The sequence below is a fragment of the Aythya ferina genome (genome assembly GCF_964211825.1).
Source record: "Aythya ferina genome assembly, chromosome: 2".
Lineage (NCBI taxonomy): Eukaryota > Metazoa > Chordata > Aves > Anseriformes > Anatidae > Aythya > Aythya ferina.
This window is the reverse complement of record NC_140297.1, coordinates 102,753,470-102,825,558: the sequence shown is the minus strand read 5'-3', so window position 1 is coordinate 102,825,558 and position 72,089 is coordinate 102,753,470. Positions and strand designations below refer to the sequence as shown.

At 36.3% G+C, this 72,089-nt stretch overlaps 1 protein-coding gene and 1 long non-coding RNA gene across 4 annotated transcripts; both read right to left on the bottom strand.

Moving 5' to 3' along the window:
- Positions 1 to 19,305: 19,305 nt before the first annotated feature.
- On the bottom strand, positions 19,306 to 44,724 carry TMX3 (thioredoxin related transmembrane protein 3). 3 transcript variants are annotated; one of them, XM_084509327.1, is made up of 16 exons: positions 44,391 to 44,724; positions 44,178 to 44,238; positions 40,079 to 40,118; positions 38,321 to 38,444; positions 36,749 to 36,794; positions 34,774 to 34,854; positions 33,805 to 33,904; positions 33,495 to 33,572; positions 32,024 to 32,090; positions 29,724 to 29,822; positions 28,841 to 28,898; positions 27,947 to 28,000; positions 27,589 to 27,645; positions 24,718 to 24,847; positions 22,463 to 22,531; positions 19,306 to 21,414 (listed from the first exon to the last, which is right to left on the bottom strand). In XM_084509327.1, exons 1-16 carry the CDS (start codon positions 44,509 to 44,511, stop codon positions 21,148 to 21,150), a joined length of 1,452 nt encoding a protein of 483 aa, XP_084365453.1. In that variant the 5' UTR covers positions 44,512 to 44,724; the 3' UTR covers positions 19,306 to 21,147. The 3 variants fall into 3 exon arrangements, with proteins under 3 accessions (XP_084365453.1, XP_084365454.1, XP_084365455.1); XM_084509328.1 differs by lacking the exon at positions 44,391 to 44,724 and adding an exon at positions 39,790 to 39,921; XM_084509329.1 differs by lacking the exons at positions 19,306 to 21,414; positions 22,463 to 22,531; positions 24,718 to 24,847 and adding an exon at positions 24,873 to 25,271.
- A 2,666-nt stretch (positions 44,725 to 47,390) lies between these two features.
- LOC311432860 lies at positions 47,391 to 57,015 on the bottom strand. The gene is made up of 2 exons (XR_014690383.1): positions 48,953 to 57,015; positions 47,391 to 48,484 (listed from the first exon to the last, which is right to left on the bottom strand). It is a non-coding gene; the product is annotated as an uncharacterized lncRNA (long non-coding RNA).
- Between the last annotated feature and the right edge of the window lie 15,074 nt (positions 57,016 to 72,089).

Below are 72,089 nucleotides of genomic sequence, written 5' to 3'. Positions count from 1 at the left end.
TCATACTGCAGGCCTTACTACTGCATTTCATCTTCACTCTATAGTACTTCCATAGTAAATTTTTAACTAGCTGTTTTTTTCATGTACTTTATTAACAGTAGCAATTGTAACTAGGATAACTTCATAGGAAAAAAAAATATATATAAAAATGCATAAATTGCAATGAATAAGTTTCAACAGAAATAAAAATAATGGTTTGTCTATAAAAAGTTCATAAATAAGCTAGAATTTATAGTTTAGCAATTTGCTAGGTAAAATACTTTGAGCACTGTAGGTTCACTTTCAAAGGAGTTTGTTCACAACCGTATTAAAAACGGAAGTAGAATAGGCTAGTAGTACTGTAAATTCAAACCTCAGGTCACTCAACAGTAACTTTCCCACACAGAGAAACCAGGCCTGTGATTACAACCCACTGGTCTAACTGCCCAAGCAATGAAGTAGATATGGATCTCTTACCCAGACAGGCAATGCTAATTTGAAATAGATTCAGTTTGAGCAGTGTGAGTTCAAAGAATAAAACAGAGAAGGACATTAGGTTGGATCACAGGAGGTTTTTCGCTATCTTGAAGAATTCAAGTTGGCTCCTATTCCACACTTTAATTTAAAGCTTCAACTTTGAATGTCTACTTCTTGTTTAAAAACATATTTTTTCCTCCTGTGACTTTTCCTAGATTTTCCTTTAAAATTTCTTCATGAAAGACTAGAGAATCAGAATCCCAAGGACTAGAGCTCAGAATCCCAAGGAACAGGTCTAGAGTGTAGATCTCCATCACCGCAAGCAAATGAACAAACAAATGGAACTATTAGTCTCAAGTACTAATACTTTCAATAAAAGAGTTCTTGTTTTCGCCTGAGAATTCTCTAATGTTAAAAACAGAGGCAAGAAAGTATTTTGGTTCTGACAATCTAAGTTCAGTACCTGACACAGCTTTTTCAGGATTTCTAAGATTACCCATGCATTACTTATTCTACATAAATAAATAAATAAATAAAACACAGCTCTTTGCTGTTTTTATTTTAAGCACTTGGGAGTAGAAGAATCAGAAGTTAAAACTAACTGGAAGAGATTCTTAAAATTTTGTCCTGTTTGAAATGTCTATACAGTATATCTTCCATATATATAAACCATGGTATATATTGAAGACAGCATTGTGTACACAAAGTAAGGAGGACCTAATGGATCAGAGATGCAACCCCCAGATATTTAGTTTATATATACACATACAGATGTATATATATACAGACACTCTTTCTTCAGTGAGAAATAGCATAGTTTCTTATAGGCTCCAATGCTACAAAGATTTTGAGGGGGACAAGGGGGAATGTCTAAAAAAAAAAAAAAACAAAAAACAAACAAACAAAAAAAAAAAACAGAGATTTCATTTTTTTTTTTCAATTTGTTTGCAAATTTATTTTATTTGTTTACTTTTAGATTGCTGGGCCTGGCAGCTGGTGATTTCTCTGCTCATTCAGGAAGACGAGACAGCAGATCTGGGCAACACATTTGCTGGAATGTCAGGTAATGACATTGCTTTAATGACATTTGCATAAGCTTTCAGAGCCTTCCCAATGGTAGGGGATTAGGAACTGTTTTTAATGAATCATGGAACTCCCTTTTCAGCAGTATAAGTAAAGCACAGAGTACAGAATGGAAGGTTTCACAGAATCACAGAATGGCTGAGGTTGGAAGGGACCTCTAACGATCATCTAGTCCAACCCCCGCCAAACAGGATCACCTAGAGTACATTGCACAGGATGGCATCCAGGTGGGTTTTGAATATCTCCAGAGAAGGAGACTCCACAACCTCTCTGAGCAACCTGTGTCAGTGCTCTGGCACACTCACAGTAAAGACATGCCCCCTCACATTCAGCCGGAACTTCCTGTGCTTCAGTTTGTGCCTGTTGCCTCTCGTCCTGTCACTGGGCACAACTGAAAAGAGACACGCTCCATTCTCTCAACACCCTTCTCTCAGATATTTGTACACATTGATGAGGTTTCCCCTCAGTCTTCTCTTTTCCAGGCTAGACAGGCCTAGTTCTCTCAGCCTGTCCTTGTACAAAAGGTGCTCTAATCCTCTAATCAGCTTCGTAGCCCTCCTCTGGGCTCACTCCAGTATTTCCATGTCCCTCTTGTACTGGGGAGCACAGAACAGGACACAATAGTTCATGTGTGGCCTCACCAGGGCTGAATAGAGGGGCAGGATCACCTCCCTTGACCTGCTGGCAACACTTCTGAATGCAGCCCAGGATACCATTGGTCTTTTTGGTCACAAGGGCACATTGCTGACTCACGGTCAGTCTGCTGTCCACTAAGACTCTCAGGTCCCTCTCTGCAGAGCTGCTCTCCAGCAGGTCAGCCCTCAGCCTGTACCAGTGCTTAGGGTTATTCCTTCCTAGGTGCAGGACATTGCACTTGTCCTTGTTGAACTTGTTGTTCCTCTCAGTCCAACTCTACAGCCTGTCCAGGTCCCTCTGAATGGCAGCACAGGCCTCTGGGGTATCAGCCACTCCTCTGAGTTTTGTGTCATCAGCAAACTTGCCGAGGGCACACGCCATTCCATCATCCAGGTTGTTGATGAATAAGTTGAACAAGACTGGACCCAGTACTGACCCCTGGGTGACACTGCTAGCACAGGCCTCCAATTAGACTCCGCACCACTCAGCACAAAAAAAGAGAGACAGGGAGATGGAAGTGCCAGTTTAGGTGGAGGCAAGCAAGGTGCAAGATAAAGAGAGAACAACTGCTCCCAGGTGCTGGAAGTACCTTCATGTATTGGTTTTATACATGTAAGAGGCTCCATTCCAGTTTGGATTGCTCATCCAGTTCAAGCTCTGTTCCTCCAACAAATTTTTGCCACTAGATTATTACTGTGTCGCAAGGAGCTCAACTCAAACACTAATGGCTGTGTCTGAAAGATGGTCAAAACACAAGCCAGGGCTAGCATGAAGACAGATGATGTGCCTCAATAGGAAGTAGTAAATGTTTCTGGCTCCTATAAAAGCATGGTGTACAAACATCATATGAGAATGATGCATCAAATACTTCCAACTTCTTTACAAACACAGCTGTACATGCAGGTATAAAAACCAACACCTGTTTTTGAAGGCTCTGGTCTCCCATTTAGTAGAATTTCCTGAGTCAATAGTTTTTGTTTATTTCAAAAAACAAGTATTATTTGTTTTGTTTGAGATCTCTACTTTTTGATAAGATGATCTTTGATATGTCATTTAGCAATTGAGTGTCATTTAACAATTAGAGTGGCTACAGTAAGATTTTTAACAGTGCAATTTCATTGTATTTTATCTTTTCTCCAACAGTTTCTGATATGCAGTTTATACTTATAAAGCTTTACTAAATAACAAACTTACAAAGTAATCATTAACATTTTGTGGAAGCTACATAGGTGTCACCATCTTCATAATAATAATAAAAAAAAATATATGGAACTAACACATTAACTTAGATTCAAAATACAACTCTTATTCAGTAAGCATTAAGTATAGGAAACACCGTACAAGTGTTTTGAAAAACATTAAGTAGTTATTCTTGATTCAGCATCAATTTATACTATCAAAACACATTAGATAATTCAAAAGCAGATAGCTGTTTTGGGGGAGTTTATTTTTATTTGTATTTTAATTTATCAGGATGCATTAGATAATATTATTATGCTCACTAGAGGGAATCGTAAGTATTAAGGTGCCTGCTGAACTTGTCCATCCTTTGGTTCATCCTGAAAATTGGCATAAACAAGTTGTTTGTGCAACTTTTAGTGAAATCTTCTCACACATTATGAAAAATGTAGCACAGAATTGGATGTGCATCTTATTATACCAAGACCACTAGTAATTCATATATGACTGCCTAGCAGTGTTCCCTATTACACTCAGACAGTCTTCACCTAACACATATGAGCAAAAAAACATAATGCTGAATTGTGACATCATGACATTATTTTCAATAGAAAATTCTGAATAAGAGTCTGCTTTCAGTTCCTTTTACAGTTATTTTAGTATTTTTTTTAAGTGCAAAAACCTCCCAAATTCCATTTGACATACAGAAAGAGAATCTAGCTCATACCTTTAGTCTTAGCACTTCAATATCAGTATTTATAAGTAATATAAGTATTTTCCAACGGTGGAAAATAGTTCACTAACATGGTATTAAAAAAAAAAAAATGGAATGGAAATTTAATTGCATCATGAAAATGAGCAGGGAGACATCTACACACCCAGGTATCACGTATTTCAAGCAGCACCTTCCAGTTTTTCTAGTCAGGTTTTAAATAGTACTGTATGTTAAGGACATACTAAAACACTTTGGGCTACTTTTCTATATACAAGTATGGATTCTCTGCTTGTTGAAGTTACACTAGCCACAGTCTTAGTTCACAGTCTTTTAAGCTAGCCAGCTATCTTCGGTAATGTCTTTGTCCACTCCTGCTTTCAATTATATTTTAAAACTTTTTATTAAACATCAATTTCTCAGCTTCTTTACAAAGAAAATAAATATTCACAAGATTTATTGAAAACAGTTTTGCTTCACTTAAAAATCAGTAAGAATATCGAGTCTACTTTTGGCTGGTTTCAAACACCATGTGTTAGAGAATATCATCCTAACATTTTATACAATAATGTGAAATGAGTCCTTTTTTTTTTTTCCATAAGAACACATCCAGCTGAGCAATAATTACACTGAAATGTGCCATCATCTTTCTAAAGAATAGTAATTAGATGTATGAGCCTGGATGTCTTGAATGCTTAGGGAAACATATTTTTCCTTTCCAGCTAACGATCATCCAAATAGTAAATCATTTAAAGAAAAATGTCAGAGGGTGTTGTGGATAGAGATTGTCATCAGCCTTGTGCACCAGTTCGAAATTCTGCCTTCCGCCTTTGCAAGAGAAAGCATGATGTTGCGAAAATTAAAATTCTTCATGCTTCTTTGGAGAAGAAAACAAATACAACTAATTTATCTTTTAATTTATATTGGCAATATTTAAAGAGAAATATCCCATATTTCTCTCCCTTTACTGATATGTGAAACCATCTTTAAGTTAAACTATCCTTTATACATAGAGCAGAGAGTCAAAGACTAGCTCATACAAAAAGTAGCTATGTATCTATGATTATTATAATAAACAAACACCTAAAAGCATAGGCATGCAAGTACCTCTCTGTCTCTGAAACCAAGAATCATCACCAACTTTCTTTTTTTCTAATCAGATCAATTTTTGATACTCACATACTACTGAGAACAGATTGCCAAGGGGAATGAAAAAATTACCCGAGTTTTATCACTGCTCTACTGCTCTGGAAAGAGGAATCAGTCCTGTTACACACATGGTTAAAAAGTAACTAATGAACAAGGATCTGGAGCTATTTTAATTAATCTATTTAATTTGCTTCAAACCAAACAGTGGTGTGACTAACTCTTACCTCTCAAATTGCATTTATGTGATCTAGAGATCTCATGACAAAGTTTTCCTCTCTCCATCACACAGGTGAAAAGTCAGTGTTAATTAAATATGCATCTCACTTTTCTTTTTTTTTTTAATCTCAATTACAGCAAATTTATGAACTGCCCCCTTTGTCCCCCCATCATGAGCTAGAACATTGCAGTCAAAACCACTAGTTTTCCTCTACAGCTAATTTTTAACTTGTTCAGGAAATATTTTTTAGAACATAGGACACATTGGCCCCAATGAAAGCTTTATAAAAGTTGTTAAGGAGACAGGAGAAAGGACTGAGAAACTATTGTTTAAAACAAACACCAAAAAAACGTTTTTATTTTCAAATATTTTATTTTATTTAACAAATGAAGGATGTCAAATCTATCCAAAATTGATTATTCTTCTAAGCATTTGTTTCCTTCCTGAAAGCAATAATATAGTTCAGGATTTGCATTTGTTAACCAATATACTGCATAAAAACCATGGGCATGTTAAGACACAGAGCAACACATATTTCATCAACCTCACCATGATGAAGCAAGTTCATACATATTGCTGAAGCATGTTACTTGCTCACTTTGAAGAAATTCCAAAGGCATGATGCCTGCTACTCATGCTCACGATATGAAAACTTCTAAAACTGATAACACTCCACAGCAATATAATTTAAACCAAAACCCAGTGAAATAATATAAGATATGACACGATTACAATAATAATGTGTTAAGGCATTATGCAAGATTTACAAACACCTTACTTACAGCCTGCATTAAGTGCTACAAACAAGCTAATAACATACAGCTCATGGTTTAATCCCAGCAATAACCATATATATATATTTAACTGTTTGATGTTTCACATACAAAACTGTAATTACAGGGATAATCCATTTTACCTGTGTGTAAGTAATAGCAAACACTTTTATAAAAGCCTCATGCACAGAAAGGAGAGGTTTAGCAGCACCTCAAAGAGGTGCTAACTCTTTGCTATCTAACATTTGTCATTTACCATGGTCAACAAAGGATTCCCGTAGAACAGGTTCTACATTTATACTGAACTTCCATTTGCCTTCATTAGGACATCAAAGAGCTTCCAATCTCAGAAAACACTGATCTGGCTCTAAGAACAGGTTTGTCATTATGACAGTATTAAAAAAATATATATATTTTTTCTATGGACAAACATATCATATATTACATATGTTATACTAGGACAGATGCACTCTTTAACAGTACTTTCCAGTACTGCCGAACTTCCACTACCTTTTTGCTCCCCTTTGTGCATATAACAAAACTGCAATAAATGTTCCACACTGGAAAGCAGAGATTAAATATTTTAATGAAGTAAATCTAACATATTCCTTAAACGCTGCCTATATCCCTTAATAAAATATATTTTCACATGGTTTTACTACACTCTTTCAGTCCCTATTTCAGGGAAACCGTGTTGAAGTTATGCATCACAGGAATTTGTTTTAGAGTCTTTCATAATTTGCTGAGAGTTAGATAATGCTTTCCTGTGCCCCATTTTTTATTGTTATAAATTCATCTCTCATGTATTTTATTATACCATAAAAAATCTGCATTTAAATCTGTACTCTGCTACTGTACTGACCTTTAAAAATACCTTTTATGACAATCCATCAACATATTATAAAACATACAACAGTTTGGATATTTCTGGCATGTTAAGCACTTAACTTTCTGAAACACTCAGTTAACACTCTTTCAAGTTCATTTTTAAAGATGCATTGAGAAATTCTTGAACTAATAAAAGTAAAACTGACTAGGGCCGGTCCTCTTTAATATCTTCATTGATGATCTGGACGAGGGCATTGAGTGCACCCTCAGTAAGTTTGCAGATGACACCAAGTTAGGTGCGTGTGTCGATCTGCTTGAGGGTAGGAAAGCTCTGCAGGAGGATCTGGATAGGCTGCACCAATGGGCTGAGGTCAACTGCATGAAGTTCAACAAGGCCAAGTGCCGGGTCCTGCACCTGGGGCGCAATAACCCCAAGCAGAGCTACAGGCTGGGAGAGGAATGGTTGGAGAGCTGCCAGGCAGAGAAGGACCTGGGAGTGATGGTGGATAGTCGGCTGAATATGAGCCAGCAGTGTGCTCAGGTGGCCAAGAAGGCCAACAGCATCCTGGCTTGTATCAGAAACAGCGTGACCAGCAGGGCTAGGGAAGTGATCGTCCCCCTGTACTCAGCTCTGGTGAGGCTGCACCTCGAGTACTGTGTTCAGTTTTGGGCCCCTCGCTACAAGAAGGACATGGAGGTGCTTGAGCGGGTGCAGAGAAGGGCGACAAAGCTGGTGAGGGGCCTGGAGAACAAGTCCTACGAGGAGCGGCTGAGGGAGCTGGGCTTGTTCAGCCTGGAGAAGAGGAGGCTCAGGGGCGACCTTATCGCTCTCTATAGGTACCTCAAGGGAGGCTGTAGAGAGGTGGGGGTTGGTCTGTTCTCCCACGTGCCTGGTGACAGGACGAGGGGGAATGGGCTTAAGTTGAGCCAGGGGAGTTTTAGGTTAGATGTTAGGAAGAACTTCTTTACTGAAAGGGTTGTGAGGCACTGGAACAGGCTGCCCAGGGAAGTGGTGGAGTCACCATCCCTGGAAGTCTTCAAAAGACGTTTAGATGTAGAGCTTAGGGATATGGTTTAGTGGGGACTGCTAGCGTTAGGTCAGAGGTTGGACTCGATGATCTTAAGGTCTCTTCCAACCTAGAAATTCTGTGATTCTGTGAAATAGCATTCTTTCTTCTTAGACCTATACTTAATTTGAGTTTTCCTTCCCAGACTTCAGAAAAGAGAAATTTAAACAGATTAAGTAGTCAACATTTTTTATAAAATAAAATCCATTCCATTAAACAGAAAAAAAAAAAAAAGACTAATGCTTTAATAAGACTTTAATGATAGACTGTAAGTTAGATTCTATATATAACTTTTTTTTATTAAATAATCACTATGCAACAGTGAGCTTAAATGTGAATCTAAACACAACTAGAAAAAAAAATATATATATATATATTTTTTTAAAAAAAAGCCATGATACAATAGAAAGCATTCATTATAATCAGAAGTGAAGAAAAAAAGTAGCCAAGTAAGACATATAGGGCATGTTGTTGCATCTTTTGGTGACTTCTTTGTCCAATATGATTACTAATAACTTTGAAAGAGGTAGCTGAAAATGGTTATAACACATAATCAAGCTGCTTTTTTTTTTTTCCTTCATTCATGAAACTAGCACAGCATTAAAATAAAAATTGTGATTAAAAAAAGTCCACTATTATAAATGCTTTTATCTTCTTTCAAGCAAATCCTATATGAGAGTCATATTCATCGTGGTCCGACTGCTAAAGTGTTCAATTGCTGTGTGTTCTAAGCATGAAACAGACATAAAACATGATTTATGAAAAACAGTCAGTCACATGAGAAGCTGAGACTGTTGACTTCCTTTACATTGGCCTTTCCTTTTTTAGTGAAGGAAGCTGGCTTATAGCATACAGCTCTATTAAGTTCTCAGAAAAGGAATTTAAAAGTTTTGTTGGAAAAAAAGTGAGTAAAGAGAAGCTAATGCTCCATTGGTTCAAAGTGTAAAAAAAAAAAAAAATTATTAGGCAGTTCCAATGAAGTTGTATTTAAGTAGGAAATATGATCTAAGAATCCTAGACAATCAGGTTTATGGTAATTACATGATGGATCACATTAGGAATGTTTCTAGAACAGAGTATATTTATATTGGAAATACATATATTTACAAACTTCAGCTGAGTAGAATAGCATAAGGAAAAAATACTGAAACTAATAACTATCTACATGTAAATTTAGTCTGCTTTGTTCTACAGCCTCTGTTTTAAAAAGAGGATTGAAGAGTATCCCAGCCTGGAAAAATATAGCATATTCATGGATGGGCCATAAGAGTAACATCAAATGCATTAAGTTTTCAAACCTTCTAAAAAATAAGTAGTCAAACCCTCTAAAAAAAATAAGGGCTGTTTTTGATGTTGTTTGTTTGGAAACAGCATTACCCACAACATACTGAAAGCCCACATGGGACCACACAGCATGATAATTTTCAAGCAAATTCACCATTTTAGATACATGCAATTGTACCTACCTGTAGTAAGATCTTATTTTGGACTACTCAAGCAACAGCTCAAGATGGTAGCAGAGCATTTTAGAAAATTTGTTTATAAAAAATCAAATAACAGGTAACTTGGCTCTACAGCTAATACTGCAACATTAGGTTAAACTTCTGTCAGTTAAACACAGCATTCAACAAACACCTTTTAGAGCTGAACTAAGTCATTGTTGGTAGTAATAGAGTAGAACAGTTCAGTTGGAGGGGACTTTCAAAGATCATCAACTGCCTGACTGCTTCAGGGCTAACCAAAAGTTAAAGCTTATTAGTGAGGCAAATTAACAGGCATTGTCCAAATGCCTCTTGAAAACTGACAGGCACTGGCCATCAACCACCTCTCTAGGAAGCCTGTTTAATGTTTGATCGCCCTCACAGCAAATATTTCTTTCCTAATATAATCTGATTAGTTGTTTTTTTTTATTAACCAAAAAAAAAAAATCTCTCAAATGTAAGAATGTATGTTAGAATTTTACACTGCATAGCCTATTTTAAGGCATAAAACATTGAAATTCACTTCTAGGCTGTATTAGTTGGTAGTAAGTGCTGAGTCACAAAGCACATTCTATCCATTGAGTGGTGCGGCTCACAAGGAGCTCACGTTAGAACATTTGCAAAGAGAAAACATTAAAGGCAGAGACTTGAAAACATTATTTTTCAAAAATTCTTTTGAAAAACACTATGCTTTTTTCTCATTGAATTATTTCTAAATGTATAATTATATTTCAGAGACTTCCAGTGGTCTTGCACTAGAAGGATTGGATTAGACTGTTAATAATTAAGATTACACATTAACATACTGAGGTAGATTCATACACTTGGCATTTACTAATATTAACATATTTACAGAGAGTCACTGCTGGAAGGTTAAGATTTGAAATCCCAATTAAATTCAATAGTCTGTTTTCAGAAGGAACAGTCCAGCACTGTCTTAGTTATTATTTAAAAATGCATATTGTTCACTTCAGAGATGCTCTTTTAATTTTCTATGGAACAGACCACCCGTGGTATTTTAAATCTATTTGTCAGAGAAGACAATCTGCATTTTCCTTATTAAACTCCCTAGTAATTGAGTCACATGCTGTTAAAAAATTGAAATATACAAACAACTGATGGTTATAATAATTTTTCCCCACTTTTATTCACCAGTGTGATTCTCTTCCTGATTTCAGACAACTGGAAGAATGGATAATTAAACAATTATTTAATATTGCTCTTATGTGTGAATATATGAATTTAAAAAGATACAAATATTAAAGTATAGTAACACCTATATGAGATTTTAACACCTGTATGAGATTTTATTAGTGGTAAATTTATTTTTAAGTTTTAGATCACCTAAAATCACAGTGACAGTCACATAGTGACCATGCAGATACATAAGGTCTGTAAAATTATAAATGTAGATTATATACCATTACACAGCAAGTTACTCTAGAACAGCATGAAAGTACTGAACAGCCTGTTAATTGGTGGAATCCAAAAGCACTGAGATAGAAGAACATTGTCTAAAAATTCTGTTTCTTACAGCTGGGTTTTACAGAGTTGACAGGAAGATGATATTTTTCTTCAACAATCCGTTAACTTAATCTGTTAACTTAGATATTGCCATCTTAGTTTCTTTCATCTCCAGAGACCATGGTTCAAATATTTAAATGAACTACAGTTTATCAGATCTTAGTCATGATGCTGCAGGACCAGACAACTACAGTTTTTCTGGGAGACCTGAGTTGTGGCAAAGCTTAAACTACACTCATTATTTTGGTTACGTAAAATCAACCATTTCAGCTCATTGTAGAAAACCAACACCTATCTAACCAGAAATTATGTGACCTTAGTGGCTAATTGTCTTAATGCCTAAGCTTTAATAATCACAGGCAAATTAGCTTTTAATTTGTGATGTTTAGGTCTTTCATTGTACAACAGAGACTTTGTAGAATCATCACTTTTGCTATCCTTTTCTATAGGCAGAAATTTAGAAATTGCACAAATAGAACTTGGCTAACATAATGCCTGTGACAAACGGTTCCCCTAAAAATTATCTTGCAAAAGGTAGCAAACTATAGTGGTAGAAAGCTTTGAAGAATCCATAGACCTTATGGTTCTGCTGAAATGTAAACATTTTGAATTAATTTGGAAGTATTATTGAGAATATTACAAAAACATTAGTCATGTTTAAAACAAACAAAATGAGATATTTTCATTATGTGAATTACCCATATAGCTGATCAGTTGTACAACATTTATTGTACATACAGGTGGCCCATTAGTTTGTTTCTTTTGATGCTTGCTTACATTAGGAAAGGGAAGGAGAAAGATGTCTCAGTGGATATACCGTGGCTGGATGAGAATCAGTGTTGTTACAGCATTCTGGAATATATAATATTAATTGTGCTCAGTTAAAATGGTTTTGCCAAGAGAACAAACACATGTTCTTTAGTAATAACAATTGTTTGCGCCACAGACATTGTGTCATTACATTAGAATGACTCACTTTGAGATAACATTCATATCTGCTTTCTCTAGATTTCACTCAAAACTATAAAAACAGGAGATGGTGAGGAAATAAAAGCTCTCAAAAAAAAAAAAAGTGTTTTTTTTCAGTCTGAAAAATATATGCCATGCATCCGTATTCTAATTAACTATTATCAATTGCTGATCCAAAGATAGACTATATGAACAACAGGAGTAGCAGATAAGTTTGTTTCCACAGTATTTTAATCATATAAATTAATAATTGGTTAGAAAGAAGGAAGTAATTTGCAAGAGCATGTTTATCATCTTAGGTCAGGATAGAATTAATTAGCAATTGCTTATCTGCATGGATTGCATTGAAAGCAAGTCTTAAATTCTTTCATAACTGTAGTAAAAACTCAAATGAGGCAAATTTAAAATTTGCAGTTTCTAAATATATAACTGAAATTTAACAAATACCCAGGGCTGATAGAAAAAATGTTTACTTACTGCATACAGATATGTTAAATCTCAAATCCATACGTGTTACTTGTAACAAGTTTTCCCCTTATTTTAATAAAATACTATATTAATCTCATCTCAGCCAGTCCAAACCAATATACAAGCCTAAGTAAGATGCCAGACTGCCAACATGGTGAGTCACTACAGAAGAACCATCATTATGAAACAGCCTGAAAGGCCACACAGTAGTCTGAAGATTTTTAACTACAGATTGTTTCTTCATCATCTGATATTTTCTGTATATTTCTGACTGCTGCTACATAGAGAGAGAAAGAAAGGAGAATCAAAAAAGCTTGGAAAAGGGCAGTGGAAATGTAGTAAGATTGTTAGAGGGCACAATACAAAGAGATGAGACAGTGAAAATTAGAGGAAAGAGGAAAATAAGAGAAACTAAACAGAACAGATATGCTAACTAATAAATAGAAATGAATAACTGATTGAAGAAAGCAATCTTTTCAGACAAGTTGTGGAAGTTGTTGCTTAATGCATCACCATGCATCTCTGGCTAAAGGCATCTTTTGTTTTTCTGTCAAGTTATTAGGAACAAAGTATGCATATATAGTATTCTGTGTTTCTCTAAGATTACAACCACAACGTTCTCATCTAACTTGGGTTAGAGGGAAAAGTACTTCCAAAATAAAACATTGAAGACATTCGAGATTTTTCTTTGATCCTCCCATGCACCTGGTTCTTATATCTATCCTCCTCACAAAGCTCTTACATTCTCATACAGAAAATTCCACCAAAAACTGTAATTGCTACATGCCAGACTAGATAGTCTAAAATTCATGTAGTTCTCTCTCAACATATGAGACAGATTTCTCTCCTAAAATGCAAGTCTGGAAACCCTGTTCCTTTTCATAATGCAACTCCTGTTATCTGCAAAGGTGGCCACGCACAAATGGAAAGGATTGCTCTATCTGGCCTCAGACATCAAACAGTCTGCGTGTTTAAATGTACTTACAGAACTGTAAAGCAGAAAAGGAGAACTTATCTATAAATGTATAACTTAGTGAGTCATCCTATCACTATGACAGTGATTGCCCATGGTTACACTCTGAGAAGTGTCCTTCCTGCTCCTATCTAGTTATACTCTGTGAAAGATGCATTCTGTCTAATGTGTCAGGACTCAGATTTTTCCATTTTAGCTATCCCCTGGCAGGCTAATGTTAAGATACATCACAAAACATACTGCTACAGTGCTGAGGGAGGGATTGTGGAATATTAACCCACAGTTTCTTTACTGTGGAGACTCAGTCAAATCACTTTTGTTTTCCGAATGGAGCAAGCAAAAGATGAAATAAATACCTAGGACAAGAAAGTAAGCTTATCATGATAAAAAAAAAAAAAAAAAAAAAAAGTTTCCCACTCTGCTGCTGCTTCCAAATCCACGTCTCTTACCCTGGCATGCTGTTCTGTCCAAGGGACTACACTCACACAGATCAGTTCCTTCATCCACTTACAGTAATGCATTTCCAACAGTTTGTACGGCCCTAATTTGAAGGGTAGCGTACAAAGGCATGAGGATAGAAACTCCTTAGGCCAGCGTTGTCATTAAAGCTGCAGCATAATGAAACTATGGCCTAAGCAACTTGCCTAAAAGTGCACTACACGTCAAAGGAAGATGGCTAGAAACTGAGCTTAATGTTCTATGGCATGTCTACACTCTAATTTAAACATGACAGGGCAAGTTCATTGCCTGAAGACCAGCTTGCATCTGTGATCATGAACTCACTGTCCCCAAAACAGTGGCTGTGTCCTCGTGTCAACCAAGCTTGCATGGGCCTGAACAGAGGAAATAGCTTACAGGCTTCTATGCCTCCTCACCTCCATAGCTCATTTATTATGCTACATCATCACAGCAATGCAATGACTATTTCCTAAAGTGTGTTGAAAGTGTCCTTTTCCCTGTGTCTTCAGTCATTAAAACTGAAATCAGAAATTAAAATCAGTCATTAAAACTACCCAGAGAAGCGCACAGCCAGCACGTCAAAGCTGAGGCTCCTGAAATCTCTGCTACCTCCATGCTTAGGCTTATTGTGGCCAACTTCCAACACTTTCAACACATGGGGCTACCCATGCCATTGTAGTGGATAGTAACAAAGCTCCTGCTCAGCAGAAGCTCCTGGTTCTAGAAATTACATTGGACAAAAAAAACAGTGCTGGAGCCCATCTGTACTGGATCACACTGAGAATCTGCACTGGGGCTTTTCTTCCTTCTAAAAAGAAGAAATGAGAAGAACTACCACTGCTACAGAAACTTTTCACTATTTCTTTCCAACATGGTTCATATCCTCACATAGGTTCAGTCTTATAAACACTCCTTTAAAAAGACTGACACGATAGATTAATATATTATTTGAATGTGAATGTTACGAGCTTTGTTGTTTTATTATGGACTACCCTTACAACTTTCCCTGTCACCACTGCACCTTAACATTAGGAGTATTCTTACTTTAGATCACCGTGCCTTTAGACCTTACTATGAACTTCATGCCACACATTTCTAGCCACTATCACACCTTTTGGACATCCATGTTATAGATGTCAGTATGATAAAATTCCTCACACCTCACAAACATTATTTACAAATTATTTACAATTATCTACAAGTACTTTCATGACTTGTTTCCTGGGATTATGCTGTAGATAATAATTCTCCATTAGGTAACAATGCCTGCAATTTGATTGCAAAGGCTCAGGATATATATAGAAAATCAAAGCTAAATGAGCAAATGGAGGCATTCTTCCTAGCACATGTAAGCATTTACATTTCTGACAACTGTTGTCTCAGCAGGTTCTTTCACTGTTACAACCCATTAAAAGAATACTGTGCTTCTTCACTAGGCTTGAATTCCAGGTGCTCACAAGGAACTAAAACTTAACTTTACTTGAATGTGCTAATAGCTTTCCTCTTGAAACCCACTCAAATTTTAACAGCTTGTTGCGAAGTGTAAATATATAAATATGCTATTCTCAGGTCAAGATGCATTTAAAACTTGTTCTAAAAATCAAGTATTACTCCTACTCTGCTAGAAATCCTTCTATTTTAAAGCATATGAGACAAGAGTCTACTTAAAGGTCCATTCCAAAGTATATTTTTCAAACTTTGGTACATCTGTATGTCAGAGACACTCAACACAGAACAATAATCCTGTTTACCTTTTGGAAAAATACTTCTCCTTCAACCTCATTTGAAAGCCTCTTCATATTTCCTGTTTCACTAAATAACTCTCAGGACAAGATAAATTTTGAAAAGCTAACCATACAACATATAGTGTTACCTCTAGCAACCTGTGGCATTCAGGACATGATTTTGGGATTTCATAGATGAGTCAAAGAATTAAAATATGCATTTCTTATGCATTCATTTTTAAAAATACTTATTTTCAAGAGGTTGGGAAAAAAAGGAAGGGGAGATAGTTAAACCTTCAGATGGAAATACTAAGTTCTCAAGTGCTTTTCTTTGCATCAAACATAGCTTTGCATGAAGGCAAAATGTAATTTATAATTTTCCCCCACTAAAACTCAGACACAGCTATTAACGGTAAATCTGCTGAAGGCAATTAGTCTCTTTTGTCAGCTCAGGAGAAACTAATGCATTGCCGGGGACTTGTCTGGACCAGCAGTTATTTCTCCTATCTTCTGTATACCAGGAAATACCCCAAAATACAATTTTCGTTGTGATTAAAAAGAAGGAAGCATTAGCTTCCTTCCACCTGAAATAAAAGATTTTTTTACCCCAAATGGTAATTCTGCTCCTAGAAACCTTAAGCTTCTATAAAGAATATGTCTTCACCTCCTTGGGATGCAGTCTACTGTAGGATCACTTTTTTTTTTTTTTTTTTTTTTTTTTTAAATAATTCCTCCCATTCTACCAAACAATATATTTTGGGACAAGAAAGTTACTCTGATACTTGAAGACTGAAGAGTTTGTTGACAAACAGAATGTCTACAAATATCTTATGTAAACACTGATATTTTAGTATCTTCAGTATCACATATTTGTTTTTTGCAGAGTCTGCTTTTAGAACATGTTATTCAATCACACTTAACATAGACCTGAGGACCACATATTGGGTGAGTTCAGTGGTCATGCAAGAGGCCCTAAGTAGCCCAATTGACTCAGTACATAAGAAGGAAATGTAAGATCAAAAGAGATATTTTACAAAAGCAAAGAAAAAAAATCCAGTGATTAACCAGAGCATCGGTCTACATTTCAATTATTTATTAAATTACAGTGTACTGTCAGGATATTCAAATTCTTCTAGAGAAGCACACTAAAAGAAGACTTCTAAAAATTAGTCAGTTCTAAGCCCAAATGATTCAATGATAAAAGAAAAAAATATTTTGGGAGTGGCTTTAATACCTACATTTTTAAGTCATATTCTTATTTAGCCTATGGTTTGAAGCCACTCCCAAAAGACTTTATTTTTTTTTCTTAAATACTGAGTCACTGAAAAGTTTTTAGTTTGTCAAAAGTATATAATCTGATTTGGATTAGAAGTCAACATTTACTGCACAAGTAACAAGAATAAATTGGCAGCAACGATTGAAACTTTTTTTAAAAAAAAAAAAAGCTTTTTTTTTTTTAAGGTAAAAATGCAAATTCCATATTATTGATTAGATCCTTAATTCCTGGAAGCATTAAGACTACAAGGTGATTAAGACTACAAGTTGCTAACTTTGCCTATATTTAAGTATAGTCTCAGTCATCATTCCTTTAAATTAGTGGTGTAGCAACCTAACATGAAACAGAAGAGCTATTTTTGTTTCTTTTTTTACTTCAGATGAAGAACATCAAGCTATAGTACTGTGAGTGACTTGCAGTATATGCTTCTGCTGATAAACAGCATAAACATCAAAAAATAACGGTGATTGGGTAGTAACGCTACAATGTTGGGCAAACTTACCCAGCCAAAAGTTTACTTTGTAGATAAAAACATAATGAAAAAGCTAAAATTTTACTATATAAATAGTTATTTCTTTTGAAAGTACTTACATTATCTGCGTAGCTAGTAGGTGTTAATATTAAACATAGTTCATCCATATCAAACATAAATCAGACAGAATAGATGGACCCTGCTCCATTTCTTCTCCCATTCCCACTTCTGCCTATGCATTTTCATCCCCTTGAGCTTTCCATCTCTTCAGGGAGGCTACTTAAGGGAGAATAAAACTGTCCACCTGTCTAGACATGACAGTTGTTAGCCCAACCAAAGACTATGTCAAACTAGCAATAAGGGTTGCTGAGTACCAGAAGTGATGCAACGAAAGTGAAGTGGCAGAAGCATACACAACAAAAGCAAAACCATATTTCAGTAAAATTGCTGAATTAGTGTACATCTTGTCAGCTAATGTAAACAATTCTCTTCTCCAATCTAAACTTATGGGGATATTCAGCCAGAAAACAACATTATTTCTCTCCATATTAGTAGCCTTTAAGGTTTCTTCATTCCTCATCAAAGGATCTTCCAGACCTTTTAGGTTTTATTGTTAAAAGCCACAATTCTCCATTCAATCATGCTCTGTGTAAAATAGCCTTATTTATCCTTGTTAAACAACTGCAAACACTTCTATGTTCCTTGGTGTATAACCAGAAAGAAGCTTGCTAGCATCAGGGAAGTTTGCACCAGCTGCTAAATGGTTGTCAGTGTCAGTAAATCAAAGTAGAGGATAGTAGGAGTAATCCTTTAAAATGGTTAAAATTTTAGAAACCAGAGGAAGGATATTGTTTTGGGAATACCTACACCTAGGCAGACTACAGAAACCTTGCAACTTAAGAGTTCAACTGAAGTGTTCAACACAAAATTGTCAAAACTGTCTCCATCAGTTATACCAATATAACATGCAGCAGTTTCATGTGATTCAATCTGTTAGCAATATATTCAGTGATGACAGCAAAACAGCAAAAAGCTGCTGTGCTCCCTGAAAAGACCTGAGTGCCAGAACCGCTCTGTCACAGTATTATACAACCTGAAACATCTGTAGTCTCATGGGATATTAGCAAAACTTTACAGAGGTTCGGGTTTTGCAGCACCTTGTTCACTGACTTGTGCATCTGGCTGCCATCAGAACTCCCATCCAAGCAGAACTTCTACAAACGTGCTGATAAAAGAGGAATGGGTAAATTAGTTCTGGGCCAAAACAGAGCAAGCTAAACCTTTCACTTTTAGATTTTGTGAACATTAAGCTCCTCTGTGCAGCTTCAACACATCAGATCTATCAAAATATAATTATGCCATCCTTTAAGCAGTGAGCACCACAGTGTGGACAGCATCTGTCAAGACAACCCAAACACTGAAGCAGTAACGGATTGCACATGGCCAAGTGTCAGGTCTACCCTCAATCAATTTCTTTCCAAAACGTACATGTATAATAGAAGAGTTTACCTCAGGTTCCCTTTGATAAAGAAACTGCTACAGGAATTTGCAAGTATGCTAATAGAATGAATTGGTACTTAATTTTTTTTTTTTTTTCAAAAATGCATTTGTTTTATTTAGTGAGCATCCCAGATCTATGAACTATTCACTCCTTTATCTGGAGAACATTTTCAAAATATTTAAGAGAAGTTATCAGACAAGCTGAATTGATTGTTCTTTTTAAAAGCTGCCAGCTGCATTTCTGAACTGAATTACTCTGGGCCTAAAGTATGTTTAAAAGGAGTTCCAGGAAATACTGCCTCCTACAGAATACGTAACATCTGAAGTTCACACAGTGCAAATTAAGCAAAAGAAGCAAGCACTTTTATATGTTTTTATTATAGAAAAAAACAAAAGGCTTACACTTGAATTCAAAAAGCAGCAGTATTTCATGAATTTGAAGAAATTACTACAGTGAAGTTGCTTTATGAAACCTTTTGAGATTCAAGAAAAAAAAGGAAAATGTCAGATTTCCCTCAGATAGCATTCTAAACTATTTGCATGACCACAGTAAATCTCTTAATTGCATATCACTTCTGACACACCCAGTATATGATGCTCTTCTTTTCCCTATGCCTTGTTGAATATAGCTGAGAAAAGGATTTGGTGAAAATGGCAGTACATTTCAAGCTAAATTTTCAATAGTTCAGTACACATCTGATTGATAATACAATTAAGAAGTGACTGAGATACATGTTTTTGTCTTGACTCCTGCAGTTGAATGTTACAATTGTAATGGATCCCAGTGTGATCTATTTCTTACACAGTATTTGTAATTTTTAGGTCCATATCTCAGAAGATTTCTCAGCAAGGTCTTGGGATACTACTTGGAATATAAACACAAAAATAACCACAATAATGAAAGCTCACAGTTGAAACACTTCCTCGCAGTGCAGCAGAATTTGGGTGTTGTTGTTTTTTTGTTTGTTTGTTTAATTATACATTATGGAATGAACAGTGGTGTTGCACTGACCACTTTCATTTTTTTAGTCAAAAGCCACAGGTTTCCATCCTGAGCCAAAATTAAACATAATTCATTTGTACTTGAAAACTTATGAAAAGAGACGAATAAAGCATCTTATTGCCTTAATAGTCCAGCATTTTGATTATTAGCAATGACTTGTGCTGAAGTCCAAGGAAACTTACGGGTTTGTCCTTAACTGACTTTTTTTTTTTTTTTTTTAAAACATAACACAACTCTACATCAAGTAAAAGACGACTCAAAGCACATTTTTTAAGCATCTCGCTCTTCACATACATGCTAAAACTACATAAAGTATTCTGCAGATTTAAAAAAAACATTGAAAAGCAAGGAACTCAACTTACTCTTTACAACCAACTATGCAAATAAAATGGAAAAATGAAAAAAAGGCAATTCATAGAGAGAAAAGAAAGAAATGAAAGAACTTAGACACCTGCTATTCAAAATTCTATGAACTCCTCTTTTTTTCTCCTCCCAAAAGGAAAAAGGGTTGAGAAAAAAGGGTTGACTCAAAATCACATGGCATTTTTCCAAAAAAAAAATTCCTGATCTCCTTAGACTTTTTTTTCTTTACAGTGGTAACAAAACTTTCAACTCATGCATCTGTGTATTATAACTTTCATTATAACTTTTATTGACTGCCAATAATTATATTAGTACATGATAAAAGTCCTCTAATTTATAGCAACTTATATTTAACTTGATAAAATATTTTTTAAAAATAATGTGCAATAGGTAGAACATGAGACTTCCTAGAAAAACTCTAAGTTATCTTTAGCTATCAGGTTCTGAAAGACTTTACAGGTCTCTTTTAAACTTTCTTTGTATTCAGCCTTAATTTTATCAGCGTTTAGCTGGGCTATATTATTAGTAGCTCATCACATATACTGATGTCAAGTTGCATTATCTTTATCTTGCTGTTCTGGAAATGAACGATCCAAACCTTCCAAAACAAAAAGTGTCAAATCGTACCTGCAAATTCCTTCTTTGATAATCGTTAAAGACAATAAAAAACATCCATATTTCAATTTTTTTTTCCTGTCAATATCTGAGAAAATTTGAACACATGCAAGTCAAAACTACCATAATGCAGACAAAAAGGTCCTCTTACATGAAGATCATCAATAAATGACTATCTTCAATAAATAAGTCTATTTGAAAATTCTAGATAATTCTTTGATCAGTCTTTTTTCTTTTCCAATAGGTCTTTCTGTTTAAGATCTCCATCTGAAAGTTCTGTATAGTTTTCGTTCTTTTCCTCTTCTTGTTCTTCCTCACTGCCTTCATCTGTGAGCTCCCGATCACTGTTCTCCTTTTTAGCTGCCTCATGTTCATCTACCCCTCCATCTGTATCAGCTGTGCAGATTCCATAACACATAATGCTGATGACACCCAAGGGCAACCCAAAGAGAAAGCATCCCAGAAGTGGTGAACTCTTGAATACTGACTGTTGGAACACAAATTTGAAGTCAAAAAAAAACTTCACTGAACATTCAAAATTACTACATTATTATTATTATTATCTCTTATTATTCTGTATGTTTATTCAGAAACATCTGAACTGAGTAAGCTTGCTGCAGAAAGGCGGTGTCGTTTTAACTATTCCTACTATAAGTTTATAAAAAGTCTCAGAACTGATACAACAACATTCCAATAGGATGATTAATGTTAACATGCCAACTACATATTTTATTGTCTGAAGCTTGATAAACAATTTTTAATAGCATTAAAATAACACTTTAAAACATCCAGTTTTAACTCTTATTTGTGCCTGCCTCATTCTAAAAGATTAGTTTGAGTCATCACAAGTCCTCTTGAGAAACACTGTTATTAGAGAGCTTCCTATTAAAGAGTAGCTTGAAAAACTTCACTGAACAAGAGGAAGACTTTTGGTTTCAGAAACTGATGCCTGAACACTGCACAGAAAGTTTGGAAGTTACACAAAGAAACATACAAGTTTCAATTTAGATTCACAGCACATTTGTTTGTGTAACACAAACGAAGAAACAAATTTACATACATTTTCCCAATAAAATGCTGTTAAGTATTGCTAACCTCTAAGAATTATAAAAATATTTGTTTCAAAACCACATCAAGTACAGTGTTTAATTCCCCTGTGCCCTAACTAATTAAATTGAAACCGTAACATTTCTCAGAACATTAAAGTGTTATTACTCTCAGTCAAAGGAAGACAAGAAGGTCAAGGAAAAGGTTTTGAATTCTTCTTGTTCTATCCTTTAAAATATGTCATACTTTAATATAGAAAAGGAGTGAAAAAAATGAAGTCACATATATCCAACATTTAACACACTGGCAAATATTATTCAGACTTTAATCAAGTTAATTAGGCTTAAACTTCACATATATTACGTGTGCATGCACATGTGCATATAGGAACAAGGAACAAGTTTATATAAAAGTATTTCTAAACTCTCTGAAAAAGGTTTGTATCTTTACTGACAACATTACCATTTGTTACAAAAAATAAAACTTACCACTACAGTAGACTTGGCATCATAGATTATTCTCTTGATTCGTTGTAGAACTCCATCACCACCCTGTGCCTGAAATTTCAAATGGAACCATGTCAGAACTGCTGACACTTTTCAGTTATGATTCCAAAAGTTCATTATTCAGACCTTGCAATCTTAACTCCCTTTAGAAGGAAATGAAAAGTAATTATTCTTGCATCTCATGCCCAGACACTTCAACTTTTCAAGCACGGATAAACATTTCAACAGCCTCAAAAAATTCTCTCACAATTGTTTTAAACAATAGGTTACAAGTCAACTGTCACTCTAACACATCTCACCATAGAGAAACACTAGAAGAAATTACCAACTGTTCCAATGCAACAATTACAGAATTGCAGAGATCTTCTGAACTTTCCTGCAGCTGAAGGATATCTATTTATGGATAATGACAGAAGCAGTTAGAAAAATCTAAGAAGCAACAAAAATATATACAGGTGTAATAAAAAAAAAGCTTTTGTCTAGCAATGATAGACTCTACCTGTGCTACCATCTAACTTAGCAGAGCCTTCAAAATACTATATGAGTCTGAAGGTAATTTGTGTATCGAACAGGATGTGTCTTCACCTTTCTCAACATGCTGGAGAAACAAATAGGATGAAAATTTACATTTTGGAGCAAGTCAACTAATCAGAGCGTGACACGGACCCAATCCCTCCAAAATTACAAATAAAAATGAAAGATTCAAAGAAAGCAACCTAGTACCGTACAGAAAGGAACAAGGTTCCAACACCTCCTAAGAAAGGGAGATAGGAGTGTTATACTCCTCCAAAATTTCACTGTGGTTCAGAAAGTGTGTGTTGTATGTGTGTGTTCACCAGCATACTTTAAAGACTGTCCTTCCTCAAAAGCTATACAATCTCTTGGGCCTCAACACAGCTGAAGTAATGCCATTTCAGTCTATGGATACCAGCTTAAATGAAATCACATCCTGTATGAGTCCTCTCACATACATGTACAAGATGTGAATTCAGACAGAACTTTAATCATTCTAGCTGAAATATGCTAAACAAGACATAACGTATATTATGACAAAAACACAAGGCATCACAAACACAGAGTTTCTCAAAGTTAAAAAAAAAATACTTTAATTTGTTGTTCCCACCGTAAGGACATATTTAAATAGAGTTAAACAAATGTAATAAAAACATAACTCAGAATTTTAAAATGTAATATTAAAAATTAAAAGTATTAAAGAAGTGAGAACTGAAGAACAAAGAGCCACCAAATAAGTTACTGGAATACTCCTCGCCTTGCAACTGGAAACATGGCCAGTAAAGTCATGAATAGCAAGCATATTTTAAGTCTACCCATATTATGTTGCTACATCAATTTGTCAGACAAAGTAAACCAAAGTACTCTGTATGGCTGAAACAGCCTACGGACTTGCTTGTCATTACACCATCTAGTAACCTAAAACTACTTGTATAGCACGATGTGGGATGCAGCTAATACAGCAAGTATTCAATACAAAGTGAACTGTCTTAAACCAGCACAGGCTTTTTCTTCCAGAAGTCAGCCAAATGATTTGTTAGCACTGTCTCCCTTCATTGCAGGCTTTGTTCTGTGAGCACAAATGAGAGCTCTGATCCACAATCTTTCCTCATCCATATAACACAGCCTTCTGCCCAATTTACAGTCCACTGCAGGTAAAGGCAACCTAAGTTTGTTTTGTCAACATTAAAAGAAAAAATTGACCAAGCCATCAATTCCGTGGGGATTGATGAGGTTTGTTGAAAGATTATTTAGAGCAGTTAGAGAGTAGTAAACTTGTGTCTGAAATATGCAGAAGTACACCACCACTTTAGAATTTGAACCTACCATTCATCAAGCTACTGAATTTATTAATTCATCACTAAAAAAAAAGTTCAATTATGCAGTCCAGAGAAATTTTAAATAAATATTTAAAGGCAAAACATGAGAAGAATAAAAAGCTCACCATTTACCAACAACAGTAAAAGAAATCAAGAGAAGTTAACATTATGCTCTATGCAACAAAGCCACTCTGGCTTTCTACCTGAGGTACTACGGTCAGAACTGTGAGCAAAGGCACTCCTCAAGAACTAAGAATCATGCATTTATTGACAGCACCCAAGACAAGAAGTCAGAACAGGAAGAAATACATGACTGGGCAACTAGAGTAACCAAATTGTTTTCCTACTTTAACATCTAATTAAACAAACACCAGCCACACATTTGAAGTCATAATGAAGACTTACTTCAGCTGTGCCATCCAAGATACTGTTAATAAACTGAACCATGTCTTCTGTATTCTCAATGTACCTATCTGGTAGAAAATACTGCTGATTGGAGGTATTCAAAACAACAATAGTAGGGATTGTCAAGTCACTGGAAACATAAAACACAAAGGTTAGAGATTTAAGGAAATACTGCCTACAACATTGCAGTTCAAATTTCTACATCATTTAATGGCATTCTACATCATTAATATTCTCTTCGCATGAGTTCCTAATACCAGTTCCTTAAAGACAAGGAGGAAGAAGGAACTTAACAGCACAAGAATGTTTCTCAATATTTTTCCTTCTCATCTGTGCCAGTGAAGCTACTGAAGTTTACTGTATTTTACATGCCCACAGCGATTGTAAATCAGATAGCTTGTGACTTGCCCATTAGTAAGATCTCACAGTAGCTTTGCATCTGAAATGTACTATTAGTACAATACACTACTTTAGTGCACAAAAGTAAAACTTTAATCCAAAAATTCAGTCCCGGTTGATCAGCTCTAATCAATCAAATTCTGTGTGTCAAGTCAAGAGAGGAAAACATACCAACTGAAGTTTTATTACATAGCTTTTAGATATAACAGACAAACTACAGATTTTTTAAACCATTATTAGTCATCAATTTACATTCACATGCATAATCACTGCTAAGGATCACAGAATCAGGAAGGGAGCTGAGGAATTCCAAGATACCTATAGCTGACATTACAATGATGCTGTGTACCTCAGCTTCCACAAAGATGCATCTCTTCTTTCAGTAAAAGACCTAATATTCTGCTTTCTTCTTTTGTGCACAGCTTTAAGTACTATTATTTTTAACTCAACAGAAGCATTCTCATCCACTGCTGAAGAGAGAAATAAATGACAGTATCTACTAGTGGAGTTATAGGTAAATCAATAAGTATATTTCTACCAGGGACTACTGGTGGAATTATTTTGTCCTTTGTGAAGAAAGGGAATTTGTTGCTGTGCACATCTACAAGAATAAAAACATATTCTGCAATAGATTCCTTGTGCTTCCAGAGGCTTTTTCTACCTGTTTCCAGTTGCTGCCATCTAGTGGAAAACTGAAGGACTGGCAATAACCTTTTACTCAAATTATTCAGGTAACCATGTGAACCACTTATATCACTGAACAGATTTTACTGCTTTCTTTTAGTGCTTTTAAATTATGCTGGAAATGCATGTTTCGTTCATAAAATAAACTAAAAGCCTGTTAACAGCAACTTCCCCAGAAAACCACAACAAATTGTAAATTCACGAATTTTGTAGATTAACGTAGACAATCCAGTTGAACAGATCTAGCAATTATTAACAGATCACTTCTGCTGTAAATAGCAGTTCTGCCTTCTTTCCCTTCATTTTATCATTCCCAGGGAACTCATTTCCCTCCCTAGTTCCTTTGTACATTGGTTCTGGTACTCAGCAGACCACACAGTAAGACATGGTGTTGTTTTTTTTGCTTGTTTTGAATCAGCAAAATAACCCCCCATATCTCCTTGTCAGAAAAACAAACACTTATGCCAGATAAACAAGCTGAGGCATCTCAGCAGACAGACATCAGAGCCTGCATAGGCAAGGTAATAATGAAGTGAAGAGGGTCTCGTTTTTGGCAACTAGAAAGCACTATATCAATAATCACACCACTTAACTTCAATTTAGACACAGCTGTTCTCAAATTACTTTTCTTCAGGTACTAATCTGAATCACAGAAATACAGACCTAGTGCCTCGAGATTCTCCATTTATTTTCTAGAACTTTTAGTGGCACAAACACATTTGCACAGTTTAGAATGGAATATTTGAGTATCTATCTCAGTTTGTTATTCTGACCTTGTAGTCCTCTTGTGGTCTTAGATCTAGCAACCACAACAGCTACAAGATCAGACAGATACAAGAAGACAGACACCGTGTAAGACAGACACTGCATGCTAGTGCAGATACTCAGGCTCTGAGCTTTGATCTCTCAGAATGGGGCTTGGAATACTCTCCCACTACAGAGCTGGTATAGCAATCAGTTACCCTCTTCCTTCACTCAGAAAGCCAGAGTAGAAGAAGTAGTCAACAATAAATGCCAGGCAACCTCACTCTCCAATTATGTATTTTTGGAAAATAAGGGCAAATGTGAAGCATCTTAAGCTATTAGGTATTTCAAAAGGTAAAAAGTACATACCAGGTGCATACAAAATCATTTATACATTTTATACTGCTTGCCTACATGTACATGTTTGTGTGCCATTTCAACTCTCAAATCCATGGTGAAACCAGGAATTAACAGTATCTGATAACTGATACTCCAATGCCAGCTTCTGAACAAGTAAGACACCTATCTGTGGTTTTAGGAAGACATCTTATACAACTTCAGGCAAACCCTCTACTTCATTCAACTGCTTTTCAGAAAACGATAGCTCATAAAGCAAGAGCCACTTAAACATCAGCCTTAAAAATGCACCAATAAGAATGAATGTGCCTCTCCAGAAATAAAAAAAAAAACCATAGCTAATGAATAAACATTTACATGTCCTGTTACAGCTTGACATAACTTTTGATTTTGCTAGTGTCCTGTAAATTTAACCAAAGGGAAAAAAAACAGTTCTAATAGTTAATTTAAGAAAGTAAACCTAAAAGATGAACACCGACAATCAGCACTACCAGAAGGCCAAACTTGTAACATTAAATTATGTAGCTTTAATTTAACAAAAAACTGATACTATGTTATATACTGACTTCTGAGGAAATAAATTTTTTAATCCATGAAAGGCAGCACTTCTTCTGAAGGATATGTTAAATTATATTTAATTAGCAACAAATATAAGCAGAAAGAATACTGAAATAATAATTTACTTACTCCATTAGTAAGCTATTTATGTAATCGTTTCCATCCATATGGCCAAACTGGAAATCCCTATAAGAAATGTATAATAAAAAGAAACAAAACAGAATAATGGATTTCAGCATCAAAGTAAATTTGCGTTTAAATAACTGTAACTCAAAATGAGAGCACACACTCAGCAATATAATGGAAAAAAACTGACAATGCTGCAGGACAATCAGCCAGCCAAAACACTATTAATGGACTGGTCTTATTGAAATCAGCATATAATTTAAAAAAACAGATACTGTAACATTTCTCAGGTGAAAAAATAACCATCTTGGAAGGGTTAATGTTGAAGTTAAATGAAGATATTGTAGAAATGTGTGCATACCTGTGAAAGTGATCCCGATAATCTCTAGCAACTTCCTGAATAATAGATTTTAGTCTGGAGGGGAGAAAAAATGAAAAAACAACACCGAAAATCCAGTATATACTCCATTAAAATCCAAACACTTAGATTTCCCCAATAAGTGGGGAATAGTATCTCCTCAGCACTTAGGATTCCCTACCCCTCAAACAAAAAAACACCTTGTTCATCTTGCCTTTTTTTTTTTTTTTTAAAGGGTTGAAAGGCTATCTACCACATAATGTCAACATTAGAAAAAGACTATCATACTGTTTTGCTCCATGACCTTCTAAGACAACCACCTTGAAAAAAACCATCACAGATGATCTGGGAAAATAGTATATATGATATTTAGATGTTTTCTTAGCTTTCTTACATGTGCAATCAGAGACAGAGGAAAGTCTTGTTTTTCCTTGTCTCTTCAGCAAGTTCTAACTCAATCGAAAATGGTTTTTTTTGGATGCAAGTTCTGCAAGTTAATTGTCAACCATCACTAAATTAATTTTAATGCAGCTGAGATGAACTCTTTTGTTTAACTTCACCAAGTTTATCTCAAAATTACGTGCATTCAAGTACTGTCTTCCATGTTAAAAGACTATGCAATCACTGTTTGTTCCTGTGATCTCACTGGTAAGTGGGAGAAGAGTGATCCTGAAACATGCATCACCCCCCTGAAAACCCACATGAGCTTCAGAGCCATAAATTGAGTCAAGTCAGTATGCTTGAAGTCTCTATGCTAGAGAACATTCACAAGTTAAAACCTTCCACTTAACCTAGCATTTCTGAATACTAAAACTTCCAGTATCCTGTAAATCAATGAAGTAGTTTTCCACCATACAAGCACATTTCTCCCAGTGTCACCAATACTGAATTCTGTACCTGGTATGTTCCAGTGAAGAGTTTTTATCATCAATAACTGCAATAGCCACAAGTTTTCCTAAAATAAGGAATAGAATGCTTGAAACCATTTAAAAACACACACACATTTTCAGATGGAAAATACTGCAACATTTCTGCAAATAGTCTTTGAAATATAGGTATAAGTTTTTTTCATAAATATATAAGAACATAGACATTTTATGACCTTGAAAACCTCAAACAAGTCAATGCATGCACTGAATATAAACTTCTTTTTAAATGGGAGGTAAATTATAAGGTATCCTGACCTGGAAATAATCAACAGGGATAGCATTTCTTCTGCTACTTCAGTGTATGCATGCCTTTAAAAGCAGTAGAAATCATTCCAGAATTCACTTGGATGCAAAGCTCCACTTAACTTGAAAAAAAAATTTACCAAAGAAATGCTAAAATATTCTGAAACAGAGAGAGGTCCATTCTGGCACTTGGTAGTCTTCCTTCCTCACTATATCTACTCTAAAGGTATCTGAATCAGACACACATCTAAGTTCATCCACATTCAAAATTTTAAAGTATGTTCATAAAACTGTCAGTATTCCAAGACTTAACATATAATTCATGGAAAACCTACGCTGCTGTTAAATTAAAAGCCTTACTTAGCTTTTGTGAATACCACAGGGTTAGACATCTTTATGTTGTAAGTAAAGGACTAGTGCAGGCTTTGGATGAAGACTCTAGTTAGTAGAAAAGGTCCAACTAACTTCAAAAAACAGCAGACATCATTAATTCTAACTTTCAGAACAAGCAGTTTTTCATTTTAGTGCTGTTTCTTAGTGGTCTTTATTTTTCCTTAATGCCTAAGTTCAGTTTCAGAGATCAAAATTCAAATGCAGCAGCATCTCACCTGTATCTCCAAGTTCATATAACGTAAAGCCATCTACATTAAGGTAACCTTGAAATCTCTCTCGATTTATCCAGGATGACAAATCACCATCTTCATATTCTAAAAAATAAGTAATGCTAGAAGTTAAAGACACATCATGAATTAACAAATACCTTTTTTTTTTTTTTGTAAGGTGAGCAATTGGATTTATTAATGTCAGGTGAGCAGTATGCTCTCATTCCTAAATTATTAGTATTAATCAGAATACTAAGTTTACTATAAGCTACATTCATTGCTAAACTGCTCCAATGACCAGCTGACTTTTTCTCAACTGCCTCCCTGTTCCCTCCCAAAGATTCCAAAAGAAGTGAAAGGCAGAGAAATACTTAAGTATTTTCTATACTCTACCGAAGATTTAGGCTGTAACTCCACACATTAAATGTCAAAGTTTTACCCATGGAAATAATGTCAGCACTGCAGATGCAAACTTCTTTTTGTTGTTGTTAGACACATTATTAGACATATCAGTTTTAAAACTTCTCATGCTATTTTCAATTGTTAAATAAAAAGTATGAAAAATTGATTTGATGACTACTTTTTGGTCATGTCAAGGATAAACGATACTATTCTAGGAGACAACTGTGACCCTGTACAGAAAGGAACAGTTTAAAACCTTAAGAAGAGTTTCAGACTAAGAGAAAAGATACAAAAATACACAAAGCAATGTTTGTGAACATTAAATGAAACAGAAGAGTCCAGAAAAGGTAGATCCATTGTTGTGAATAACACAAATATTTACATATAATTCACAATCAGTTATACTGAAGACTGCAATTTCAAATGCTAGATGTTCTGACCCATAAAGAAACATACGATGCACAGATTTACAAACATACATATATAAATGTATATTAAATAAATTTGCATTAAATCCTAACATTGGGTAGAGTGAATCATCACTAATTTTAGGTTAATGCTGAACTGTCTTAAGACTGTAGCATGCAATTTCAAGTATAAAGCTTCCCACGGAGCTACATCCCTTACTATGGAAAAAAACACAGATGAGGCCAGAACTCAGAAGTGAATTTTGCTAAACCATTTCCTTTCACTGAGATCTTCAATTTTTTTCTCAATTGTAACATACAATCTTATCCAGCCTCTCATAACGTGTTAGATGTATAACTTTATCCAATCTGTTATAGTATAAATCAAACAAATTATGCGAACAGTACATTTCTAGTCCTTTATGAGTAAAATTTTTACAAAATAAATTAGAAAAAGTAAGCTTAAAACACACATCCCCTTTTTATCTATATGATAGGCATTCTGTCACTGGTATTTCAGGACAGTATTATTCTCAGGTGGACTTTCTACAGTCTGCAAGCTGAACAAGCCAGTCAGAATAGTTTATGCCACCTAAAATCGTGCATCAGCTGTTGCAGTAACAGCTCACACCCCCTTCACCTCTTTTTGGGAGGCGCTTGGAAAAAGCTATAGCTTTTTCCATTCAGAAATGGAAAAGACAGAAAAGGAACAGACTGAAAGTTCAACTGTTCTAGGCATGCTTGATCAGTTATCTAGGGAAATGTTATGTTGCCTGATCCTTTCCCACTACCAATATATAAGTAACACAAACACAAGTCACAAAAGTCACATATGCTCAAAGCTGTCATTTAAGTCTCTCTAAATTTTAATATTGAGAATAAAGGCAGGATCACTTTCCTTCACAGTTTTTAAAGGAAGAATTGCTGTGCTAAATATACAGCCTGTATTATCAAGACACAAAAAGCTACTTTACTAAAGTAGAGTAGAAATCAAATCAAGTCCACGAGAAAGATATGATGGTCAGGAAGACTATTTAGAGATAATCTGATTAAATGTTTGGAACAGTAAACTCCCCTATTAGATATGATACCGTTTTTCATTGTATCTGAATTTCCCAAAGCCTGTGTTACGTGACTCCTCTTCAGCAGCAGTTTTCTTCTACTTTTCATATAATTGATTTGGACAGTGAGTGAAGGAAAATATTTAAGTGTTTTAATGCCAGCAAAGCAGTAATATTAGAAGCTGTGTCTCAGTGAATAACACAAAGTAACCCCCTTAACTTTGACTTCAGTATTGATAAAACCCACTCCCTTCTCAAATGCACTGTGTTCAGTAAGTAATTTTTCCTTATTTCCTCATGAAATAGCTGTTATTTTTCACAAAACTGGGAAATTTCCCACCATCCCAACTTGACCTTCATAAAAATGACGCTTCTTCCAGTTTCTCCATATATGCTTTCAGTATCTTGTCTTAAGGTAATGTACACTTTTACTTACCATCATATACAAAGTAAGTTCCATCTTTGAAAACAACAACAGCAGGCAATTCTGGCAAGGTCACATACTGAAAGAGAGATGTTCAATTAATCCATGGAAGAGTAGAAATCTTTTTAAACAATCATCTCAGAAGCGTGGAAACGTAGCCCAGTGGAAAATTTTGAAGTACATTTAAACATTCTGTGTACATTTACAAACATAAACACCCCCAATTTTCCATCTACCACAAAGTAATGCTACATAAACCTATTTTTGACAGGTAGGTCTCACAAACTAGAAACCAAGCAGGATTTTTAATAGTATCTGCAACAGCATGAAGCAAGTTTTACTGAAGTTTGACATTAACTTTAGACAGCTCGTAACATGAGCGTTCCATCTATCCTGTACTGTTCTCTGCTCTCAATTTGTGCTGTAATACAGTTGCTTCTACTAAATGGTCAGTCAATAATACTGAATAGTAAAAGAGTAACATTAATAATGTGTTCCACTAAATCTGGGCTATATTTCCTGTGGTTCAGGCTAATGGAAATAGAGACACATTTGTTGTTTCTTGAAAATATAAGAACAGTATCACAAGTACTAATTGACATGTTCTGTAATCATTCTGCATTATCTTTCTTGGAACAAAATGTAAAAACAAATTGGCTTATTATGTAATAGCTCATATTAACGAGCAAGGTTAATTCTAGACATTGGAATACATAGATGGCTATAAAAAATACACTATTTCACACTCTGCTAATCTGAAACTAATTTCAAGGTTATGCGTTGTCAGATTCTAAGCAGACAGAGATCCCATTTGGAGATAACTAGAAATGAAAAAGCCTCTTGATTCTGCTTCAGCACTTAAGTAACAATGATTAGACTAACAACAGTGGTAGCAATTTTTCACCCTTGTGATTAAATACAAAATTATTTCCTTTCCACCAAAGAACTCCATCTTCCAAGAGCTACAGTAAGATTCTGCAGTCAGCAGACTGGACAGACTAGCATTTTTATCAGCTGTATTGCACACACTGGAAATAACTTATTTTTCACTGAACTCCCTGATACTCATGGTTACCAGTGGCATACCATGCTGCAGACACTCAAACTAGTTATAAAAGTGGCTGGTGAAAGGGCTTCCAGGAGCAACAAGGGCTTTGTGTCAGCTCAGAAATGAAGTATGCATATTTCTGAATAGGTTTGTGATTTACTATAAATGTGATTTAACCAGTTTATTAACTGGTTTTATATTAACTGGTTCAGTAATATTACTGAACAAGTCATTTGTACAATACAACTCAAGTAGACAAACTTAGTTTGTGTTTTTTTTCCTCATACAGACTCAAAAAAAAATCTGAATGTTAGTATAATTAGTTTGAAATTTATCAAAGACCAATATACTGTAGTAAGCAATCTCTGTGGTACCAGAACCTACAGAGGAAAGCTCTACCATTTCTATGGAAACAGTAGGAGCTGAACAGCTTACCTCAGGTAGCACATCTTCTGAGGCAGAAAAAAAGTATGTATAAACAATTAGTTCTGAAGCAACTTCAATGTATTTTTCCTGCAAAAAATACAAACATTTTTTTAATGTCTCAACTTCGAGTATGCTTCAAAGGAATGCTTTGCAACTTACCTTATCTTCAATGACTCATTAGAAAATATGGTTAGGACAAAAGATTGTAAAAACACTTATTACAAGCACGTACTTTCTCCAGTCTCTAAACTTTTTAGACATTTTAAACTATGTCTGTGGAGAGCCAAAATAAATAACTTTATTTAATCAAGTTTCAAACCTTTAAAGGAGATTCCCCACCAACATACACAAAAAGTACACGATGCCTCTTTTGCACATGTTCGAACATATGCTGGCTAGGAAGTGGCCTGATAAGAGGTCTGGGAAGAAAAAAGAAAAGAAAAAAAAAATCTTAGTTTCTGCAAGCTGCAAAAACCCAAATAGAAATCCCCAAGAAAATAGACAGGTGGTTTCTTTTTCTAAATTTCCCTATTCAAATTCATTTAATTTATTATTTCAGTTTCTATTAAAAACAGAAAACACCCTCCCAATTAACTTGCTATGTTCCTCAAATAACACACAAATTTCAAGTCAGTTGTACAAAGTCGTACAAAACGCTATCACGATGTTAACACCCAAGCCATTTACCAACTGTACGATCATTTGAGAGAAAAATTGCTGTATGTAAGGACAGCAGGCAGAGGATATAGTCTTCGAAATAAATATTCTTTAAAAATTCTAGTTATTAGAGATCACAGACACTCCTGAACTACAGAATTCTCAACAATAATTAATATTAGAAATTCATATGGATGAATTTATATCTTGATATCTAAGGATGAAACGAAGTAGCTTGATTCTTTTTTCTCCCCAAAGGCCTCTCAGTATGAGTATTACTAAGATTGTCTTAGTAATGTCTCTATATATTAATCAACATTTAGGTCAGTATCCTTGTCTCTGGCTTCCATGAGTTTCCTTCACTAGTAGTTTTTCAAAAAAACTACTTTTTACAAAGTAGTTTTTCACTACTTTGAGAAGCCCTAGTTCTTAGTTCTTGCACCGTAAAGAAGTGCAAGTATGACTAGTCAGTCTCTATTCACCTTCTCCATGCCTCTCAACAACAACCTCAAATGCAACTACATGTATATTGCATGTAACTTTTCATGCTAGTGCCTTTTTTTTTTTTTTAATTGCATTGTTGGCCCACCTCAGAAAACCTACAAGTAGTCTTACAGAACTGTATACTCACCCTGCTACTCTATTAGCAAATTCAATTATATCATCTTTTGTTCGAGGTCCTCTATAGTTGTATGCCAAATCACCTTTTAAGCTGGATAAACAGTAAAGGCAAAAAGGAAAGAAGGAACACATATTAAGAAGCTACAGATTCTGAAGAATAGAATAAAACCAACTAAAATATAGCTGTACATGTAGCCCTGCAGAGAAGAACTTGGGGGTTCTGGTGGACAAAAAGCTCAATATGAGCCTGCAGCCCAGAAGTACAACTGCGTCCAGGGCTGCATCAAAAGAGCCCCACAAGTCAAGCAAGGTGATTCACTACTTAAAGGGGGCTTAAAAGACAGAGTGACTTTACATAGGCATACAGAGATAGGACAAGGGGGATCAGTTTTGAACTGAAAGAAGGTAGACTTGGATTCTTTACTCTGAGGGTGGTGAGGAAAAGTTTGCCCAGAGAAGCTGTGGATGCCCCATCCCTTGAAGTGTTCAAGGCCAGATTGGATGGGGCTTTGAGCAACTTGGCCTACTGGGAGGTGTCCCTGTCCATGGCAGGGGGGTTGGAACTGGATGGTCTTTAAGGTTCCTTCCAACCAAAACCATTCTCTGATTCTATTCTATGAGTAATTATACAATCTTCACACTTTTAGTCATCTGTTAGCAAGAGATAAGCAATTTTGTCAAATAATCAGCCAAAACAAGTTATCAGTTAAAAAAAAAAAAATTCATTAATGGAATCATGGAGTAAAAATGTGTTTATAGAATACCTAACTTACTGATTTCTAAAAGTAATTACTTTTTTTTCTAGTGCACAGCAGTCGTTTACTTCGTAAAGACACCTGCCATAGGGAATATTTGCTTATAATACAATAACAAAAATAAACAAAAAAACTTAGCATCACTTTTTTTTGTTGTTGTTAATAACCAAAAAGTACCAAATGACCTGCAAAATCTTCTAAATGTGTCTACTAAACTAAGCTTCCAAGAAGTGTTGGTCAGTTTGTTATTCTTTGTCGGCAGGGAATGCAATGTGTGTGCACTGTAAGTGTATTCAAGTAAGATTTACTACATTCTAACAGGGCTTTATTTGAATCCAAATAAGTTTAGAAAATCCACGTGAAGAAAGCAGCCGTTAAACCAATTTTCTATGATTCTATACACCAATAAAGTTTTCATCCCGAAAGGTTAATATGCTAAAGGTCTAACCCATTTTTGAGAAACCTAAGTTGAACAAATATATATTATAAACACTATTTGCTTAAACAATAAACTGCTAAAAAGCCCAACATATTCAGTGAAAAGTAGCTAAAATTAATAACTCTTTATTTAACATGACCTTGTACTAGACTATACATTCCACATATTATAAGCACATGACATAAAAGAAAAAAAGGTCATATATTATCCTCCATCAATTTTTCAGTTAGTTAAGTGAGAAAAAAAGCCACATATACGCCCCTTGCCAAACAACTGCTCTCACATTTTACCCTGTACAATAACTGCTGCTGTCAATTACGTAAGATTTTTGGGAACACTTAAGAGAAGGGAGTCGTAATTAAGAACAAGGAAGTGTAATCGGCAACTTACAGAAATTAATGGGAAGACTTAGGTATGTATGAATCACTCTTAAGGTAAAAAAAAAAAAAATTGGTGCATAACAATTGTTTTAATATTTCATTCTTATCGTATATATGATATATATTTCTATACACTTTTAAAGTTACATATGGAATAGAAGGTAACCGAACTCCAAATTTGCTAAACTTTTTTTTTTTTTTTTTTTTTTTTAAGAAAAACAACTCAGTAATATCAAGCATCTTGATTAGAATTTTAAAGCAAAACACAGCCCAGCCAAAATCATTGATATCATCAAGAGGAGATGGTGCTTTTTTTTTTTTTTTTTTTTTTAAATAGAGAACACTTCCTTTTATTGCATCAGTTTTAGGAAAGGTAACTTAAAAATAATTTAATGGGAAGCATCAACTTACAGCTTAATTGTTGGATAGCCTCGCACTCCAAATTCAGATGCAATACCTGAAATACATGCATTAATGCCAAACTGAACCAAGTGTTTCCTGCTCTCCTAATTTAAGGCTTAAACAGCGCTTACTATTCAAGCCACATAAATAAACAAAAAACCTACCAATTAGTTCAATATTTCCTTTCAAAATTTGCTGCTAGGAAACTTCATTACATTTTGGACCTCCTTCTGTGGTACTGCAGGCTCCCAGCATAGACTCCCGATTTAGATGCCAGAATTAAAATTGCATGAGAACCAATTTCACCAGAAATAGGTTTTCTAAGCAATCAGTCACTTACCTGCTGCTTGCAAATTGATTAAAAAAAGAAAAAAAGACAATTGCAGCTCTTTTCCCCAGCCCCCACCCTGCCTCACATTTGTCACTTACAATATAATTTACAATATCCTCCCCAGTTGTGAACACAAACTGCCACTTTAAATAGTACCTTCCAGCCAATTAAGTGTTTTCCAGAAGTTAAAATAAGAACCCTTAAAATAAAAAAAGTCTAGAATTAGTCTAACTTCTAACAATGCTTCCGCAATTCCCTGCCAAGGGTGGGGGTGGGAAACACCTAAACCCTGCACTAAAAATGCACAAAAATTAAATACTTTTAAGCATAAACATACTGTAGCTACCAACCAGATGCCAGAGGAGCAAATATGGGAAGACCTGTCTGCAGGGCTCTGCGTAACAATTCAGAAATTGTGTCTTAAGATTGTTTGCCTGGGTCAAAAACCTAACTACAGAGAAATACAAATTAAACTAGCAATTCACATACTTGCATCTAACTCAATGAAGACCGATCTGAGAAACACACAGATTCTGCTCAATTTCATTCTGATCCTTTCCTCTCATATTTGTTTTTGTTAAAAACTAGAACGAATTAGTGTATTAAAATATTCAATCACAAGAGCTGTCATTAGGTAGATTATTTCTCCTTGCAGAGCTCTTAAAGCACAGTTGAAAAAACTACAGAATAGACAGGTTTGATTTTTGTTTTGGATTTCAAAACATTCCAGCTATGGAGATTGCTAAAGTTTTCTCAGCATCATGGAAGAGATTTATTTACACCATCATCATCTGGTGATATGAAGAATGCAGTATAGGCAAACAGCAGCAACTATGCTAAACCCAAGCACGATTTATTTTTACCTTTGATCGCATTCAATGGACTTCTAAGTCAGACCTGCACAAAAATTCAACTGACAGCAACAGAATTGTCACCTGATAAGGTGTCACCTGCATCCTCATTCCATACAGCTACCAGAGGCAAAATTTATTGAATGCTTTATATATATTTAGTTTCCAACTCAACATTTGATGACAAGCTACCCAAAGTTCAGACAATTCACGATGCTTCACGCTCCCATCAGGAATACAAATTATTTACAGCTACCATTCATGTTCCTTCATAGCCATGTGTGTGCACCCAGCTGCACCTCCTTCTGATATTGGAAGGAATTATTCAAGGGTGAATTATTTAGATTTCAGAAAATCTTTAGATTGCGAAGACATTATCTCCTACCAAACAATACTTACTAGAAAACGAAGTTGCATCCATCTTCCCAACTTTTACTGGAGAGCCCATGTTTTTCATTTCTATACCCACTTCATTCCACACAGGCTCCAATTTCTTGCAGTGGCCACACCAAGGTGCATAAAACTGAGAAGGAAATACATTGCATTAAAAACAAAAAAAAAGAAAGAGAAGTTAATTAGCCCTCGGACACATTAGCAAGATTTATTTTCCAACTGTGTTCTTCTTTAAGGTTGGCCTGGTTTCAGTTAGGAGAGACTTAATTTTCTTCCTAGTAGCTGGTAGAATGCTGTGTTTTGGCTTAGGATGAGAAGAGTGCTGGTAACACCTCAATGTTTTAATTGTTGCAGAGCAGTGCTTATACTAAGCCAAGGACGTCTCAGCTTCTGGGTCTGTCCCCTCCCAGCTCAGGGACAGGTGACCCAAACTGGCCAAAGGGGTATTCCATCCCATCTGACATCATGCTAAACAATATTTAGGGGTGGCTAGCCGGGGTGGGGGGCCAGACTGCTCGGGGTTAGGCTGGGCATCGGTCAGTGGGTGGTGAGCAATTGCATTGTGCATCACTTGTTTGTACACACTATTATTAGTAGTACTATTATCAACGTTTTTATTATTATTATTGTTATTATTATTTTCCTGTCTTATTAAACTGTCTTTATCTCAACTCACAGGCTTCACTTTCCGTTTCTCTCCCCCATCCCAGAGAGGGAGGGGGGAGGGTGAGTGAACGGCTGTGTGGTGTTTAACTGCCGGCCAGGTTAAACCACAACAAAGTTGTAAGACAGTAAGCCTGCATGTTACTTACAAAGCTGAAGTGACAAGCTGAGCTTTTATGATTTGGTAATACTTTTAGTATGAAAGTTTGAAAGGAATGCATTCAGTTGCTGCACTATTATACCATTTCTTCTTTAAAAAAAAGACTTGCGTATCAACTATTAAAAAAAATCTCTCAAAATACTTCTATTTATGGAAAGTTAAAACATCATGTAATCAATCTATCCAGGAATATGAACTTATCTGCCAAAAGGAAGAGGACATGCATACTTCTCAAAGCTGACTCTCTGGATTTCATTTTTTTCAGGAACCACCTTTATACAAACACAGTGTAAAATCAATCCCATTTTGTCAAGGCCAGGGCGACCTGGGAGACTTCACTTTATCTTTCTGCCTAAGTCTTGCCGCAACACCTCAGTAAAATTCACAGGGAAGATTCTAACGTAAATTTCAATGTATAACAAGATCAGATCACAAGCAGATAAAGTTGGATTTTGTCTAATCAATCACGAAGCAGCATATATGGTTTTCACCAATCAAATATTACATCTTTATTATCTTTCCAAGTATGTTGGAAAGAAAGAAACCTTTCATATATTTGATGTTGTAGTGCTACATATCTAGAACAAATTAGGTGATGTAGTTACAATGGAATTGTAAAAAAAAAAAATTCTGCATGCAGGTTATTAATTACCTCCTCACTGTGTTAGACAATCTGCTTTCCTTTTTTAAGGACTGTAAAATATAGGATGAAGCCTGTCTGCATTCAATACTCAGTCTAAATCCTGTTTCATTCTGAACAATGCAGGAAGATTGCTTATCCATCCTGTCAAAAGAACAGTCACGTAATTTTTCTGCACCACATACAAATGAATTTCCAGATGATGAAGCAGCCTTACTACATCATACGTTTTATGCTTTGATTTCTATTAGCTTGGTATGAAATGAAGAGAAAGCCTTCAAATTTTTCCTCATATACTCACATCTACAAGCCAAATATCATCTTTACGGTTTTCTTTAAACCTAGAAGGGAAGAAAATAAAATATATCTGAATATATATTAATATATCTGCAAATAAATATATGAACGGCGTGTGCAATGAAGTAAAAGTCTACAATTAATCTGTTATAAAACTATAGATACCAGATTTGTTTTGTTTATTTCTTGGAATGGGGAGAAGGTGTGGAAAAGGAGGAAAGTTATTTTTCATTAAAATAGCCTCTGCATGTGCACAATTTTTTTTTTAATCAATTATGCTTCTATGACCATTTGCCAAGACCAAAAGGAAACTAGAACCCAGAAAACATAACAAAACCTCAAAAAATATTTGATTAGGATATGTGACCTAAGCAGAAGTGTTCTCTTGCTGTTCTTGTTATATTAAACACCGCATACTGTTAACTATTCAGAATACATAACATTTTTGTAGAGGAACCAATTCACTTTCCTAGACATTGATTTGCACTGTTAATCTTAGCTTTACTGAATGTACACTAAATTATTTTTGTTACATGCAGAGCAAATTTAATTCAACCTCCTTCAACATTCTACCTCTCTGCCCCTTTTCATCTACTACAGGTGTTATCAGTTTAAATTTTTATAAAAGTTAAATGAAAAAACTTAATGGAAAATAAATAATTTGAAAATAAATTTGATGAAAACCATGGATACTCTGGTACTATTGAATACTCTTAATGCTAGAGCAAGGACATCTTAGTGAACTGACTATCTTTACTAAAAACAAATCTGTCGCTAAATGCAAAAAATCCAAACAAAAATAGAACATGATGCATCAAAATCCCTGGGTACCTCTTGAAATGTTATTTACACATTTCACTGCACTGTTGTTACTACAACAAAATCATGGAAATTATCTAATTACTTAACTATTTCTATTTTAAGAATTAAATAAACTACATTTTTTACGTAAAGTTGTTTCTTGTTATAAAAAGATGGGCTTTCATAAAAGTAACTAGAATTAAGAGAAATTACGTTTGAAACTTTTAATTACAAACTTATGGTGGTAATTTGAACCCTTTTTTGTTTTACTGATGGCATATCAAGGTTGCAAAACTTAAAGTGGAAAAGGTATTTTTTAGTGTCTAACATAACTAGTAGCTACAGTAAAGCAACATTTCAAAGTCATAATTACTTTAGTACATTATCTCACTAAAAACGTGCTACAGAACTACTGAAAACTAGGTAGAGCCTTGCATCTCTTGAGAACTTTAATGAAGCTCCAGCTACCTTCCAATTATGAAGACAACTAATTGGCCATGATGCAAGAGGCAGAAAGAAGCTACTGAAGCATCAGGTACTGGGCTTAAGCTTGCATTTGGAGTATTAGCTTTAGTATGTACAAACAAGAATTTACAATGAGTTGTTCTTCCTGTCACAATGACAGGGAGAACAGAAATAAGAAACAGTACTGAAATTGTACAGAACACTGAAGCGCTTGGAAAGGTAGGCTGGAGTCTTACAAAACTAGTATACAGCAAGAAACTGAAAGAAAGGTACCATCTGAAGACTGTACATTCCAATGGAATTTAGCAATTTTGCCAGCACGTTCACTGGGCCTAAGATGCTATGAGAAAAAACTAAGCATTGTTAGAATTGTAGTCTAAGTTGTACAGCTGATTTAACAGCTCCTATTTAGTTAAAATATCAACATCCACAGAAATTAAAATCCAAAGCGTAACATTACCAAAACTAGCCTGAGTTCAGATAGTTGTTTTTGTCAATGATTAAATTATTAGACCATATCAAAGCAGCTATACGCACTGTTGAAGAAAAATTATCTGTACTAACAGGTATTTCAGCATTTTCTACAGGCGCTGTTTCAAGGCATGTAAACACATTCCCAAGAATAAAATTTAGTGTTTTCTTATTAACTGTCCTATGCAATCCTCTTGCAGCCAGCAGACACAGGTACAGTCATACTGGTAGAAAGATGATACAGGTGTTGCATATCCTTGAAGCAAAATGATTTGTCTCAAAAACATACAACCTCCCAACATTTGGAGGAATACTACGTGATCAAATGTCCCCTCACCTCCACTTAACTATGTACCCCATAGAGACAAAGGCCAAAATTTCAAGGGACTTAAAACCAACCCAGCCGCTGCTTCCACTCCCCCCTCTCCCTTGCACCATTTCTGATGATTCTGATCCTGGGCCAAGCTCCGACAGCATCCTCACAAACAGCAAAAAATACTTCCTTTTTAGTCAGGTTACTTCATTATCACAATGCAACAACTCAGTAAGTATTACAGGATGAGTACTGATCTGAGGCAGCAGGCAGTAAGGTTAGAATAAAATGATAGGAACCATCACTCTAACTTTGCATCCCTTTAATGACCCAGTTGGGTGATGATGAGTAATTCACATCCGTTATTCCCTGCTACTTGTTGGTTTCTGTCCTACAAACTTGTGAAAGGGACCTGCAGCTTGCACTTGCAGGCATTATTTGCAACTACCAAAAAAGTTTTTTTTTAAAAAAGCTTTCATTACCCAAAATATATGGAGTTTTTGCTCCTATCTGCAAAATTGGGAAACTAGAAGCTTCTACCACTCACTGCTCACAGTTTCTTCTTCTCTCCCCCCCCCCCCCCATTTGTCAGTTAGCTAAAAAGAAAAAATAATCCTGAACAACTTACTACTTAATTCATATTCCCAATTGTAAACTCTGGCATTGGTATAGCTAAATAGATGAAAATGAAAACAGTTCTAAAACAGGCTTTTCTTTTATCAGCTATTTCACAAAAGTTACATGACAACAGAATTATGCTTCTTTACTCCAAACAACTACATTTAAATTTATACCTGTGGAAACACGATATGGGAACATGATGTGGGAGCAAATGTACTTTACTTCATTCACTTAGTCTCTTTATCTTCAGTATGAGATATGAAAATATGAGGCATAGAACAAAAACAAGCTTTGAAAATCAACTCGAAGCAGTTCCTGCATTCCAGCTACTCTTTCATAACAATTTAAACACCAATCAGAGATGCTGAGGAATCTCTCTTTGATGCCCTTTCAATACATGCCCACTGCCTCCCCCATAACTTCACTGCAACTCATTTGATCCCACAATTATCTGCTCTAGCTGAATCAGCAGTACATTTAAAACAGAAATGAATGGCTTTCTGACCACATAGTTAAATGAAGCAATTTATCATGGACTGAAGCCTCGTGAAACCACCTGTGACTGACTTAAGCTTATGAAGCAGTTATCTAATGCCTTCTCTGATAGCAAATACTTTCTATATTTTCTGTTTTCACTCTAATAGTCACTCTGCTTTCTAGTACGTCAGACCAACTTGCTGATCTGGCCAAAAGAAGTTATACTCATTTTCATTAAGTTAGTTTTTAGTGGGAACAGCAAGTACATTGCCACAGAACTACTACAGTGAAGCAAGTAAAGACAGTACACAACTAGGAGTACCAATTTCAAAACTTTCACCACGTTAGGGCTACATTTGCTGCAAGAGCACATTTTTACGCTGGAACACACCTGGTGCTTCAAGCAGCCGTGGACCAGTCGAGCAAGCCTGCCTTTTTCCTCCTCCGTTTCTGGCCATGCATGAACACACATTTACCCTTCCTCCCAACTCCCCATGGCAGCCACATGGCAAAGGCATACGGAGAATTTAGTGAAGCGCAATCAGCTTCAAAATTTGGGATGGCTACCAGATCAACACTGTTCTTTCTTTTTGGTAGAAAAAAAAAAAAACACAAGAAAACGTGTTTACTTGGTGGAATAAACACAAGAAAGCCTGAGAACGTTTTTAGAAATAGAACCCGTAACAATACCTCAAAACAAATCCTCAAAATTAAAACATTCCCCAGATTAGCTGATGACAACCACCAAACACAAGCCACAGCCTTTCTGCCATTCATTTTAATGAAGAAATGAACTTTTTGCAGTGTAATTTTCTAGACAACCACACGCTGCACAGAGCCATCGGTCTGGGTATGGGTCCAGCTTGGTGTTCCCCCTCTGCCTCTCCAATCCCCCCAAAGCCATCCAACGTTTAATTAACACCGCAAGACACACACACACACACAGAGCACTTACGATTCATCCAGGTCCTCCACAAAAACCGCACCTGACGATGCCAGTGCGAACGCAACCACCGCTAGGCAAAGGAAAAGCAGACCGTGAGAAACCCCCGCAGCCACCTCCTTTCCTCCCTCTCCCCCCGCGCCTCCGGGACCCTCTCGCAGCCCCCACTGCATCCCTCAAAACCCTCTCCGAGCCCCGGCTCCCCCCGCAGCCCTCCGCCTCCACCTGCCGCCCAGAGGGGGCTGCCCGGCCGGCCGCCTGCCGCCGCGGCCATGTTGCGAAAAGCCCTGGCAGGGCCGGAAGGGGAAGCAGCGGGCGGCGGTGCCGACCTCTCACCGCCGCGCATGGGCGCAGGAGGTGGGCGGTGGCTGCTGCCTCGGGGGGTAGCGGTGGATACAGCCCGGGCATCCGCAGGGCTCGTTCCTGTCTTTCTTGTCGCCGCGTTTGGGTAGCTGCGTTTGGGAACGCAGAGGGTATTGGGCAGCTGAAAGCTGGGTCTCCAATGCTTGAGGCGTCCCCGCGGTTTCTGCCTTCGGTAGCAGGTGGAAGGCTTGTGCTCGTGTGTGGGGCTGCAGGGTGCAGAGCCTGCCGAGAAGCCGGCATTGTGGTCTCACCCACGGTTTGCAGAGTTGGGGGCTTCCTTACCCTCTCATTAAATAAAAACAATGTTCCAATTCCTTGAAAAGTGAGTTTCAACTGATCTCTGCCATGTCTTTGAGCGATAGAACCTCATACTCCACTGCTTACTGATATATCAGCAGCCCTACTTCATCATGTTCAAGAAAAACACAGGCTCTCTTACTGCTTTATATCATTCATTTTAATTTTCCTCATCCTTTGAAACCTGTTAGAGGTTTTCATATCCTCAGCTAGTTTGCTTTCAGTACAGATTTGCAAGTCCTGGAAGGGCAAGTAATCCAGCCAAGAAACCTTTTTAAAAGGTATCTTTGTCATACCTTTCATACCTTTTTTAAAAAAGGCAGGTGTTTAATCTGTGACTGCTCAGTCTACATAAGACGAGACTCAGACAGAATCTTATTAATGTATATAAACATCTGAAGGTTTAAAGGGAATTAAGCAAGGCTCTTTCCTGTGGTGCCCAGTACCAGGACAAGAGGAGTGGAGCATGGGACAGGAGGTTCTCTCTGAACAGCAGGAAGCACTTCTGCGCTGTGCAGGTGACCAGCACTCAATCCTTTATGTTCAAAAGCTACCTGGACATGGTCCTGGTCTCTGGGTGTCCCTGCTTGAGCAGTGGGGCTAGACCAGATGACCTCCAGAGATCCCTTCCAACTTCAGCCATTCTGTGATTCTGTTTTTATGTTGCTTTTCACTTTTGCCTCCTTGTGGGTAACAACTAACATGCTTTTCTCCCCCACACTGGAGTTACTTGCCTCAGCCATACAAGAAAATGTTTGAAGGTATGATGAGAAGGTATAGGGAGAAGGATAAATCTTTTCAAATGAGAACTCAGTTCCCCTGACTCCAGCCTTCAAGTCACTTTTTCTAATGGCTGGGTCTACGTAAAGCAGCAAATATTACAGTTGCCTCACGTTTGGGCTTCTGTGTGTGTAAGCTAGGTGCATATGTTGATGCATACGTTACTTCTCTAGCATAAAATATAAAATAATACTTAGTGGCTGTAGCATATTGGACTCATCAAATAATACCAAGAACTGTCCAGCCCTTTGGAAAGGCCACTTACCATGTCATAAGTTATTGGTTGAGAAATAGGTCAAGACCTGTAAGTGTATGTCATAGCTCACATTAGTATTTTAACTATCTGACTTTGGCCTGCAATAGACATCTTTTTCTTACTCAAGTTTGTCTGAAAAATTGCACAGCATTACACACTTTAATAAGACTATTTCACACTGTATTTTTTCACAGGCAGTGGGAGAACTAATGAGTTGCCAACATCTGTATTGAATAAACTGTGAAAATTATTCACTGAATACATAGATTTTCTGTTCCACAGCATTTTGCTTTCTGTATACCATTGTTAGCTAAGTGGTGTCAGTGTATGTCTGACCAAATGAGAACTGACATCTGTCTTGATCCTAATCTAGCTGCTGTCTAGACTGAGACAATGAAAACAATTTACCCTATCAATCCTTTAGCAGAAAAAATCCTTGCAGGAGAATACGGGACTAGCGAGATAACTGTTAGATTAATATAATCCTGTTCTCTTAGTCAGACACAGTTTGCTTTAAATAACTTTTACACTGAAAGGAACATTTTGTATAGTTTGGTATAGAGTTGGTGAAAACTATTTGCACATCCTTTAAGTCCACTTTGTCAAGCTTTGAAGTTTACTCTCTCTGCAAATAATGGAATATGATTGTTCTGTCTTTTGCATTTTAAGAGATAAATTCTTCTTCGGCAAGCACGTACACTATTCTTGAACTAGATTATTTTGAGATTTAAGGAGTCACTGTATATTTACTTGTTCTTAACTAAATTTGTATACACCCACATGCACAATATTACACTGTATCTATTTGTACAATTCATAGTGCAGGTTTACTGCCCAAAGTGGGATACGCATATAAAAGGTCTTGCACTGAAGAAAAGAAACAAGGTATTACGGGAAATGCATGCAACATGTGAAAGAAAGAAATAAGATAATGATAGGTGATTTCTAGAGAAAAATCAAGTTTTTTAAAAAATCATTTTTTTTAATTGTATTATATCTACTGTGAACATTTCATTTGAAAAAAAAAAAAAGGATTAATAGACTATTTGTAGATTACTAAACTCACTGGAGATTAGTGTGAGAAAGATAAGAAAAGGGAATTCTCTGATTCTCTGGAAAATAAACTGAGCAGGAGGTATGAAAAAAAAAAAAAAGAGGAAAGAGAAGAATAAGAAACAAAAAGCACAGAGAATACTGTTTTGAGGTTGGCAATCAATGAAGCATTGGAAATTTAAAAGACAATTTTTCATACAAGGTTTCAAAAGCTCTCTCCAATCCATATTCTGTAGGAAGATGTAATGGTCCTCCCGGATAGTTCTTTTTTGAATCTGATAGATAGGTTCAACAAAGGCAAGATATGAGCTTTGTGGCTTGGCCTAGTAAAGGCTGCTTTTAAGAGCTTTTTTGCTGCTATGAGCTTTTCAGGCTGTTTGTGCAGGTTGTCTACTCTTGCCCTTTGTGAAGTGTTGAAAAGCACTTCTCTGTAACTTTGTCTAAACGAAACAAGACAGATTTATTTTTACTGGAACGTGTGGAATAGTTTTATTTTGTCTTAACAGCAATAATAACTTTCAAATGATTTTCTGCCCAGGATTCATTAACACTGCAAACAGGTTACAAAGATGTTTCAATACATGAAGGAATAAATAAATTACACAGAATATTAAAGTTGTTTATGCACATCTTTTGTGCCCATTATTATACAGCGAACGGGGTTTATACTAGGCAAACAGTATATATGTGACACCATGCTAAAACAGACTTCTCAGAACTCCCAGGCTAGGCATGAAAGGTCATAGGGAAGCTTCAGAATGAAAGTGCAGAGAGGAAGATGGGAATTAAACAGGAAAGAAAGCAAAACGAAAACTTGGACAGGTAAAAGAGGCATAAAAGAGACAGAAAAACATTTGAAGAGTTTTGGAGCTGGTGAGATGACAGTGCAGTTCACATTAAGAGTTTATGATAGTTACAGATTAAGTTTTAGGTTCTGGAAAGCCACAAAGCTGAGATACTGAAAAGAGAATCAGTTATATCTAATGAAGAAGGCAAACTGAGAAATTTGGTTTCTAATTTTGCCACCAGTAATATCTCTAGATGGTGCTACAGCATTTGTGTATATTTTATTGTGTTTAATATAAATTTTACTATATATTTTTATTTCATTTTATATTATTTGCTAAATATATTTGCTATTATATAATGACATAAAACATGAACATAAAAATGTTTTCCAAAATACAATTTCTAAACATTTATAAACAAGGTTTTTATAAAACAAGTTTTCTAGCTCTTCATGTTTTCCTTGCCATTGTGTGAAATACGAGACTGTTTAGAAAAATATTTTAATTTCAGTAGAAGTATTCCCAGAACTAACTTAGTAATTTCTAAATGAAAATACATTTCTTATTGAAAGTATGGAAAAATGTATATCTTTTTTATTCCTTAATAATGTACAGGTGGTTTGTACTTGGAGGATATTCACCTGCTTGATACTTACTTTTTATCAAACAGTTGAGATTACAGTGTTGACTCACACTTAAAAACTTCTGTCAAAGATACATTAAGCAAAACAAAATTCCAAACGAATACTGCTCAAGTAGCTTTTCCATATAAACGAGATGCACTGTAGCAACAAAGAGGAAAGGAAGATACATGCTTTAATTTGAAGTTCTAAGTGCACATTTGTGAACAAAAAGACATTACATTTTTGCAAAACATCTATGCACTGTTGCAACTATATACAAGCTACAGCGAATAGTTGTCTTTATGTGTAATACAAGTACTATTATAAAAAATAATAGCAGTATCTGTAACTGATTTTTGTAACAGACAATATGCAAAGTTGTATTGCTACAGAGAGTTTACATTATTGTTGTTTATTTCTTCAATTACAGGAATAAGTTTTACTGATATGTAATATCTTTCTGTAGTAACTGAATCTATGATAGTAGTTTTGTACCACTTAACTCTGTTTCGTAGAATGAACTAAATTGCTAATATGGTTGTCATTAATCTGAGTTCAACTCAAAGTAGTGATAACTGTAGTGAAATAATTTATTGTCTAATTAGAAGAATAGACAATTGTACGCACCTTTCCACTTTCCTTGCATGCTTTGCATGAATACAGACTTCGCAAGCTGCAACATGAAGTAGAATCTGAATTAAAACCTTGTTTTTTTTTTTTTATGGCATTCATAAATACTGTTGACACTGGCAACAGAATTTGGCTAGGCTCTATTAACATTTCACCTCCATATAGCTTTAGTTTTTATAACAGTTTGAACTGTTCATTAGGCTTTCCATTTTGTCTGTATGGTTTTGGTGGGTTGAAGAATTTATTTTACTACATTTTTGCGTAACTTTTATTACAGAGACATCTGGTGGTCTTTGAGTGTATTTACAAATTTTTTCTCATTTTGTCTGCCTTTACTTTGTAATTTATAATACATCACTCATGTATAGGCCCTGCCATATTATGCTCCTGTATCATTTTAAAGTTACATTTAGAATATAAATATATGTATAAATATACTTCAGTATATAAATATCAATATATTCCTGATATTTTTTTTCTCATGGTTGATCATGGATATTTTTCGTTTGTCTCCCTATCATGTGTATGTGGAGGAGATATTTGGGCATGTTGTCTGATTAAATGAAGTAAAAATACATTGTTCAAAATTTTCATGTTGAAGTAATCAGTTGCTTTTCAGGTTTTCAGTATTCAGTTTATGTGTTTTGTTCCTGATTTGTCTGTTCTAAGAGACTGAAATGATAACCAAAAAGTTATGCCAGAACCAGTGTTCACCAGTTCAACCAGTGATTCAGGTCTACATGTTAGTACATGTATAAAAGAGAAGGAAGTGCTTTCTACACTGTGAAAGTAAACTAAAAGACAAATTCTGCCACCATATAAAAGCTTTAATAATACTCCATGAATGTGGTGTTTTATAAATAATAGGCAATTACAGGTAATTCCAAAGCATAATAAACACAGGATACTGATGTTTGATCCCTCCTCACAGCATGTCCAGGCTGTCAATCAGATCCCAGAGCCTTCTGTCCAGTGTTGCAGCAGCTCCTTCCCATTTCCATCCCTGTAGTCATCCTGCCAGCACATATCCACAGCTCTGGCACAGTTACTGCCTCCTCGTAACACAAGCAAGTGGGCAGGCCACAGCCTTCTTAACCAGCAACCAGGTTGGCTGGCTTTTAGGTAAAAGGTACAGAATTCCTGCCCACTCTTTCAATGTAAACAAATGCAAAAGTAAGTCTTCAATACTAGGTATCTTTATTTGACACAGGGTGTGAGTGGGTGGGAAACAAGCAGTTAAAATGGGTGTTATTCACTTCCAGAAATAAAAGTAAAATAGGAACATTCTAAACCAAATTTAGAACGTCATTTGATGGCTTTTACATTATTGAAACAAAATTGGCACTGAGGTTATTTTTATTGGAAATTATGTTTACTTTTTTATTATTATTATTTTACAGTTATCAAGCCCATGCCCTTGATGTCATTTTATAGTCTTCAAGGGCTAATTAATGCAGTCTTTTGTAAAAGAAAAGTTTACAGACACTTTGAGGTGATTGATGCAATGCTAACAATTACTGCAGTTCAGTTGAGGAGTGGTTTTCACATCTGATTTTTATTTATTTATTTATTTATTTTTCTTAATACAGTGATTTCCTGTAGGTTGCAACACTGATTTGATACAGTTTGAAATTCCAAGTTAACAGTTCATGGAAAAAAAATAATATATCTTTCACAGTTATGAAACTCCAGGGAGCTGTCTTAAGCAAGATTTCTATGTATCTTTAACCTTCACTCTTCTGCTGGCTGCCAGAAAACGTGCCCGTCACTCTGACTATAGGAACAAAACTGATTCATGGTGTTTTTGGAGATACACAGGAAATATAAAGCATTATTCAATACTGTTTATTCCCCAACTTAGTAACATCATTTTCTAGCAAAAATATTCAAAATAATAGATGAAAGAACAAGAAAACAAAGGAAAATATGCTTTGAATTAATGTTAGTTAACATAGCTGATGGTGTAATTTAAGTCAAAACATATTAGTAACAGTGTGGTCAGATAAATTTTGAACTACTCTTCCTATGCAGCAGATGCTGCCCAGCAAATAGGAACCCTGTAGTTTGGGTTAGAAGACAGGCAAAAAGTTGAAATGACACACAGACAAAGCTATTAGTGAATTCTTAAAGACCTGGTTCATAGTAATTAGAGCAAAGATTACTTTTTTATCTTGATCATTTTGAAACCTTGTCTGGAAAACTGAAGATCTGTGTTTGTTTTTCAATAACAGTAAAACAGATGCATCCAAGGAAATAATGCTTTTGGAATTTACATTCACTCATTTGGCAAGAAGTTCTTCCTTAACTTGATGTTACTCTGCAGACTCCATGTTCTGAGAGTGAGTTTGCATTATCAGCACTCATTTACTCAGGGGAGGGTTTCCAACAGTGCAGAGTAAATGATGTATAAGTTCCATACCCTCTGAACCCACACCATTTAACCTAGTTAAACTAGAATACACTTTCCCCATTAGAATGTATTTAAAAAAAAAAAAAAAAAAAAAAAAGTCTACTGTTCCTTAGCACTACTAAGTAAAGCAGTTATGTCAGTAGTTCAGTAGTTGACATGATAAAGTTACTAAAACAATGCTTCCTGGTTGATAAACATTATATGGCTTTTTTCTGCCATTCTGATGACCACCTGATTGGACAGTCTCATCAGTCTCACTCTGATGACAGCAGTACTATAAATCAATCAGACAAACAAAAATAACCAGGAACAATCGTTTGGTGTCTCTTCATTTAATTCTAGTACACAAATGTAACCATGACACAGGCCCTGAAACAGTAGTCTCCATTTTCCAACCCCATAAGGACAGACTCTACATGCACCTCCATCATTTCTGTTGAATGTTCAGACTCTTGAAGCTGAAGAGTCTTGGAGAAGACCCAATAGTTAAGAAATATTATAAATGACCATCACCTCCACCAGCAGAGGGGTTCCTCCAGCCTGGCCACTGGAGCCAAGCCCAATGTGCCCAGACTGCCATGGGTCTCTGTCCTGGGGATGTGACTGCTGCTTTACCATTTCCATGTTCTACCAGCAACAAAACTGAATGTGTGTCCCAGAGACCCACACAGATGTCCAAAGATGCTGACATGGCCGGCCACACAGACTGGCACAGAGAATGCACAAGTACGGTTGTAGATCCCCTAAGTAGAAGCATTCTCCTCCATGCACAGGAAGACAGCAGGCAGGCAAGGTGCTCTTCTTCCCCAGCCTCAGCAAGAGGTCCCTGCAGCCACAGTTTCTCTGGGAGCTCGCTCCAGGTGAGTCTCAGGTAGTTCTTCTAATGGGTGGTAGGGACTGTGTCCTGTGGGGAGTCATCTCTAGTGCCAAGCCCAGGGATGCTCTTCTCAGCCCTTCTGGCCCTTTCTGTATGCCCTTCTGTGGTAACCACTGTGGCTGTTGGATGCTTCTGACAGCAGTACCCTGTATCAACAAGTATCACAAATAATACTCAAGTGGAGCCGTATCTGCTGACCATTCAGTCAAGCAACAAATAGACTAAATTTGGTGCACTGTAAAGATTCCAGCCCATTTATCCTAGGGCCCAGGAACAAATCAGGACAGAGTTACTTCAACCAGTCGCATCAAGGGACCAAGAATTCCCTCTGGGCAAAATCATGTTCTAACCAGTTGACGTATGTTAACAAGTAGTGAGATTCATCCTGAGGAACACTCTGTCTGGACATGCTGCAGACCAACCTGGTTTCTACCAAACAAATTTCTCAGAACAACCTAAAGTGTTTTCCTGTTTTAGAGATGGGGAAACTGAAACACACAAAAAAAGAAAGTGTCGTATCTATGTGCTGCAGCTTAAGGAAGTATCTCAGAGTCCTCTAATAAAATCATGACAAAAGTCAAAACTAGCACCTGGAATGTAGAACTACTAATGCTAACAAGTAGCTACTCAGTCAAATTCAGTTAAATGCTTGTGAAATGCAATGCATTGGCAAAAATAAATAAATAAATAAAATAAATAAAATAAAATAAAATAAAATAAAATAAAATAAAATAAAATAAAATAAAATAAAATAAACACAAACAAGCCAGTGGTGCTTTACTTGAAAGGGGGAAATCTGCAAAATGATGCCAAAGATCTTGTCTCCCGTGTTAAGTACACCACTCTGAAGACAGTCACAATATATGTTCAGGACTTACCTGTATTTTATCACAAAATTAGTGACAAATACATTTGCAGTATAAAAACTGCTTCCTATTTTGAAATACTGCTTTTTGCTATATATTACTTCATTTTTATTGCATATATTCTGTAACAATTGCATTTTCCTTGTGAAGAGTCAAGTACCAATAATTTTATATAATTTACATTTAAATAAATTATTTATGCCTGTGATTTATTTATGCAGACTGCTTTAGTAGCTAGTAAAATTTTCTAATTATTCAACTGTTAAAGGCTGTATTCACTACAGGAGAATGATGCGATGTTGCTAGTTTTCATAATTAGTTTGTTTAAAATACACTTGTACCAATTTTGAATTGTTATGTGTCCAATTTAACTTGCATAGTTATTAGCAAGCAAATCTATATAAATATGACAGCTATTGTGTCCCTGACTATGACAGAGGGGTTGGAAATAGATGATCTTTCAGGTCACTTCCAGCCCAAAGAAGTCTATGATTATATGATTCCATTCTATTGACAAAACATAGAATTTAATAAATATGTATTTGTATTAGAACTCAGATTTTCATTTTACTTGATCCAAACAGGCAAAATAGTCAGTTACTATTCTCAATTAAATGTATGCTCAGAATGCATAGATTAGAAATTGCATAAATATAATTTGCCAGTTAATTGATAGTTAGTCGATAAATGGACAGAAACATTTTGAAGAAAAGTATTGCAAAATTTTTCAGAAAGAAATCAAAATTTCAATTTGGTTTTATTTGAATAATTTACTATCAGTTATTATCCTGATACAGTAAGAAATCTGATTTCTTCCCCCACTAGGCCATATTTCACTTATACAGAAATATTGTCAATGAGACACTATGCAACATCTGAAAGAGGAATTGGGACAAGATGTTATTACAGTTGTTCTCTAATTTCCTTATTTGTTATTTGGCAACTCCATGATTAAGATTTTTTAAGGTTAATGTAAAAAAATATTTTGCAATTTCTGATTAACTTGCCACCTCAGACATGGGTAAAAAACTTGGGTGGGTAAAAAAAATACTGACTACTGTCATTTTAGTATCTATAGGTTTCATTAGCCATACAAAAATAATCTCATTTACTTTATGCAGTTTATGTATCATTATATATCATTATGATGATCGCTACCCTTGAATTTGAGTCAGTTAATTTGTTACTCTTGGCCTGCGCATGTCCATGTATCACTGGATTCCTGGGTATTTTCTTTGTCCTCCAGTTAGATGAGGAAGAGGTTCTTTACAAGCAAATTGCAGGCTCCAATATGCCTGTATGGTGAATACATAAAAAATAATAATTTAATTTTTAATAAGAACAATTTTATATTATTTTAGATGGGCAAACAAGCACAATTTGATTTGTTAATGCTAACATTTGCAATGATACTAACATTTTGTCTTCTTCAAGGGACCATTGACAAAGAGGGTGATTTTTTCTCAGGGCTTTTTTCTTTGGTAAAATAGTTTCTAAATTATGGATAATAGCAAACATCTGTAGAGGACTATTCAGAGAGCTCACAGGATGCAAGCAGATTGTGGGGTGCTAACGTAGTTCCACCCTGCTGTGATAAAAAACAGACACTGTATTAAAGAAAACCAACCTCTTTGGCTGTTAACTATTTTGATTTCTGTATTGTACCCCTCTCTGAATACTGTTTGCATAAGAAGAGTCATCTTTTAAAGAGCTGCTGTGTCTTGTACAGGACTATGTTACATTCATAATTTTTTACAAGGGATGTCAACAAAATTTTGATGTATTTCCATGGTTGCGCATGGGCACAGCAAGGCATTGATAACTGCCACAACACAATTCCTGGGGGGAAAAATAAATAAATAAATAAATAAATAGATAGATAGATAGATAAATCACCCCATGTAACATACAAACCAAGACAGACACACAGAAACACACTAACTTCTACACTCTGTATTCTTTGTCTTGGATGGTTTGGTGTTTCTTCTTACATTTTAGTAATACAAAAGATTAACCAAAAAGAAAAAAGTTTAAATTTAATGCACAGCTAGGTCATGAATGACCTGATACTTAGAGAATTAGTCAATTGAAAGTGAAGAAAGTATCCTAGAACTGAAGTATGGCTACAAGGCTGTGGAGGGAAGAACTATCCTGCCCCCAGACAATGTTTCCTTTTTTGGATTAGGGTAAAGTTTCCTGAGCACATAACTCAAGAGTATATGACACATTGTGATAACTTTCCTTTTTTACTCTTCTGTAATTTTTTCACTTACCATGCATGATTAAAAACTATTAAGACTAATAATAACAGTTTTTATTATTATTATTCTAAATTAACATGTAAACATAAGGAGATTTATTTTAACAATAGTACTGGTTTTGTTCCCTCAAGATGGCTTCAAGAAACAGTTTGATAGCAGCAGCTCTCTGATATGGATGAGGCTGCAGCATACACATTTGATTTTTCTGCTTGAATTGAAAGTTATAACAGAACCCGGACAGATTGTTCTTGGTATTTTAAATATCCATGTGAACATAACAATATTGTTAATTTTTAAAGCCAGACATTTTCTGTCAGTAGGCATCCAGTGCTGCACTATAATGACCTTTGCTCTCATCCTAACTTTGTTTGTGATCTCCCATTGTTCTGAGGTTAAAGGCTTAGAATTAAGGTTAATGTTTTCCCATGATTCATAAATAAGTTTATATATATATATATGTATTTGTATAATCTAAAAGTGTACATACATTTTGCCAGGGAAATACCTACAGAAGATACAGAAATTATACAGGCAATTCTATATACATGTACAAAATATTACTGTTGCACATAACTTGTAGTGCACAAAAACGATGCACAGCTGGACGCCAGGCTGAAGATCCTAAGAAAAACTTTCTCAGCCTACTTTTTACTGCCTGTGTAGAAAACAGCCCCCTTGCCAGACAGTTTGTTGGAGTTAGTTCTGATGTCCACTCTGGAATGGTGGCCAGCATCTTTGTAACCAATAGCTTAACTTATTCCTTTGCTTTCCAGCATCCCACTGGTTTTCACAGAACTTTATGTCCCCCTTTTGGGCTTTGAAGTTGCAAAAGAAAGTAATGTTTTGCTGGCTTGTGAACCAGTCTGTCAACATCTTGGGACTGTAAATTACAACATGCTTACTACAGTTTGCTTGGATTGGCAGAAACTAGTTGTAGACATGTCAGCATTCTGTGATTATTAGCAGCAGGGAAACTGCTAGTAACTGGGAGAGATAACATATTAAAGAACTAAATAAGATATCTGGTAAAATTAATTTTGAGTGTTGCTCTAATTCTTTTCTGATTCTTGCATCCATTTAAGAATTTATTCTACCTTTATTGATTTGAAAACATGTTCTAGTAGGCAGTCATATAATCTCATTTAAATAAATAACTAAATAAATAGAACAATTCCCAGCATTTTCATTTAGACTCTTTTGAATTTATTTGCTTGTTTTGGCACTCTCTTTTTCTCCTATATCTAAGAACCTAGTTTCTGCACATTTTTTTAAAGATTCTAATCTTTCAGAGACTAGACGTCTGAATTCCATATCATGTATGTCACACATTTCCTGTATAACATACATTGTTAGCATTTACTTCATCTGTGAAGACCCATAAAATATATTAACATATTATTATTAAATCATCAGTCTTATTAATATTAAATTATTAATATTAAATTATTAATAATTTATTGCTAAATTATTATTATTATAAAATATATTATTCTAATAAGGGATCTAGCTACTATTCGTAGAGCACACACTTTTATTCTGAAGTCCCATGACAGAAAATTTGTATTGCTCTGAACATTTCCTCAGAAGAATATGAACATCTAATAACTAAATGTAGTTAAATCTCACTTTGGGAAAATTTACTTTGGTTTCAAAAAAAAAATGTGCAGAAACTAGGTTTCACTCATTCCCAGTCAGACTCACTTCAGCCTCCAATACAGTCAACTGCTGAGATCCCCCTGTCACTCCACAAATATAGATGGGCTCTGGTCCTTTATAGCTCGATGGCATTATAGTACATTGTGCACCGGTGTCTACTAAAGCCTTATACTTCTGTGCGTCTGACGTGCCAGGCCATCGAATCCACACAGTCCAATAAACTCGATTGTCCCTTTCCTCCCCCTGGCTGGAGGCAGGGCTCCCCTAATCCTGGTCAGAATCTTCTTCATTTCTATGTTTGAAGGACTGTCTGCTGGAAGTTGGAGCAGCAAACTTTTCAGAGAATCCCTTTTTCTTGATTGTTTTCTTTTGCAACTCACGTACCTGTGCCTCTAGGGTCGCAGTAGATTTTCCATCCCATTTTCTCATGTCCTCTCCATGGTCTCGTAAGTAAAACCACAGGGTGGCACGGGGTGAGTACCCACCATATCGTCTTCCTTGTGTGGATAAACGCCTACCCCTGATAGCTGAGACACTGCTCTGTACAGGTACAGAGGAGAATAATCTCTCTTCAAGTTGGTGAACCTTTTCAGAAAGTTTCTCCACAGTGTTCTCTTTTGGTCGGTGGATACTGGTTGGTTCAGGTGGGGATGAAGATAGATTCTCTTTAAGTTGGTGGAACTCTTCAGAAAGTTTCTCCACAGCTGAGACGCAGGCCTGTAAGGAAGAGGAGAGACTTTCTTCGTACTGCCGGAGTTGTTTAGCCACTTCATCCACTGTGGGTTCCTCATCCTCTTTCCAGGCCATTATTGCCAATGAGCTGGCATATGATGATGGTGCACTCAGTACAAACTTCCGCCACATGGGTCGTGTACACCTGACTTCACCTGAATCTTTGGATGTTTGTCTGAGGTCTGGATCCTCATAAATCACTTCCCGTACGGCTAATTCCCTCAGGTACTGGATTCCCTTCTCCATAGTGGTCCACTTGCCTGGTAGACATAAAAGTTCTTCCTTGAAGGGATACCTTTCCCTCACAGCTGAGAGGAGACGCCTCCAGAGGCTGTGAGATTGTGCTCCATCTGCAATTGCTTTGTCAATGCCTGCGTCTCTAGCAAGGGATCCCAGTCGCTTGGCTTCCCTGCCGTCTAATTCCACACAATTGGCTCCAGAGTCCCAGCATCGGAGCAGCCAGGTGACAAGCTGCTCACCTATACAGCGACCAAAATCTTTTCGCACATCTCGTAACTCACGCTCGTTTAGGCTTTGGGTAGTTACTGTTGATTTTTTGGCATCCTCATCTTCCTCCTCCTGAACCCTTGATGGCCCAGCATCGTCGTCGTCTCCATCGTCTCTATACCTAGATTTGGCAGAAGACTCTCTGCGTTCTAAACGACCTGAATCTCTATACCATTTTTTCACCTTCTCTACAGGGGCAACTTGCACTGCTACTGCTCGTTTCTCTGACCTTGTTACAGGGTCTGCCACAGATGTTGGAATACCCTCTGCAGGGTCAACTTGCACTGCTACAGCTCCTTTCTCTGACCCAGCCACAGGAGCTGGAGCAGCTGCAGGAGCTGGAGCAGCTGCAGGAACCGGAGCTGGAGTGGCTGCAGGAACTGGAGTTGGAGCAGTTGCAGGAGCTGGGACTGGAGTAGCAGCAGGAGCTGGAACTGGAGCGGCTGCAGGAGCTGGAACTTGAGCAGCTGCAGGAGCTGGGACTGGAGCAGCTGCAGGAGCTGGGGCTGGAGCGGCTGCAGGAGCTGGGACTGAAGCGGCTGCAGGAGCTGGGACTGGAGCGGCTGCAGGAGCTGGAACTGGAGCGGCTGCAGGAGCTGGGACTGGAGCGGCTGCAGGAGCTGGGACTGAAGCGGCTGCAGGAGCTGGGACTGGTGCGGCTGCAGGAGCTGGAACTGGAGCGGCTGCAGGAGCTGGGACTGGAGCGGCTGCAGGAGCTGGGACTGGAGCGGCTGCAGGAACTGGGACTGGAGCGGCTGCAGGAGCTGGAACTGGAGCATCTGCAGGAACTGGGACTGGAGCATCTGCAGAAGCTGGGACTGGAGCAGCTGCAGAGTCCACCGTAGGGGTCACAGTGGCCGTTGGATCTGTCACTAAGTTGATAGCAGTATCAATGGCAGCTCGATAGGCATAAGCCAGGCCCCAGCATGTTACAATGATTTGTGTTACTTTGGAACTGCCAGAATCATGACACCTTTTTCTCAAGCATTCTGCCAGTTTTTGAGGATTTTGCAGTTGTTCAGGGGTGAATTTCCAAAACACTGGGGGTGCCAACTGCTCTAGATGCCTGCCCATATCCTCCCATACTCCCTGCCACCCACAACTATACTGCCTCCGGGCAGATCTCCGGATGAGCTTCCTAAGTAGTTGTTTAACTTTAAGCAGAACCTGAAGTGCATTCAGGAGGCAGAACAACAAGACTATGCTGGTCTGAGTATCCCAAGGATATTCAATATCTTGGAGAGCTATTGTAGCAAGCTCGGAGGGTAAGAGGGTGGTGAAGGAGGAAGGCATAGTGATCCAGGAGGATACAGGGGTGGTGAAGGAGAAAGGGAGAGTAATCAAGTAAGAAAAAATATCTTCCCCTTTCCCCTCCACAGATTGACTCCCTAACGGAAAAAAACAATAGGTATAATTGCTAATAGTTTCCAAGATACAGTTTCCAAAATACAGAGTCAACGATGTTACTGAGTACAAATACCAAGTTAGAGTCATGACCAGATATCTCATCATCTCATAAGCCATTGCTACAACACTCAGTACCATAATGATCTGAAACCAGGGCCCGGAGAGGATAAACAACATGACAGAGAGCAAATACGGAAAATAATGTACTATAATACTCAATTTGGAAAACAGGCGCAGAAGAGTTGAGATTAAAGCAATCAGCATTATGACAAGTGACTATTAAGCAGGTCTAATACTTACACAAATTTTAGTTTAACACACTGTGGTCAGATCTGCCGTTATCTCAACCTTTCGGGCCCCACGTTGGGCGCCAAAAAGACTGTCGTGGTTTAACCCGGCTGGCAGCTAAATACCACGCAGCCGTTCGCTCACCCTCCCCCCTCCCTCTCTGGACGGGGGAGAGAAATGGAAAGTGAAGCCCGTGAGTTGAGATAAAGACAGTTTAATAAGACAGGAAAATAATAATAACAAAATAATAATAACAATAATAACAATAATGTTACAATGGTGATAATAGGAAAATAATAATAATATGTACAAACAAGTGATGCACAATGCAATTGCTCACCACCCGCTGACCGATGCCCAGCCTAACCCCGAGCAGTCCGGCCCCCTCCCCCCGGCTAGCCACCCCTATATATTGTTTAGCATGACGTCAGATGCTATGGAATACCCCTTTGGCTAGTTTGGGTCACCTGTCCTGGGTCTGTCCCCTCCCAGCTCTTACTGCACCCCCAGCCTGCCTGTTGGCAGGACAGAGCAAAAGTCTGAGGTGTCCTTGGCTTGGTATAAGCACTGCTCTGCAACAATTAAAACATCGGGGTGTTATCAGCACTCTTCTCATCCTAAGCCAAAACACAGCATTCCACCAGCTACTAGGAAGAAAATTAATTCTGTTCTAACTGAAACCAGGACAGAGTTAAGTAAGCTAATATTATATGAGATTCATAGACATTGCCTGCTTTATACTAATTATAATATTGGTATATATTCACCTGCATTATACCAATATGAATATGTAAAAATATGGTTAAGGTGTTTGACTTCTGATACCGTTAAAAGGGAATGTGTGAGAAGTCAACTCACTGCATGAAGTATTTTTTTCTTGTCATTCTTTTATCTGAGATATTAATTGTTATTAATTATTAATAATTTCACTTGATAACAGTGCTTATGAAGTACAGTTTAACCTTTTTTTGTTGTTGTTTGCAATAGCATGGCTACAGCAAAAAAATAGATGTATCATTAAACATCATAATACTTAATGTATTAATTTGAAATATATATGAACACCAAGGAATATGCAAGAGGTAGAGTCCCAGGATCTGGTGTAGGAATTAAAAGACAGAATTTAATATCCTGCTATACCAGAGACATTCTTTCTTAGAAGTCACAGTTTCTGTGGTTTATTATCTTAGTTTTGGGGAAAAGAAATAATGTGCTAACATAAATCTGTGAGAATTTAGATATTCTGGGAAACTCAAGTTTCCAGATATGTGCAGGAGTTTCTTAGCCAGATTTCATCAAAATTGTTTCTGTCACTCCTTACTGATTTATATATACTTTTATTAGCTGTTTACATTGAGAACATTGGTGCCAGTACTTGCAAATCAGTTTCTGTGGATTTTTCAATAGTGATGTTAGATGAATACTCAGTTTCTGAAAACTTGTTTTCTACAGCCATCATGCTTTAGTCTGTTTTATTTCAATGAAAGACTCACACTAAATACAAGTGCAAAGAACTTGGTAGGAATTTTCAACAAAATGCTTTTCACTGAAAATGCATATTAGCAACAGATCTGTTGATGTAAGTGTTGGTTTCAATTAACTTCATTCATGCAAAGAAAATGAGGGGTTCTAATTTCTAAAAATGGGACAATTTTCAAAATAAGTGAAATATTTTAATCTTTCAGTGACTAATTTTGAATTTTGAGATGATTACACAAAGACATTGTGTTCTTATTTCATCTTTTCTAAATGTTTCCTGCATATTTTTACAGCTGATTGTTAGAAATTTCTGGAAAATCAATATATTTTAGCATAAATTCTCACAGGAATGGAAAACTTTTCACTAGCTGTACCACAGGCACAGCATCCTTCTTAAAGAAGCTGTAAATCCACCTTTACATAATTCAGGCAGTGTTCATAATGAGCAGAGACTCTGTAGCAAGGCAAGCACTACTAAGGAGTAGGAAAGGATTGTTTGTTGTGTGATATATGTGATGACTGGCTAGGATTAGCAGGCTCCTAGGTTAGATATGAGTATGCTCACTACCTCTGGAGTGAGTCTGAGTCCCCTGGTCACTGTCAGTCGGCTGGGGAAGGGCCAGGATCCTCCAAAGGGAGGAAAATGTTTTACATTTTTAAGTCAGTACTTCCCTTTGAGTCCCAGAGCTGTTACATGTTGCTGTGTCAACAGTTACACTTCCATATGTTTTCACTATGCTTATCTCTCCTCATTTTTCCTTGCTTGCTTTCTCACACCTCAAAAAGTATTTTCCCAGCAAGCTGGAGCCAAGGCACGCCAGAGGGGCTGTGCCCCTCTCAGACAGCCAAACTCTACTGTAGGGCCATGTGGTGATGAATGAGAAGCTACCAGGAGGGAAATACTGGTAGAGAAGCCAAGAAGACAGTGGAACAAATCTCAAAGTCAGATATGGAAAAAGTAAGCAGAAGAACACACCGTAAATGTTTTAAGATACTCAACTTATCACATGAGTATGATTTAATCGAAGTGTAGCTTTGAATTACATGTCCCTGGATGGAGGCACAACATGTCCAACTAGCAAGGTGGGATGATGAAAGATAACTATCAAAGATATGAAAGATGTCTTTAGTATTACACTACTAAGATTATTATCAGGGTATCAAAGATAATTAATTATCTCTTTAAATTCATATGTGTAACTAGGTTCACTTCTAAAACACATTTGTGTTTTATATTAATTTGTTTAAAATATCCAATATTGACTGAAAAGACACCACTAGGTGCCATGCCTGCCCCCAGGGCTTCCCCACCTGCCCAGGCCCAGAATGCACACCAAGCCCCAGGCCATCAGACCCAGAAAGGCCACAGCTGGGCTAGGCCCCATTGGATGCCCCCAGAGAGTATCTCTGACTACCCTGCTCCTGGCTGGGGTGTTGACAGGGGGGCTGACTGGATTATTTATTATTCATCATTTGATTTTTAAGCTTATTCTGACAGTACAACAGATGTATGCGATCATACAGTAGTGTTGAGTTTGGATTCTATAGTCTGACTCACAGCGCATAAAGTACATTGTGTTCCACAGAGCAAAAGAACATTGTTTGGTACTGATTTTTCAGTCTCACAAACATCATTATAGATAAGCTATTTATTCAGTTATTTAGCTGTTTATCTATGTTTTCTTGTTACCGTTCATTTGACATAAGTTATTAGTAAGCACAAGTGCCTGCAGCATTCATCTGCTCAGCTTCATTAGTTGGCTCCAGTTGGAATAATCTACTGGTAAGGACTCTCTCTCTCTCTCTCTCAAATAAATAAATAAATAAATAAATAAGAAAAAAAAAAAAAAAAAAGATAATAGGAAGTGATTCAATCTTCTACTACACATAAGCTGCATGGAGTACAGTTGTTGTAGAATATGTTTTGAAGTATCTAGAAACATGTATCACTCCCAGAATGCTGCCACATAAATAAGCAAGAAAATAGTGAAGCATATATGCTAGTAAAGCATACTAATACAAATTAACCATGTGCTCAAACTTACCAAAAAAAATTGAATGAATTTTAGAAGTAGGAAATTTCGAAATGTATCTCCTCCATTTCATCTACAGAATATTACAGGAGTCAGAGGGAACTAAGAGGAAATGTTAAGTGACTGAGAGAGAATTGGAAGGTCATAATATTCTATTGTTGTGGAGAAACCTAGGGCTACAGTGCTAGGCAGTCAGCCAGACACTTCTGGCAATTCCAGCTTCCCCTGCTGGAACAGATGTACAACTGGCCGAGTCTCTGCACAGCTGTCCAGTGACAACCATAGAGGGAAATACAGTAAGACCTGACACCAATGCAGGTGTTCTCAACTCATCATGAAAATCAGATATCTACAGGGTGTAATCCACTGAAGGTAGTTTTTCCAGTTTCTTTATCCTTCTGCTTGCTAATTAAATCTTGTAGAGCCATTTCCACATATGGGTCAGAATTTCAAGGTTTGGAAGATAATAACCTTTTAGATGAGATAACATAAACTTGCTCTGAAAGTGGCATCCTGTCTTTAATGAAGAAATGGTATAACTTGGCTTTGGAAAGCACAAGCCACCTGTGCATATAAAAGATATGTTTTAACTTTATGTGATACTGAAACTAGAAAAATTCCTAACAGGTCAAATTACAATTTCATTTAGATTTATAAAACAGAAATCATGGCTTACTAGCCAGATGCTATATCTGGTTGCATGTAAAGAATAGTTTAAAACCAGAAGCATGTGGTTGATTTTAAATAACCTGTGATGTGTCTCCTTTTAGGATTTAAAATTTGCTAAAGCCAGTAAGGAAGAAAAAGCTCATGTCAAAGGTGTTATCCATATTTTTTTGTATTTCCTGAGTTTTTTTTTTTTGATTTGTTTGTTTTTTTTGAGTATAAAAGCATATTTGTATCAGGATTATGAGATTACGAGCCATTTTGATTAATTGGTTTTATGACTTCCTTATATACTTGCATATTCTCCTTTCATTTATACACACAACCCTCAATAATGGCAATCAGCTGGTAGTAGCTTTCATCCATTTCTGTGAACATTAGCTAGCCATCTTTTTTTTTTTTTTCCCCACATAAAATAAATTGTAGCCAGACTGTAAAATTAATTTTAAGTAAGATACATCCATGATCATATTCATGATTTTTGAATAGTGGGTTTTTGTTGTTGTTTTTCCATATTGGAGAGAGAATATGGTCACAAGTTATTTAACAGAACACTGAACTTGTTACTTTTTTGAATAACAAGGCTAAAGCCACAGATAATTTAAACTAACAAGTTACCTTCTTCATATTAAACTCAATGGGTTGGAATCAGATTTAGAAAAAAAAAAATGTAATCCCACCATAGAAAATATTTACATAAAAATATATATATATCTGTATTTCAAATCTGTTCTTCTAGTCAGGGGGCTGTTACCAAATAAATCACTCAAGTTCAGAGTTGCCAACGGATATATTTAGCCAAAGGGAAATTTGCAGAACTCTTACTGTTTGCCTCATCAGCATTAGCTCTTATTGCCATCTGAATAAAAACGAGTACTGATAATTTAACTGAAAGTGGAATTGTTTCTTTCTCTTAAGAAAAAGATTATTATATTCTATCTACTGAGAGCAGAATTGTAGCTGCTTTTCTAAATGTCACGTACATTAGACAAAATTAATATTTCCTTGGAATATTTCTTGTTTATTTGAGAAGTCAAACCACAATTTCTGCTTCACTTGACATAATCCCTTCACAGTACTGCCTACATTTTAATTTATGTCCTTCAGGTTAAAATGATAAACACTTGCATAATTTTGATTTGTAAACAATAAGGTATTCCTACGGTCACAAAATCCTTTCATTATAGAAAATTAAGTTGTTACATCACGCAATACATAAAAATATCAAACAGGTAGAATAGTAATTTTTGTTTTTAAATCTTCTTGTATTTTCCTTTCTTTTACTCCTTTCATTGCTCTCCTGGAGGACAGATAGAGAGGAGAAAATAGAACAATTGATCCAAAAGGTGTAATAGAAGTTGTATATTAAATTTTTAATTTGTCTTCAGACATATTGCCAGCAAAATTCTATAATATTTTTATACAGATCTTTGTAGATAAATGATCTAGATGTACAGATATGATTGTACATGTCCTTTAAAGATTAATTAAATAACTTACTGTAATTCATTCATTTCAATATTTTTCAAGACTATTTTAGTTGAACATTTCAGCTATAACTACAAGCTGAGTTCATTCTTGGCCAAGGCAGTCAGCCACATTAACACTAATCATAGCAAAACTCTGACAAGTGAAAGGCAGATCACCTTTTCAGGTACAATGCAGGCCTTACTTCTCAGTCCCTGTTTGTAAACAAACTAAAAAATGTATCTCTTAAGGCACTAAAAGATTTAAGGCTTACTGCTGATGTTAGCCCCACAGATCTAAACCAACCAAACGAAAGCATGCTTAAGCTAGTACGCTAAGAATGCTTAAAATAGTAAATTTGTTTACTGATGGTTTCTGCTTCTAAGTCTGATATCAGAATTTGCTTGCATATTTCTTCTCATTGCAAAGCCATGATTTTGAAGCATGTTTTTGATTCATAGCAACAAAGTTTTTAACACTTGTTAGGGCTCAGTTATAGATAAATCATGGAAGAAGCACTGATGGGTAGAGAGCAGAAATTCTTTAGGCTTAGAAAGTGATCTCTCTCAAATTTAGCACGAACTTTCTTTAGGCAAGGAATGGACTGGAGATTTAGCAGAACAAGGAACTGTAAGTTTAAAATAATAATAATAACAATAATAATTAGAATATAAATGAAGATGCTGCTATAAGTGTGAAGAGAACCTTACGTAACTGAGATATTTTCAAGCATAAACTTGGTTTGTTTTAGCTTTTTTCCCCATGCACACTTTCTATTTACCATTTCCATCTTCATGTAACTATCCCAAAAACTATAATGAGGTATTGTCACTAATATTTTAGATTTTTGAAAATGACTCTTATAGCTGCTCACTTTTTTTTCTTTTTTGGTCTGAATTGCATTCCAGTTCATTCTTTTATGTTCCTCCGTAATACTATTGACATATCTCTTCACGGTACTGTCTCATACTTTATATAATAGTCTTAGGTGACTAATAAGGTTTATATTGAAACTGATACGAGTTTTTGCAACAATAACAGGTTAAAAAACAACAGAGAAAAAACTTGCAAGAGGAGGAGATATTCCTGTGGTTCTCATTAGGCTAAGAAAAGGCTTATTAACTAAAACCAATTAATAAATTATCCAAAAGAAGTGTATTTTTAATCATGCTTTAAAGGTGCAGAATATACATGAATGAATAATAATGCAGAGAAAAATAATTATATATTAGGCAATAGTAAATATATAGTAGGCAATAGTAAATTGCCTAATTGTATGAAAAATGGGAAAAAAAAATATTACATTGATCCAGTCCAAAACCAAAACAAAACAGACTCATGCTTCACCTTCTACATATAAATCTGATCTGGGCTCTAATTTTTATTTAATCCTGGGTAAACATTAAATAGGATTAAATAAGGATTAACTGGCTGATTCAAAGTCATCACAAGAGCATGGTGCAAGGTCTCAAATATATCTATTCTAATTATGGCCTCTTTAATTGCTGTCAAACTATAAGTTCTGTTAAGACACTAACTTTTTGCATCTGATGTTCATCATGGGCTTGGACTACAAGAAAAATCAGGAACCCATATTCCTTTGTATGTTTTTTATAATCTGCTGGTTTAAAGACATAATTCTGATGTTTCTTTTCTGACATACGTAGTCCAGATATTCTGAAACCTAACGGAAGATATGTTTTTTATTAATAACATAGCCTTCAATCTTGCCAAATTTTGTCACTTAAAATGTTGAGGATTATACTTTTTTTTTTTTTCTTCATATGTCTATGGGTTCAAACTCTGCCACCATGTAGGAATAAATTCCAATGCACAGGAATTTTCAGGTCTGAAGACTGTTTTGTAACTTGCTCTGTAGTCAGTGTTTGTTCTGCCAAACTGAGGCCTGCCGAAGTATAATAATCTATAATGCATAATCCAGTTCCAGGTGGTATATTTTAGTGTCTTCACTAAAGAGTGTAAACACCTTGACTTGAGATTGCATTGATCTTTGTTGCTTTGAAGAAGCTACCTTCTTATATCTTCTTATTAACACCCAAGTCCTCCCCACCCCAAAGGAGTGTTGGTGCAGCTGTGATATCTCTATGGTGCTCAATATGCACATGAAACTCGTTTAAAAATAGTGAAGAGAAACCTTCTTGCCTTCACAGCTGAAATTTTATTATCCTAAAGTGGAATGAGGAAAAACCATGGGAGGTGAGATTCAGAGTCAGTTCATTTTAAGGCAGAGGTGTTGTCTCAACAGTTGCTATTAGATGTAATACCTTCTATAATAAATAAATTATAAAATTATAATTATAAAATTATAATAAAAGCTTCAAGACTACAATTAACACATCATGGAGAGTTGCTCCTAACTCTTGCCAGAATAACACATCTCTTAAATAGTATCTTGAAATGCCATATGAATGCCATTTACGTCCATGTACATGTTCTGCCACTGAATTTCAGAATACCTGAGTTAAATATATACATACTGTGGTGGTTTTACCGTGCTGGGCAGCTAAACCCCACAACCGCTCTCTCACTCCCCCTCCTTTAGATGAGGAGGGGGAGAAGTAAAGCAAAGAACAACTCACGGGTTGAGATAAGGATAATTTAATTAAAGGGAAATAATTATAATAATTAAATAAAGACTGCCATGAACTAAACAATTTAACTAAGGGGAAGTAAAAGGGGAAAAAGGGAGGAAAACAAACAAACAAAATAAATGAAAGCTATATGGAAGTGCAGAGGAAAGAAATTACTCTCTACTTCCCACAAATGAGCGATGATTGACCACGTCCTTGAAGCAAGACCTCAACGCACGCAGCCGGCGTTCGAGAGGAGGACCGACGTCTTCTCAACGAGAGCCCACCCCTCCCCTCTTCTTCCTGTTTCCACCTTTTATTGCTGAGTGTGACACCACATGGTATGGAATATCCCTTTGATTGGTTTAGGTCAGCTGCCCTGGTGATGTTTCTCTCCTCACTTTTTGCCCACCCCCTAGGAGGGTTAGAGAAAGGCCCAATGCTGTGCCACTGCTGCTCAGCAGTAGACACAACACTGGTGTGATAACACTGCTGTTCCAGCTACAAGTACAGAGTACGGCACTGAATGGGCTGCTGCCGGGAAAGTTAACATTCCAGCCAGACCCAGTACACATACATACATACATACATATATATATATATATTTCTTTTTCAAGATTGGATCCTGGATCCTCTTTTTTTTTTCTCTCTCTCTTTTTTTTTTTTCTTCCCTGTGAGAAACACTGGTAATTAACATAATTAACAGTAAAAGACTGTCTTCACAGTAGAGGTGCTCCAGCCCTTTGATCCTCCTTGTGGGCCTCCTCTGGACTTGTTCTAATACATCCTTGTGCTTCCTGTGTTGGGGGCCCCAGAGCTGAACACAGTGCTCCTGCAGGTGGTGTCTCATGAGAGCAGTGTAGAGGGAGAATCATCTCCTTTGACCATAAATATTGTTATTCACAGAACTCTGTTATGCCTGCACATAACTTTTAGTTATCTACTTTGAAGATTTTATGACAAATATCCTTGTTATGTAACAATTATTTTGCTTGTTTATTACTACCTAAATTCTAGGTTAGTATTACTAATTGGTATTATTGAATTAATACAATTTAATTAAAAAGCCATAGAAACAAAGATTTATTAGGGTTGTTTGTTTGGTACATGCTAGAAATCAGATATTAAAAAAACAACAACAAAAAAACTATTCCTCTTCTAAAATTCTAATTAGAGAGAGAGCTTCTGTAAAAGGATTACACTGTTTTTCTCTTCGTAATCTGCACACCAAAGAAACAGATCTGCTGTCATTTATCCACTCATAAAGTGCAAAAGGTTTGGTGGTGTCTCATTTCTTTTTATTTTGTTAGGGCTTACTTAGCCCTTTTGTAACTAATCTTCACAGGTGGTGTGGTTTAACCCAGCAGGCAGCTAAGTACCACACAGCTGTTTGCTCACTACCTGTCCTCCCCACCATGGGATGTGGAAGAGAATTGAAAACAAAACAAAACAAAAAACTTGAGGGTTTAGATAAAGACAGTTTAACAGGACAGAAAATGAAGGGAAAAGTATAACAATAATAATGATAAAAGAAAATACAAAGCCAGTGATGCCCATTGGGGACTACATCTGGACTTGAAATACAGTAAAGGATGAACTTCTGTCCTTATATCATATAATTATTTAGGTTGGAAAAGACCTCTTAGATCACCTATTTTCAAATGTGTTGTTATACTGCTTGTTTCAGTTCTATAAAATGCTGTGGAATAATATGAAACTATAGTAGAAATGAAGACAGGTTCCAACAACAAAGAAAATCAGGTTCTAAAAACTGAAGTTTTAAATTTTTGTTTGTTTGTTTGGAGAATACCTGAGGAATTTCATTTTCAAAAAGTTCCATCATGCCCCTCTGTTTTCCAAGTTGGTTAACAATGTTCCCATCTATTGCTATTTGTGCTTGAAGCGCTTTTTTTGTTTGTTTGTTTTTGTATTGTTATATATGGAGTGGTAATTTGTGTCGAGAAAATGGTTGATATTAACAAAGAAGGGGGAGATTTGGGAGTGTGGCCATGGGGGTTGGAAAGCCCCATGGTTGAGATAACATTAAACTCTTAACGATGAGGCCATCAGGAATATAAAAGAGTTTAGAGGGAACAAAGAAGGGCGATTCAGGAGACTCCATGCAGTCTCGGGTTGCTTGTTCTCCAGCCGTTAAGGTATGGAAGTTTCTGGGTGTTTGCTGTTGTTGTTATATTCAAAGTTGTTTGACCAATGAAAAGTTGTTTTGAAAAGAACTGCTGTGGAGAGAAGGGTATAAGAGGGGAGCCTGCCCTCAAGATAAAAAAAAAAAAAAAAAAAAAAAGGCAACACAATGAAGTTACGTCACAATAAAGAAGCAGGAAAAAGGAGTGAAGAGGAACAGGCTGGCAGAACGGAGACCAGGACGGGAACAGGCACATTGATTGCCTCATGAAGATGGGTTCGGCCAAACTCAGCAAACTGCTTAGAGAAGCTTGTACAGACACTCACTGGAAATGGGCACACCGGAGCTGGGAAGAAGCTCAAGATGAGAGATGCGGACCTGCGCACACAACTGCCCATCGCTGGTAAGCAGTTGCGCATTATGGGGAATCATACGTCCTTAGAAACAAAGACTGTCCTGGTAACCTTACAGCTTATTCTCCTTCTTAACAATCGGACAGTTTATGATCCTGAAATATGGGACCAAATTGAGGTCAAGGTGTGGGACTCTGCAACTAAAAACGACAAGGTTGCAGTGGGACCGCTCGGCACCTGGTGAGCAATCTCTGAGGCCTTAAAGAGCCATGTGGGACCACAGTCAGAAACGTGTGGTTTGCCAGATAGTGAGGGAGCTGCGGGCTCCTTTACTGATCTGACTGCTATGCCATGGTCCCCTCTGCTGCTACAGCCATCGAAGGCTTTTGCTGTTATGTCCCCTGTTGACCTGAATGTGCCTTTTGACCCAGGCCCTATTGGCCTTGAAAAGGAGATGGGTATGCTTTTCTTCGATCTGGGAAGAACAGGATACATAAGGCCTGAAGACCGAGTTACTTGACAACTTAAAGAGAGACATATTGTTCAAAAGGAATGGAAAATGGAGACTGTTAAGTGATGGAACTTAAAGGATTGTTTGTTACCCTTCCTGATTGTACGTATGTATAGGCATACTCAGGTTTAGTATGTAAAAGCGATGTTCTATATATTTAGAATGTTTGATGTTCGTGTGTGCATGTTGGTGGAGTGTAGACTCCCCGTACACCTAGTGCTGTTTACTTGCCTTTTATACGTTTTATACCTTTTATAGCTTTTATACCTTATATAAGTATAAATATTACTAAATTCAGATTGAGACTTCATTTATAACAGTATTGAAGAATAATACTGCAATTTAATTTTTTGTATTTGCATAGGAAATGCATCAATATAGTAAGTATAATTAACTTCTATGTTTTGAAAAAAGACTTGCTCTAACTTTCTTCTCGGAGACGAATTAAATTATTTTCTTCATTGGCTCAATAATCCTAAAAAGAACCATGTCTCTTCCTTCATGATCCCAGGATCACATTAAAAAATTCAAAGTTTGTCTTCTGTTTTTTGTAAATGCTCCTCTGCAGATCTTGAAAAATCAGATTAAGCATACTGCTAAAAATCAAATATACTCCAAGGGAATGGAGTCCATCCCACACTAGTCACACTAGTCAGGGATGCAAAAATCCAGATGACAATGGATGCCATGTGTCAAAACGTGTTACTTACTTTATTTATTTATTTATTTGTTTGTTTTTTCAAGAAATGACTATGGACTGATTCTCTTGGCAGGTGTATAAATGTTCTTAGTACGAGCTTACTAGGAATTGTTTACTTACCTAATGATTTCTAGGAAGACAGCTGTGATGGTTTTACTCAGTTGGGCAGCACAAGTCCACCACAACC

What these genes read in the sequence shown, in the direction of transcription:
- TMX3 (XM_084509327.1), bottom strand. Translation starts at nt 44,511, where the DNA reads ATGCGCGGCGGTGAGAGGTCGGCACCGCCGCCCGCTGCTTCCCCTTCC. An exon ending in ATGATATTTGGCTTGTAGAT is followed by an intron (nt 38,445 to 40,078) that starts GTGAGTATATGA and finishes TTTCCTTCTCAG; the next exon opens with TTTTATGCACCTTGGTGTGG. An exon ending in GGATGCAACTTCGTTTTCTA is followed by an intron (nt 36,795 to 38,320) that starts GTAAGTATTGTT and finishes CATGTATTTCAG; the next exon opens with GTATTGCATCTGAATTTGGA.